The sequence below is a fragment of the Gossypium arboreum genome, chromosome 10, assembly GCF_025698485.1.
Source record: "Gossypium arboreum isolate Shixiya-1 chromosome 10, ASM2569848v2, whole genome shotgun sequence".
NCBI classification, from domain to species: Eukaryota; Viridiplantae; Streptophyta; class Magnoliopsida; order Malvales; family Malvaceae; genus Gossypium; species Gossypium arboreum.
Genome location: NC_069079.1, coordinates 101,307,348 through 101,379,436, shown reverse-complemented (window position 1 = coordinate 101,379,436; position 72,089 = coordinate 101,307,348). Strand labels below are relative to the sequence as shown.

The window sequence follows — 72,089 nt, the reverse complement described above, 5'->3', positions numbered from 1 at the left end:
GCAAATAATTTTCAGACAATTCAGTTCCCTACATCCTTTCAACAAATGCTTATTTCCTTAGCTTCAACCAATAATAATGGGACATTACTAAAACTGAAATTTGAAAATGTAAATCCCAAATTAAACTGTTTTAACCTCCAAAAGTTAATAACTCTTCAAACATAAACCGAACAGTAATGCATGTTAATTTCAACCATTTTTATATTTTGCTTATTACCACAAAACAGGACATTTATTAACCAACATTTTACCTTAATTAGAGCAGCAGCAGATCAATTACACCAGGATTTATTGCACGATAAACTACAGCAATTACATGCTGAAACTATCAGCATTCAACAGTAGGTTTCAACACCAACTTATACATTTATTTATCAACTCTTCTTCACTTCTAACACCAGTATTTTGGTAACAAATAACATGTATTTTAACTATTAACTTTGCTTAACAGTCCTTGAATCTGCGTTTTACCTGCATGTATTAAACACAGTATAAACATGGAAAATTTTCAAAGTTTCATTGCAAAGACTTACTGAACAGCAGCTGAACCTACTCTTGAGCAGTTTCTTTCCCCTTCTTACTGCCACCTTCAGCGAGTTTCTTAAGGAACCAGCTCCTAAATGAGCTTAAAAATTAAACATGCAGCAGCCCTATTCTTCCCTCTCCATTCAAACAGCCCAGAAATGGGCAGAACTCAACAATTTATTTATTTATTTTCCTTTACTATTTTTCTTACCGTGAAAACACTCTCCCCCTAGTGACCGAATACTCAAGGGTTTTCTCCCCTATTTGCTCTCTCAATTTCGGTTATGAAGAACAAAAAAGATGGAAAAACTTTGTCCCTTCTATCCTTTTGTTAATTTTTCCCCCGCAACATTTCATGACACAAAATGACATATAATATTTGTGCCATACTCATGCCATAACTTATCAATAAAAAAAAATGCCCATAATGCTTATCATACCTATCATGGCCGGCCACTATACCTTAAGGTGGGAAATTTGACATGCAAACCCACCTATTTCATACTATAAGTTATTTGGCCAATACAAATTAGCCTATAGCATTTTCAAAAATTTTCACATAGGTCCTATTTCATAATTTCACTCACAAATGGCAAAATCAAAGCATGAAATTTTCACACATGCACTTTCACATGTAATAATCACAGAATATAACATTTAATTATTTTTTTGTGACTCGGTTTCGTGGTCCTGAAATCGCTTTCCAACTAGGGCCAAATTAGGGCTGTCACAGATTGTGCCATAAGATAGTACGTTTTGCCACTCTTCAATGAATTAAATCCGGGAATTAGGAGACTGGAGATTGAGGCACTACAATTTGAATTGAAATCAGTGATGTTTCAAATGCTCCAAATGGTGGGCTAGTTTAATGGAATATCCATGAAAGATCCACACCTTTGTAACACCCCTAACTCGTGACCGACGCCGGTGTCGGACACGAGGGGTTAACGAGACAAATCCTCTTAAAGTACCGACCAATTTGGCATTTCTGGACAGGCTGGAAAACTGCGTCACCGTCGCCTTAAAAATCATATCTCGAGTTCCAAAACTCGGAAACTGGTTTCGTAAATTTTCCCTGAATTTAGACTCATATATCCATCCATGGATTTATTTTTAGAATTTTTGGTTGGGCCAATTGGTACAGTTTATTAGTTAAAGTCACCCATGTTACAGGGATCGACTGCTCTGACCTCCGCGCGTTACAACTTGAATATCTTTCTGTACAGGGCTTTAATACTGGTGCCGTTTGTTTCTAATGAAACTAGACTCAAAATGGAATCTGTACATATAAGGCATGACTCCTAATTCTTTCTGGATAATTTATGGTAAATTTTCAAAGTCACGACAGGGGACCCAGAAATTGTTCTGGCCCTGTCTCACGAGAACTTTAATATCTCCCAGTATACTGCTCATATGGTCGTTTCGTTTCGTCCATATAAAAATAGATTCATCAAGGATCAGTTCCATAATTTACTCACTATTTAATTCTACTTATACTATTTTTAGTGATTTTTCAATCTCATCTCACTGCTGCTGTCCGCAACAGTTACTGCAGTAGACTATGCCAATTTCATGAATTTTTCCTTGGCCTTAATCATCCATCATACATGACACAAATTATGGCCACCTTAACAAAATTTGAGTTTCTAAGACTCGTGGCTATAGGTTCTAGCATCCCACTCGACGACCACATAGGCCATTTTCACATGGCTTAAAGTTTACAACCCACAATTCGACAAAATATAATAGCCTAGCACATTTCTAAATTTTCTCACATAAGTCCTATTTGATAAAAATTCACTTACTATTAACAAAATCCAAACACGAAATTTTCACACATGCATATATACATATAATGAGCATCAATTATGATGGTTAATTATTATTATGACTCGGTTTGGTGGTCCCGAAACCACTTTCCGACTAGGGTCGATTTAGGGATGTCACAACTCTCCCCACTTAGAAATTTTCGTCCCGAAAATCTTACCGTAAATAGGCTCGGTATCGCTCTTTCATAGAGTCCTCAAGTTCCCAAGTGGCTTCTTCCATTCCGTGTTTATGCCACAACACCTTCACTAACGGGATTTTCCTATTGCGCAACTCTTTTACTTCACGCCTCATAATGCGAACCGGTTCCTCTTCATAGCTCAAATTAGGCTGAATCTCAATCTCGGATGGAGCAATTACGTGCGATGGATCAGACCTATATCGTCGAAGCATCGAGACATGAAAAACGTTGTGAATCCTTTCGAGCTCAAGGGGCAAAATTAATCGATATGCGACTGGCCCAACTCGTTCGGATACTTCATATGGCCCGATAAACCTCGGACTCAATTTGCCCTTACGACCAAATCTAAGCACCTTCTTCCAAGGTGAAACTTTGAGAAAGACCTTGTCTCCAACCTGATATTCAATATCTTTTCTTTTCAAATCCGCATACGACTTTTGGCGATCCGAAGCAGCTTTCAAACTTTCACGAATTACTCGAACTTTTTGCTCGGCATCCTTAACCAAATCAACCCCGAAGAATTTACCTTCACTAAGTTCAGTCCAGAATAATGGGGTACGGCATTTACGACCGTATAAAGCCTCGTAAGGCGCCATCTTAATACTTGATTGAAAGCTATTGTTGTAGGCGAATTCAATCAAAGGTAAATACCGTTCCCATGAACCACTAAACTCAAGGATGCAACATCTCAACATATCCTCGAGTATTTGAATTATCCGTTCGGATTGACCATCGGTTTGGGGATGAAAAGCGGTGCTAAAATGCAGCTTGGTACCCAAAGCATCTTGCAATTTCTTCCAAAATCGCGACGTAAATCTTGGGTCTCTATCCGACACGATAGAAATAGGCACCCCGTGTAATCTCACAATCTGAGAAACGTACAATTCCGCTAATTTGTCCATTGAAAAATCCGTGCGTGCGGGATAAAGTGAGCCGACTTAGTTAGTCTATCGACAACGACCCAAATCGCATCCTTCTTACTCATCGACAATGGCGGTCCGGATACAAAGTCCATTGTGACTCGATCCCATTTCCATTCGGGTATCATGATCGGCTGAAGTAATCCCGATGGCACTTGATGTTCCGCTTTCACTTGTTGACATATCAGACACCTTGAAACAAATTCAGAAATGTCTCGTTTCATACCGGGCCACCAAAATTGGCGTTTCAGGTCATTGTACATTTTAGTACTACCCGGGTGGATTGACATTCGACTACAATGGGCTTCATTTAGAATTATCGAAATAAGTTCCGAATTCTTTGGAACACACAGACGACTTCTAAACCTTAAACAATCGTCATCATCAATTTGAAACTCTGATTCCTTGCTCAGAACACACTCACCCGTTTTGCAAGCAACTCCTCATCAACTTTCGAGCTTCCCGAATTTGATGAGCCAACAATGGTTTGGCCTTCAATTCGCTACTAACACATTGTCGGGTAGAATAGACAAGTGTACATTCATCGTCAGAAAGCAAATAGTGATTTCGACTTAAGGCATCCGCAACCACATTGGCCTTTCCGGGTGATAATCAATAACGAGTTCATAATCTTTTAACAACTCGAGCCATCGTCTTTGTCGCAGATTTAAGTCTCTTTGAGTCATCAAATATTTGAGACTTTTGTGATCCGAATACACATGGCACTTCTCACCAAATAAGTAATGTCGCCATATCTTTAAAGGCGAATACGATGGCGACCAATTCGAGATCATGGGTCGGATAATTTTTCTCATGTGGCTTTAATTGTCTCGACGCATAGGCCACAACTCGCCCTTCTTGCATCAATACGCAACCCAACCCAAGTAGGGATGCGTCACTATAAATGACAAACTCTTTGCCCGATTCGGGTTGCACTAGAATTGGGGCTTCACCAAATAAGCTTTCAGTTGATCGAAACTTTTCGACATTTCTCCGTCCATTCGAACTTAACATCCTTTTGGAGTAAGCCGTCATTGGCGTGGCTATCGTCGAAAACCTTTTACAAATCGTCGGTAATAACCGCAAGCCCCAAAAGCTCCTAACTTCGGTAACATTCCTTGGTGGTTTCCAATCGACTATGGCGAAATTTTGTTCGGTCCACCACGACACCGTCACGGACATCACGTGCCCCAAAAGCTAACCTCTTTCAACCAAAATTCACATTTATTGAACTTTGCGTATAATCGCTTATCTCGTAAGATTTGCAACACTAGCCTCGGTGTTCAAAGATGTTCGGTTTCATCTCTCGAATAGACCAAAATGTCATCGATAAATACAACTACGAACCGATCCAAGTATGGCCTGAAAATTCTATTCATTAAATCCATAAACACCGCAGGGCATTAGTGAGCCCAAACGGCATCACCAAGAATTCAGTAGTGACCGTACCTCGTTCTAAAAGCGGTTTTGGGTATGTCCGATTCTCGGACCCTCAACCGATAGTACCCGACCTCAAATCTATCTTTGAAAACACCGAGGCTCCCTTTAATTGATCAAACAAATCGTCAATTCGTGGCAATGGATATTTATTCTTTATCGTCACTTTATTGAGTTGACGATAGTCGATGCACAACCTCATGGTTCCGTCCTTCTTCTTCACAAACAATACAAAGCGCCCCCATGGAGAAAAACTCGGTCGAGCGAAACCTCTATCCGTCAATTCTTGCAATTGAACCTTCAATTCCTTTAATTCCGTTAATGCCATACGATACGGGGCTATTGAAATCGGCGTAGTACCGGTACAACTTCGATGCGAATTCCACTTCTCGAACCGGTGGCAATCCGGTAACTCCTCGGAAAAACATCTGAATACTCACAAACCACTGGTACCGATTCGAGTTTCCTTTCCGTCTCTTTACTCCCAAACACATACGCAAGGTATGTTTCACACCCTTTTCACATATCTTGACGGTCATAGAAGATATTATTGCTGCACTCCTTTAAATTAGTAGACTCGACTCGGACTACCTCATTATTTGCACTCCTCAAATTAATGGTTTTCCTTTGCGATCCACCATTGCATCATGTACGGTCACCAATCCATACCAAGAATAACATCAAATTCATGAAATGGTAGAAGCATCGGATCGGTAGGAAACAGATTCTCGAATTATTAGGGGCATCTCTTGCACACTTTATCAACAAGCACGTATTGACCCAAAGGGTTTGACACTCGAATTACGAACTCGAGAGACTCAACAGTAGAGTCTTCTTTGGATGCTAAGGTTTCACATACATATGAGTGAGTAGAGCGGGGTCAATCAATGCAATCACAATAGTATCAAAGAGAGTAAAAGTACCAGTGATAACGTCGGGGAGGATGCCTCCTCTCGTCTGCGGATGGCATATGCTCTAGCAGAGCACGGGTCTCGGATCGGACGGCCGTATTAGAGGCTCCTCTCGATTACCACCCCTACCTCCAGAGATTCTCGGGGCCTACCTCCACCGTCGTTCCACTAGGTCTTGCACCTTGCGTCTTATTCCTCTCATCTAGCTCCGTGCAATCTCTAATGAAGTGGTCCTTGAACCGCATCCATAACAGCCCTATTAACAGACTTACCCCAACATTCACCTAGGTGTCGTCTTCCACATTGGGGCATTCAGGTCTCTCTTGACGATTATTGCCCACACTAGCTATCAAGTAGCTCGGGAGTCCGTCAATGGTCGGGCTCTAATGGAAATTCCCGATCGTCCTCGACTTCTTGGTGTCCTCCACGAACCTCTTTACAGCCGAGAACGGAGCTTTACTCGTCGATCTTTTACGGTAATCTCTTGCTTCAAATTCAGCCTTCTTCTTCTCCTCCCAAGTTCTTCCGCCTTGCGTGCTCGTTCGACTAGTGTCACGAACTCCTTTATCTCCAAAATTCCCACTAGTAACTTTAACTCTTCATTCAATCCTTCTTCAAATCTTTTGCACATCGCAACCTCATCAGCCACACACTCCGAGCATACCGACTAAGTCTTACGAACTCATGTTCAGATTCGAGATCTGATCATCCGGCCTTGCTTGAGTTCCAAGAATTCCTTACGCTTCGATCGATGAACTGTTGACTAATGTATTTCTTTCGAAATTGGATTGGAAGAAATCCCAAGTAACTCGTTCATTTGGGACTATGGAAATTAAAGTCCTCCACCAATAGTAAGTGAGTCTCGCAACAAGGATATAGCACACTTAAGACATTCGTCGGTGTGCATGACATTCATCTAACACTCTAATGGTGTTATCGAGCGAACTCGGCCTTTTCGGCATCATCGGTAACTATGGCCTTGAACTCCTCGCCCCACGCTTCCTAATCAAGTCCACGGTGGTTTACTCAGCCTCACAGGATCGATGCTCGGAGGCATTGCGGAGTCTTGGGGTGGAGTATTTAAATTCGGGAATGGTTGGACAGCCGGGTTGGTTCGGGCATATTATGCGACCCACTCATTCATCATAGTGAAGAAGGCTTGTTTCGCCCTTCATTTTGATTATTCGCGGATGACCGAGGCTCAACAGCGGTGTCCCTTGCGCAGAGCAGCCGCTACACTTTCAACGTCATCCGCCAAGGGTCTCTCTACCCGGGTTCCATCGCTAATCAAAACAAAAATTTCAACCGTCAAGTCATCACATTATTAAGCACTATCAATTTGGCATGTATAGCTAGACTCACACGCTATGGTAGTCCTAGAACCGACTAAACCATAGCTCTGATACCAATAAAATTGTAACACCCTAACTCGTGACCGACGCCGTGTCGGACACGAGGGGTTAACGAGACAAATCCTCTTAAAGTACCGACCAATTTGGCATTTCTGGACAGGCTGGAAAACTGCGTCACCGTCGCCTTAAAATCATATCTCGAGTTCCAAAACTCGGAAACTGGTTTCGTAAATTTTCCTGAATTTAGACTCATATATCCATCCATGGATTTATTTTTAGAATTTTGGTTGGGCCAATTGGTACAGTTTATTAGTTAAAGTCACCCATGTTACAGGGATCGACTGCTCTGACCTCCGCGCGTTACAACTTGAATATCTTTCTGTACAGGGCTTTAATACTGGTGCCGTTTGTTTCTAATGAAACTAGACTCAAAATGGAATCTGTACATATAAGGCATGACTCCTAATTCTTTCTGGATAATTTATGGTAAATTTTCAAAGTCACGACAGGGGACCCAGAAATTGTTCTGGCCCTGTCTCACGAGAACTTTAATATCTCCCAGTATACTGCTCATATGGTCGTTTCGTTTCGTCCATATAAAAATAGATTCATCAAGGATCAGTTCCATAATTTACTCACTATTTAATTCTACTTATACTATTTTTAGTGATTTTCAATCTCATCTCACTGCTGCTGTCCGCAACAGTTACTGCAGTAGACTATGCCAATTTCATGAATTTTTCCTTGGCCTTAATCATCCATCATACATGACACAAATTATGGCCACCTTAACAAAATTTGAGTTTCTAAGACTCGTGGCTATAGGTTCTAGCATCCCACTCGACGACCACATAGGCCATTTTCACATGGCTTAAAGTTTACAACCCACAATTCGACAAAATATAATAGCCTAGCACATTTCTAAATTTTCTCACATAAGTCCTATTTGATAAAAATTCACTTACTATTAACAAAATCCAAACACGAAATTTTCACACATGCATATATACATATAATGAGCATCAATTATGATGGTTAATTATTATTATGACTCGGTTTGGTGGTCCCGAAACCACTTTCCGACTAGGGTCGATTTAGGGATGTCACAACCTTGACCTTTGATTATTTATAGAGTGAGCAATTTGTTTAAGATAGTCGGTTTGACTAAAGACGCATTGAGGTTGAAGTTGTTTCCATACTCGTTGCGAGATTGAGCACGGGTATGACTTAATTTGTTTCCACGAAGTTCAATATCTAAGTTCAATATCTACATGGTAAGAATTAGCAGAAAGATTTTTTGTTAAGTATTTCCCACCTAGCAAAAATTCTAAGTTGTGAAATGAGATAACCACTTTTCAACAACTGGATGACGAATCTTTGTACGAGGTATGAGAGAGATTCAAAGAATTACTTTGTAAGTGCCCTCATCATGGGATTCCACACTGCATCCAGTTGAAGATGTTTTATAATGGCCTCGACGCATACACAAGGTTGATGGTAGATGCTTCTGTGAATGGTGCAATTTTGTCTAAGTCTTATAATGAGGCTTAGGGGATCATTGAGAGGATCGCTAGTAACAACTATCAATAGCCAACAAGTTGAGCAATTTCAAGAAGATGAGTAGGCAGAGTGCACGAAGTGTACGCACTTACATCACTCTCAACTTAAGTATCTTCTATTTCTTCAATGTTGAAACAGTTTACAGCTAATAGTTTGAATACTGTTGCAGCTCAAAAACCACGTCAGTTTGATGTTGTTTCTTGTGTATACTATGAGGATGGTCATTCTTTCGAGAATTGTCTATCAAATCTCGAGTTAGTTTATTATGTAGGAAATCAACATCAAAATAGAAGTGGATACAGACCATAGTCTAACTTCTACGATCCTTCATGGTGCAACCATTCAAATTTTTCTTGGAGTAACCAAGGAAATGAACCGAACAACACTTACATGCAGCATAAACCCAACCAATCCTAGGGGTTCAATCAACAAGCACCAAAACCACAACAAGCTGAGTCATCCAATAGTTTGGAGAACTTGTTGAAGGCGTACATGGTGAAGAATGATGCTTTAATCTAAAGTCAAGTAGCAACACTAAAAATTTGGAGAACCAAATGGGTCAGTTAGCTATAGAACTTCGTAACTAACCTCAAGGAGCCTTGCCGAGCGATATAGAAAATTCAAGAAATTTGGATAAGGAACATTACAAAGTAGTTACCTTACGAAGTGGTAAGACTTTGGAACCCAAGGATATTGTGATTGAAGATGAACCCATTAAGAAGGAGGTAAGTCAACCAATAATTGAAATTCCTACACCAGCTAAGCCAAAACTTAAAAAGTCTGATGAGGTAAAACCTAAACTAGTGAATCCGAAAAACAAACATCTTCTTTAGATGCAGACTTATCTTTTTAGAAAATTTGTGCCAAATAAGCAGAAATAGGATGTGCTGTAATTCAATAAATTTTTGGGCATTTTAAAGTAACTTCACATCATCATTCTGTTGGTGGAGGCTTTAAAGCAAATGCCCAATTATGTGAAGTTCATAAAGGACAACTTGTCCAAAAAGAAAAGACATAATGAGTATAAAGCTGTCGTTTTAATGAAGGAGTGTAGTGCATTCTTAGAAAACAAGCTTCCTCTGAAATTGAAGGATGCTAGAAGCTTTACTATACCCTATAATATCATATAATCTTACTGTAGTAAAGCTTTGTGCGACTCAGGAGTGAGCATCAACTTGATGCCCAAGTTTATTTTCAAACTGTTAGGAGTAGGCGAAATAAGACCCACTACTATGACACTTCAATTGGCGGATCGATTTTTAGCATACCTCGAAGGAAAGTCGAGGATGTTTTCGTAAGATTCAATAAATTCATTTTTCCTGCTGATTTCATTGTCTTAGATTCTAAAGCAGATAAGAAAGTGTTGATCATATTAGGGAAACCTTTCTTAAAAATGAGAAGAACATTGATAGACGTGTAAAAAGGAGAACTCACGATGGGAGTTCAGGATGATTAGGTAACATTTAATGTTCTTAAAGCTATGAAATTTCTTGATCCGATGGAGGAATGTTCTGTAATGGAGAAGCTAGAAACATTATTTTCTATAGAATGAGAGAAAAAATTTTGAAGACCCATTGGAGAACACTTTAGAGTTTGAGCCATTGGAAGATGAAAAAGGTAATGAAAACATGGTTTGATGGAAGCCAATCCGAGGGATTATGTTCAACCAGCACAGTTTGAACCACTAGAATTGAAAGTTCGGGAATTTACATAACCAAATTTGTCAATCGAGGAACCACCCAAACTCAAACTTAAGATACTTCCTTCCCATTTAAAATACGTTTATTTAGGTAACTGTTCTACTTTGCCTATGATTGTTTCAGCAGAATTAATAGAACACCAAGAGGAGCAATTGATCGAAGTTTTAAATAAATTTAAAAAGGCGATCAATTGGACCATAGTTGATATTCGAGGTATAAGCCTGTCTTTCTGTATGCATAAAATTATCTTAGAGGAGGGCGAAAGAGCTAGGATTGATGGGCGAAGGAGACTCAACCCTATCAAGAAAGAGGTAGTTTGAAAGGAAGCGATTAAATGGTTAGATTCGTGAATTATCTACCCCATCTAAGATAGTTCATGGATAAGTCCTACAACACCCTTAACCAGTATCCGTTGCCGAAATAAGGTTACGAGGCATTACCAGTCAATACATCTCATTCTCGTACAATTATGCATTCATTATTATAAACTATTCAAAAACATTCACATTGTCCCTTATAAGGTTCTACGACACCTTAAAAAAATGCTTAAGAGTGGTTCGGGACTAAACCGATCACATATAAAAATTTTTGAACACTTAGAATAATTTCATGAAATCATAGCTCACATGCCCATGTTTATAGGCCGTGTGTCGTACACGGCTACCAGACACACCCGTGTCACTAACCGTGTGAAAATAGGGCATACATACTGACTTGCACCACATGGCCGAAGAAACGCCCGTGTGCCTTGGCCGTGGGAAATCTGGAGGGGTTACTGACTTGGGACACACGGCCGACCACACACCCGTGTGTTTAGCCTACATACCTTCGAAATGGCCACACACGCCCATGTGCTAGGCCATGTTCCATTTAGGGGGGTATATTGACTTATATCATACGGCCAGTCACACGCCCGTGTATGAACCCATGCGATACACACGGCCAGTAGACACGCCCGTGTGTCTAGACCGATCCAAAACTATAAGGTATACTAACTTAAATCGTAAGGTTATACCAGGGGACATACGGCCGTATAACAAGACCGTGCATCCACACAGCTGAGACACACGCCAGTGTCTCTGCCCATGTGGACAAAAATAGGTCATTTCAAAAGCCAATTTGCCACCTTTTTCACAATCACACATAGCAACAAAAATAACACCATTTCAATACATATTTAGGCAACCAAAAACATGATAATTCATGCTCATATTGTGCCATCTATTCACAACTATTACAAAAACTCAATTCCACAACCAAAACATACCATTTCAATATGCCAAAATCATAAAAAACTAGCATAACTTTTAAATGCATTTACCCTTAATCTTATCACCTATTTCATGCCTCAAATTATACCATTTCATCATATCAAAACCAAGTCACAACTTACCGTTATTCCAACCTTGATACTCCAATTTACAACCAACCAAAAGAACAACTATATAACCATATGAACAACTATGGAAAATATACCAAAACAAGCCAACATAAGGCATTATATACATAACATATATCACTTATCAAACACATGATTCAAGCCAACTTAAATGGCCATACACACCAACAATTACAAGCCAAATCTCATGGCTATAATTATAACTTATAACATGCCAAAATGACACTAGCCTATATATGCTATATACCATATATACAAAGTTCCAAAAGTACCAACAAGTAGTCGATGGTGTGATAATGGTTCCCGATGATCCCCGATGTTTGAGCTAGCTTCAAAAATCTATAAAACATAGAAAGAACACACGAAGTAAGTTTTAAAAACTTAGTAATCCCTATACAAATAAAGCTATCATATGAAAATTTATATATCAATTCAAATATGCTAAGCATAATTAATCAAATGCATGATCACAAACCTTTCTCACGGTACACATATTCAATTTCACTATTGAATTCTTCAAATACTTCACTTTCCAATACTCGTATGCATCTCATACATACCTGAGTCATATAATTCATTAACACATTCTTTCTCGACTTGTCTTTGCCCATTGAACCACTCGAAATTGTTAAGGCTTCTCAGAAATCACATAAGCTCGAACAATGTGATATCCCAGATATAGTCTTACATGTTATCACATATCGATGCCACTGTCCCAAACATGGTCTTACACGAATCAATATACGATGCCAATGTCCCATACATGGTCTTACACGTAATCACAATACAATGCCAATGTTCCAAACATGGTCTTACATGTAATTACAACTCGATAACCTAATGTTGTGACATTCGTATCCTATGCTATTCCTACAGTTCGTACGGGGCTTTCAGAAGTCATAACCTCGTCGATTCTTACTCGTATTTGCTCGTTCAACCTTCATAGCAATTCAATCATAATAAAACATATATAGTTCATTGTAAAGACATTTATTTGCATATAAACTTACCTCGTAGTCGGAATAAACGGACGGGGTTGACTATTCAACAACTTTCGATTTCCCCCGATCTAGATCCAATTTCTTTCTTTCAGGATCTATATGTATTCAAAATTAATCCACTTAATCATCAACTCAATCAATTTCATCCACAAACACATAATTTAGCCAATTTGCACTTTGGCCCTAAACTTTCACATTTCTTAAAAATTAGGCCTTATTTCATAAATACACAAAATTACACAATTTCTTTCAAATACATGCTAGCTGAACTTTCATAGTGCATATATCAGCCCATAGTTATCATTTATTCACACATTTGACTACATATTTTTTCTCAATATAATCCCTAATTGACATTTTTGTCAAAAATCACTTAACAAAACTTGTATATCTATCATTAAACCTTCATAATCTATCATTAAACATCACAAAGATCATAAATTCAATAATGGAACTTCACAAAATCATCAAAAAATTCAAAAATTAAGAACGATCACAAAAACACAAAAATCATCAAAAATCGAGCTAAAACAGACTTACATGCTTGAACATCAATGGCCGAACCATCCAAAGCTTTCAAAACCCTATTTCTTTTCTTACAATCGGCTATAGGGAAGATGATAATATGAATTGGCTTTTTTTTATTTTAATTATTATTAATATGCCATTTTACAATTTTAACCTTAATGAACCCATTATAAATTCATCTAATATAAGGCCATTTATGTCCATCTCCACTATCAATGGTCTAATTACAACATAAGGACCTTTCATTTAGTAAGACATGACAATTAAACACTTTTAACAAGTGGAATGCAACTTTTGCATTTTACGCGATTTAGTCTTTTTTCTCGAATTAACCATTTAAACGATAAAATTAGCTCACGAAATTTTCACACATACATATTCACATGCTGTAAACACTAAAAATAATATTAAAATAATTTTACGACCTTGGATTTGTGGTTTTAAAACCACTATTCTAATTTAGTTAAAATCGGGCTGTTACAACTCTCCCCCTTAGGGATTTTCGTCCCTGAAAATCTTACCGGTGAATAGGTTTGGATATTACTTTCTCATAACATTTACAGGTCCCCACATAGCTTCTTCAACCCCGTGTCGAAGTCACAATACTTTCACTAACGAAATTTTCTTATTTCTCAACTCTCTGATTTTACGAGCTAGAATTCGAATCGATTCTTCACTGTATGTCATATCAGACTGAATCTCAACTTTTGTCAAAGAAATAACATGCGAGGGATCAGATATGTATCATCGAAGCATAGATACATGAAATACATTATGTTTCTTTTCTAATCAGAAAACAATGCTAGCCGATAAGCAACTAGTCCAACTCGCTCGATGATTTCATATGGCCCGATGAATCACGGACTTAATTTGCCTTTACGACTGAATCGAAGTATTTTCATCCATGGAAATACTTTCAAAAATACTTTATCTCCGATCTAAAACTCAATAACTTTTGTTTTTAAATCTGTATAAGATTTCTAACGATCCGAAGCTGCTTTTAGACTATCACAAATTACTTTTACTTTCTCTTTAGTCTCTTTGATCAGATCAACCCTGTGAATCTTATTCTCGCTCAGTTCAGTCCAGTACAACGGTGATCTACATTTACGACCGTATAAAGCTTCATACGGTGCCATCTTTATACTCGATTGGAAGCTATTATTATACGCGAATTCAATCAACGGCAAATTTTTTCCCACTTACCTTCAAACTCAAGAATGCAACAACGTAACATATCCTCAAGTATCTGAATAACTTGCTCGGATTGACCATCTGTCTGTGGGTGAAACATAATACTGAACTGTAACTTTGTACCTAATGCGTCTTGTAGTTTCTTCCAAAATTGTGAAGTGAATCTTGGATCTCAATCAAATACAATGGAAATAGGTACCCCGTGTAATCTCACAACCTCGGAGATATATAACTCAGCTAACTTATCAAGCGAGAAATCCGTACGTACGAGAATGAAATGAGCTGATTTCGTTAATCTGTCAACAACAACCCAGATTGCATCTTTCTTACTCGGAGATAGGGGTAAACCCGAAACAAAATCCATAGTCACTCTATCCCATTTCCACTCAGGAATCATAATAGGTTGCAATAAACCTGACAGTACTTGATGTTCAGCTTTAACTTGCTGACAAATCAAACACTTAGAAACAAACTTTGAAATATCATGATTCATACCATGCCACCAATAAAGCTGTTTCAAATCGTTAAACATTTTTGTGCTTCCCGGATGAACAGATAAACGACTACTATATGCTTCATTCAAAATCATCTGAATCAACTCTGAATTCCTCGGAACACATATTCGGCCTTTGAATCTTAAACAATTATCTGAATCAACTTGAAACTCTGGGTCAGGGTTCGAATCACACTGAGCTCATTTTGCTAATATTTCATTATCAACTTTCTGAGCTTCAAAAATCTACTGTAAAAAAACAGTCTTACTTTCAACTCAGCTACGATTGAGCTGTCATCAGATAGAGCCAACTGAGCATTCATTGCACGTAGAGTGAACAAAGATTTTTAGCTTAAAGCATCAGCAACAACATTTGCTTTTCTTAGATGATAGTCAATCACTAACTCGTAATCTTTTAGCAATTCTAGCCATCCCCGCTATCAGAAATTCAAATCTTCCTAAGTCATAAAATATTTCAAACTCTTGTGATCTGAATAAACATGGCATTTCTCACCAAACAAATAATGGGGCCAAATTTTCAACGCAAACACAATGGCTGCTAACTCTAAATCGTGTGTTAGATAATTCTTTTCAGGCGGTTTCAACTCTGTAGAGGCATAAGCTATGACTTTACCTTCCTACATCAAAACACAGCCTAGACCATTCAACGATGCATCACTATAGATCACAAATTCTTTACCCGATTCTGGCTGAACTAACACAGGTGCTTTAGTCAAAAGAGCTTTCAATTGATCAAAACTTTTCTGACATTTCTCAGACTATTCAAACTTCATATATTTCTAAAGCAATCTCGTCGATGGAGTTGTAATCATCGAAAAGCCTTTTACAAACTGTCAGTAATAGTCAGCTAGTCCTAGACAACTGCAGATTTCAGATACATTTCTCGGAGGCTTCCAATCCATTATTGCAAAAATCTTGCTCAGATCAACTCGAATACCCGATGCTGACACAATATGCCCTAAAAAACCAACCTCGCGCAACTAGAATTCACATTTACTAAACTTTGCATATAATTACTTATCTTGCAAAGTCTGAAATACAATTATCAAATGTTCGGCATGCTCATTTTCATCTCGTGAATATATCAAAATGTTGTCAATAAATACAACAACAAATCGATCTAAATACGGTTTGAAAATTTGGTTCTTTAAGTCCATAAAAACAACAGGTGCATTTGTTAGTTCGAAAGGCATAACTAGAAATTCATAATGGACATACCTCGTTCTGAATGCGGTTTTCGACACATCAGAGTCTTTAACTCACAACTGATAATAACCCGATTTCAAATCTATCTTTGAAAACACTGTAGCCTCTTTCAATTGATCAAACAAATCATCTATTCTGGACAGAGGATATTTGTTCTTAATTGTCACTTTATTAAGCTATCGATAATCTATACACATTCTTATCGTGCCATCTTTCTTTTTCACAAACAATACAGGAGCACCCCAGGGCGAGAAACTCGGTCTTGCAAACCCTCTATTGGTTAATTCTTGCAACTGAGGTTTTAATTCTTTTAACTCTATTGGTGCTATCTGGACGGAGCTATCGATATCGGCGTAGTTCCTGGCACTAATTCAATTCCAAACTCAACCTCTCAGATCGGTGGTAATCCCGGTAACTCTTCAGGAAACACATCTGGATATTCATACACAACTAGCACTGATTTTATTTTCTTTTCAATCACTTTTGTATCAAGCACATAAGCAAAATAAACTTCACAACCCTTTCTCACATATTTCTGAGCTAACATTGAAGAAATCACTGCTGGTAAACCATTCAAACATCTGACTCAATTCAGATAATCTTATTATTCTGATATCTCAAATCAATCGTATTTCATTTGCAATTCATAACAGCATCATGCAACGTTAGCCAATACATACCCAAATTTATATCAAATTCGTCAAATGGCAACAACACCAGATCAGCCGAAAAACAAAAATCTCGAATCATCAACAGACAGTTCTTGCACACTTTATCAACCAACACACACTTGCCTAAGAGGTTCGATACTCTAATTACAAATTTAGTAGACTCTACAGGCAAAATCTTACTGGATACTAAATTCACACATATATACGAATAAGTTGATCCTAGATCTATCAATGCAATAACTTTAATATCATAGAGAGTAAAATCCTGGATCTATCAACGCAATAACTTTAATATCATAGAGAGTAAAAGTACCGGTAATGACGTTTGGAGATGACACTTCTTTGCAAGCGCGAATAGTGTAGGCTCATGCAGGTGCTCTCACATCTGACTTCACAATAGAGTCTTTAGTCGCTTTCTGGCTACCACTCACTTTTATCGTATTTCTAGGTGGTCTACCTCTAGCTGTAGTGATACTCGACCTCGTATTCTGTATTGTATCTTACTTAGCCAACTCAGGACAATCACGGATAAAATGATCCAATGATCCACATTTAAAACAAACCCTATCATTCAATCTACAATCATCGGGATGCCGTTTACCATAATGTTTACATTCAAGTCGGTTAGGTCTCACACTGCCAACACTAGCAATCGAAGTAGCTGGAGCTTTGAAGCTCGACTGTTGTCTCACTCGATCTCTATTTGAATACCCCACAGATGCATTGGAATGATTAAACAAGTCTTGAAATTTCTTTGATGTAGACTGATAAGATTTACTAGTTGATCTCTTTTTCGAATCTCTTGCTTCAAAATTAGCTTTTCTCTTTTCTTTTCTAAGATCCTCAGCTTTACAAGCCTTTTCAACTAAAACAACGAATTCTCTGATTTCTAGAATCCCGACTAACAGTTTTATATTTTCATTTAACCCATCAATAAATCGTTTATATATGATCTCTTCGGTAGAAACATATTTCTGGGTATACTTACTTAAATGTACAAATTCTCTTTCATATTTTGTCACCGTCATTCTGCCTTGTTTCAACTCTAGAAACTCTTTATGTTTCTGATCGAGAAATCTCTAACTTATGTATTTTTTTCTAAATTCGGATTGAAAGAACTCCCATGTGACTCGTTCTCTGGGAACCACAGATATTAAGGTTTTCCACCAATGATACGCATTATCTCTCAGCAATGATACAATGCATTTAATGCATTTTTCAGGAGAACAAGATAATTCCTCGAATACTTTGATTGTGTTCTCAAGCTAGAACTCAGCCCTCTCTACATCATCATCAACTGTAGCCCGAAACTCTTCAGCCTCGTGTTTACGTATCTTATCAACATGTGGCTTACTTAATCGAATCGGATCTATCACTTGTGGCACAACTGGAACTTGTTGAGGAATAGGTGGGGTAGAGGTTGTTGAGCAGCTAGATTCATTTGAACAAACTCTAAGAACCACTCACTCATCATTTGGAAGAAGGCTTGCTTAGCCTCTCCCCCTTGGCTACTTGAAATAGGCCTAGAATCGGCTGGCGCATTACTTTCCACATCGTTAGCTATTGCTCGCTCGAGATCCATTTGCTATATAAAAACACATTTTAGCTGTCAGGAATCATCACACTATCGTAGTTTATATATATGACATGTATAGCTAGACTCTCATATGCTATGTTAGTCTTAGAATCGACTAAACCGTAGCTCTGATACCAATAATTATAACACCCTTAACCTGTATCCGTCGTTGGAATAGGGTTATGAGGCATTACCGGCCAATTCATCTCATTCTCATACATTTATACATTCATTATTATAAACTATTCACAAACATTCACATTGTCCCTTATAAGGTTCTACGAGACCTCAAAACATGCTTAAGTGTGGTTCGGGACTAAACAATCACATATAAACATCTCCGAACACTTAGAATAATTTCATGAAAACATAGGTCACACGCCTGTATGAACAGGCCGTATCTCGCACACGGCTACTAGACACACTCGTGTCACTATCCATGTGAAAACAGGGCATACATACTAACTTGCACCATATGGCCGAAGAAACGCCTATGTGCCTTGGCCATGGGAAATCTGGAGGGGTTACTGACTTGGGTCACATAGCCAACCACACGCCCGTATGTCTAGCTCGTGTACCCTTCGAAATGGCCACACACACCCGTGTGCTAGGCCATGTGCCATTTAGGGGGTATACTGACTTATATCACACGACCAGTCACACACCCATGTGTGAACCCGTGTGATACGGTCAGTAGACACGCCCGTGTGTCAGAACGTGCCAAACCTGTAGGGTATACTGACTTAAATCGTAAGGCTACCCCATGGGACACATGACCGTGTAACATGACCGTGTGTCCACACGGCTGAGACACACGCCCTTGTCTCTACCCATGTGGATAAAAATAGGCTATTTCAAAAGCCAATTTGCCACCCTTTTCACAATCACATAGCAACCAAAATAACACCATTTCAATACATCTTTACGCAACCAGAAACATGCCAATTCATACTCATATCATGCCATCTATTCACAACTATTACAACTACTCAATTCCACAACCAAAACATACAATTTCAATATGCCAAAATCATCAGAAACTAGCATAACTTTTAAATACATTTACCCTTCATCTTATCACCTATTTCATGCATTACTCCAATTTACAACCAACCAAAAGAACAACTATATAACCATATCAAAAACTATGGAAAATATACCAAAACAAGATAACATATAAGGCATTATATACATCACATATATCACTTATCAAACATGTGATTCAAGCCAACTTAAATGACCATACACACTAACAATTACAAGCCAAGTTTTATGGCTATAATTATGGCTTATAACATACCAAAATGACACTAGCCTATACATGCCATATACCATATATACAAAGCTCCAAAAGTACCAACAAGTAGTTGATAGTGTAATGATGGTTCCCGATTATCCCTGATGTCCGAGCTAGCTTCGAAAATCTATAAAACATAGAAGGAACTCACGAAGTAAGCTTTAAAAGCTTAGTAAGCCCTATACAAATAAAGCTGTCATATGAACATTTATATATCAATTCAAATATGCTAAGCATAATTAATCACATACATGATCACAAACCTTTCTCATGGTACACATATTCAATTTCACTATTGAATTCTTCAAATACTTCACTTTCCATTACTCGTATGAATCTCGTACGTACCTGAGTCATTTAATTCATGAACACATTCTTTCTCAACTTGCCTTTGCCTTTTGAACCATTTGGAATCGTTAAGGATACTTGGAAATCACATAAGCTCGAACAATGTCATATCCCAGATATGGTCTTACATATTGTCACATATCGATGCCACTGTCCCAGACAGGATTTTACACGAATCAATATATGATGCCAATATCCCATGCATGGTCTTACACGTAATCACAATACAATGTCAATGTCCCAGACATGGTCTTACATGTAATTACAACTCAATAACCTAATGTCATTACATTCGTATCCTATGCTATTCCTAAGGTTCGTACGGGACTTTCAAATGTCATAACTTTGTCGATTCTTACTCGTATTTGCTCGTTCAACATTCATAGTAATTCAATCATAATAAAACAAATATAGTTCATTGTAAATACATTTATTTGCATTTGAACTTACCTCGTAGTCGGAATAAACGGACGAGGTTGACTATTCAACAACTTTCGATTTCCCCCGATCTAGATCCGATTTCTTTCTTTCAGGATCTATATGTATTCAAAATTAATCCACTTAATCATCAACTCAATCAATTTCATCCACAAACACATAATTTAGCCAATTTTCACTTTGGCCCTAAATTTTCACATTTTTTTACAATTTAGTCCTTATTTCATAAATACACAAAATTACACAATTTCTTTCAAATACATGCTAGAAAAATTTTCATAGTGCATATATCAGCCCATATTTATCATTTATTCACACATTTGACCACATATTTTCACATTTTCTCAATATAATCCCTAATTGACATTTTTGTCAAAAATCACTTAACAAGACTTGTATATCTATCATTAAACCTTCATAATCTATCATTAAACATCACAAAGCTCATAAATTCAACAATGGCACTTCACAAAATCATCAAAAATTTTAAAAATTAAGATATGGGCTAGCTAGTACTCAAAGCAACGATCATAAAAACATAAAAATCATCAAAAACGAGCTCAAAAGGACTTACATGCTTGAACATCAATGACCAAACCATCCAAAGCTTTCAAAACCCTATTTCCTTTCTTACAATTGGCTATGGATAAGATGATAACATGAATTGGCTTTTTGTTTTATTTTAATTATCATTAACATGCAATTTTACAATTTTAACCTTAATGAATCCATTATAAAATCATCTAATATAAGGCCTTTTTTGTCCATCTCCACTATAAATGGTCTAATTACAACATAAGGATCTTTCATTTAATAATCCATGGCAATTAAACACTTTTAACAAGTGGAATACAACTTTTGCATTTTACGCAATTTAGTCATTTTTCTTGAATTAACCACTTAAACAATAAAATTAGCTCAAGAAATTTTCACACATACATATTCACATGCTGTAAACACCAAAAATAATATTAAAATAATTTTACGACCTCAGATTTGTGGTTCTGAAACCACTGTTCTGATTTAGCTAAAATTAGGCTATTACAAGTCCGATACAATGTGTACTGAAAAAAGGAAAAATCACGATTGGCAAGAATGAATGTAATGATTTAATCCCAACAAGAACTGTCACAGGTTGGAGAATCTGTATTGATTACAGAAAATTGAACAAAGCAACTCGGAAGGATTATTTTTCACTACTTTTTATGGATTAGATGTTAGATCGACTAGTAGGTAACGAATATTATTGTTTTTTAGATGGATATTCGGTATATAACCAAATAGCGATAGCCCCAGAAGACCAACACAAAACCACTTATACTTGCTCGTACGATACATTTGCTTTTAGGCGAATGCCTTCAAGTTTATGTAATGCACCTGCCACATTTCAACGATGCATGATGGCAATATTTACTGATATGGTAGAAAATTTTGTTGAGATTTTTATGGATGATTTTTTTGTTTTTGGTAATACTTACGATGTTTGTTTAAGTAATTTGGCTAAGGTACTTAAAAGATGCGATGAGATAAATCTTGTCCTTAATTGGGAGAAATGTTATTTTATGGTTAAGGAGAGAATTGTTTTAGGGTATAAAATTTCCAAAAGAGGAATTGAAGTTGATAAAGTAAAGGTAGATGTCATTGAAAAATTACCAACTCTAGTTAGTGTGAAAGGAATTCAAAATTTTTTAGGCCATGCCGGATTTTACTGAAGGTTTATAAAAGACTTTTCAAAAATTTCTAAGCCTTTGTGTAAGCTGTTAGAGAAAGATACTATTTTTTAGTTTGACAAAGCATGCTTAGAAGCTTTTTAAGAGTTAAAAATTTAGTTAATCTCAGTCTCAATAATTGTTACACCTGATTGGAACTCACCTTTTGAGTTGATGTGTGATGCAAGCAGTTTTGTTGTTGCAGCTGTGATGGGTCAAAGAATGAATAATGTATTTCACCCTATCTACTATACAAGTAGATCTTTGACAAAAGCCCAACTCAATTACAGGGTAACTAAAAAAGAACTCTTTGCTGTAGTTTTTGCTTTTGAGAAGTTCCATTATTATCTCATAGGTATGAAAGTCACTGTTTTTACTGACCATGCGACCATTAAATACTTAATTACAAAGAAAGATACAAAATCGAGGCAAATTCAATGGATACTTTTACTCCATGAATTTGACCTTAAAATCCAAGGCAGGAAATGTGTTGAAAATCAAGTAGCTGAGTCATTTGTTGAGGTTGAAACAAAACGAGATAACTCATTCATTTGTTCCTATCAATGAGAATTTTCCAGATGAGCATATCTTTGAGGTAAACAGAATTCATGAAATACCTTGGGTTGCTGATGATGAAAATTATTTAGCATATGGAATAATTCCTCAAGATATGACATACCAACAAAGGAAGAAATTCCTTCATGATAGTAGGTATTATTTTTAGGAGGATCCATTTTTGTTTGAATAATGTGCAAGTAACATAATCAGGAAGTGCGTAGTTGGAAGTGAAATTGATGAGCTCTTGTACCACTGCCATTCATCTCCAAGTGGGGGACACTTTGGTGGTTCCCGCACTGTAGCGAAGATCTTACAAGCAAGATTTTTTTAGCCTACAGTCTTTAATGATGTGAATGCATATGTGAAAAATTGTGATAGATGCCAGAGGACTGGAAGCATATCAAGGAGGAACGAGATGCCCTTGACAAACATTATGGAGGTAAAATTATTTGACGTATGGGAAATCAATTTTCTAGGCTCGTTTCCTTCTTCTTATGGTAACAGGTAAATCCTCATGGCCGTCGACTACGTATCCAAGTGGGTTGAAGCTAAAGTATACCCAATGAATGAAGCTAAGGTAGTCATGTGATTCTTACATAAACATGTGTTTACACGGTTTGGGACTTCTAGAGCTATAATTAGCAATAAAGGATCACACTTTGTAAACAAATTGCTTAAATGGTTGCTTGACAAGCATGATGTGAAGCAAAAAATTGCCACTGCCTATCATCCACAGTTAAACGGGATAGTTGAATGGGTAAATCGTAAGATCAGAGGAATCCTTAAGAAGGTGGTGCAACCTAATAGAAAAGATTAGTCTTGGAGGCTTGATGATGCTCTATGGGCCTACCAAACAGCTTTTAAGACACCTTTAAGAATGACTCCTTATCGGTTAGTCTTCGAAAAGGCATGTCATTTGCCACTTGAGTTGGAAAATAAATCTCACTGGGCTTTGAAACAATTAAATTTGGATCTCAAGCAAGCTAGTGAGATAAGAATGTTACAACTTGACGAGTTAGAGGAGTTGAGGTTATTTTTATACGAGAATGCCAAGATGTGTAAAGAAAAGATTAAGAGATAGCATGACAATCGTATACAACCTCGTGAATTCAAAGAGGGTCAGAAAGTGTTATTATTTAATTCAAGACTTAGGTTATTTCCCGGAAAGCTTAAATCCTGATGGAAAGGACCTTATACAATCTACAAAGTTTATCCATATGGATTCATCGAATTGTACAACAATAATGGAGGTACGTTTAAAGTTAATGGTCAATGTCTCAAACACTAATGGGATGGTAAAGTTGAGCGAGTTGAAACCTCATTCAATCTAATAGACCCTTAATTTTTATAATTTTATTTTTAATAAAGGGCATACTTAGAAATAATGTTTTTGAATTAATATATTAAATTAACTCTATTTAAGGAGATTAGAACTTAACCGGGATCGTTTGTAACCCCTCCAACCTTTCCTAAGATATTAATTTGATGTAATTTTTCGAGAAGGAATTTTCTAAGTAATCCAAAAGTTTTTAATTTTAATTTTCTTTATTTTGAATAAAGAGGGTCAATTTATCCCAAGTACTAATTAGTTTATTTTCCTAGTTCAATTTAATTTTTTGGTACAACAAAAAGAAGGAAATTACCCATCAGTTTATTCTTCTTTTACTTTTGTTATTTTGATTTTAATCATGTTTGCAATGTGATTTATTATCTTGCCATAAAAAATGATAGCTTACTTTTGTTTAGCTAGGATGATTGCATTTATTTAATGAAGTTTGTTTAAATCATGTCTATAGTGTTTGTGCCTCAGTTGATCTTGTTTTCAATTAAACTCAAATGTGTATTTCATTCATATGTGATTGGACGCATTAGAATTAGTTGAGCGATCTTAACCAGACGACTGCCAATGGACACAATAATTGAAATGTGCATGCTTAATTTAGATCCTAACCTGACTAAATTAAAGGTTCTTAACAACTTTAACGAGCTCTATTATCTTGCAATGTTTTTAGGTTTATGTGATTAAATTGTTTCAAACCTAACCCATCCCTGTTACTTCACATGAATCCTAAGAAACCTTTAGTTTAATATGATCAGTAAAATACATGTTTTACTAAGTAAAAGATTCCGAAATGACTTAATTTGGTTTCCAAACTCATGAAAGATTGAGCTGCCATGGAATAATTTTCGAACATTGTTAAGCATGATAAAAATAAACTAAGTTGAATGATGTAATTATCCTAGCCTGTGTTGGACAAAACATGTTAGCGAACAAAAATAATTATTATAAATAAACACATATAAAATAAAATATGAACAGAATTATTTATAGCTAATTTATCAAATATGAAAATAAAATAAAACCATAAAAAAATTGAAATAAATGAGAATTGAGATTTTACGAAACGTTGAGGCCCGTGAAACACAGTTTCCTTAAGACAGATCCGGCCGTTCCTACAGTACTTGGAGTAACGTTGGTCGAAAGTCTCCCAGGATACAACAACTGCAGTGATTGAAGTAGTAGCACCTCTACCACGATCAATTGAACGAACAATGCTTTTTTCTATCACCAGAATATTTATAAAACACAAAAGATGAAAAAAGAGATTTTGAGAACAACAGAATTTCAGCAGAGAAATTCTTAGAGAGTATGAGAGTATCCAAAAAACCCTTCAGAATCAAGGCCTTTTATAGGCATGGAGAGTGTTGTAATTATGAAAAAATATCCCCAAAATCTACCATTAAATTAAAATTTTAAACATATTTATTGGAATCAAATCACTAAGATAAGTTTTCATATATAAGTTCGTGTTGGGCTAAAAAATCCGCAGGCCTATTTTGGGCTCGATCAGTCTGGACATTTAGCGTCGTCCACGTCGTACGGATGCGCCGCTCCTACAGTACTTGGAGTAACGTTGGTCGAAAGTTTCCCAGGATACAATAACTGTAGTGATCGAAGTAGTAGCACCTCTACTACGATCAATCGATCAAACAATGTCTTTTTCTATCACCAGAGTATTTATAAAACACGAAAGATTAAAAAAGAGATTTTTGAGAATAATAGAATTTCGGCAAGAGAAATTCTTAGAGAGTATGAGAGTGTGCAAAAAACCCTTCAAAATCATGGCCTTTTATAGGCATGGAGAGTGTTATAATTATGGAAAAATATCTCCAAAATCTACTATTAAATTGAAAATTTAAACATATTTATTGGAATCAAATCAGTAAGATAAGTTTTTATATATAAGTTCATGTTAGGCTAAAATATTCGCAGGCCCATTTTGGGCCCAATCGGTCCGGACATTTCGCCTCGCCCACATCGTGCGGGTGCACCTCAACCCAGTCAAGTTTGGACTTTCACCCTCTTATGTTTGAGGCAAGGTTACAAGCTTAATAATTCAATTACCTTTTAAGAGAGTTCACATATAAAAACACATCCCACACTTGGTATTTCACCAATGTGAGATCTAAGCCTTTTATTTTTTCTCAATAATATTTCTAAGTAGCTTATTTTGAGCATCAATTTTTCATTCATCACTCAACCATTTTGAGCATATGATATACCATTGTAAAGGTCTGGTGGAGTAGAATATGAAACCATAAAATTATGATTCAACTCTCCACCTTTACCTATTGAGAATATGCCTCAAAGTTACAATAAAATGCAATTTTTCCAACAACCTATTCATGTTATTGATTGTTGAAGTTTGTGTTTTTGTTAAATTCATTCATACATTCCATTTCATACTTCATATTTAGTTTAAATTGCATTAGGGATCAATCTTGCTTCTAGATAATTTAATTTAGTTAATCACCCATCACTCAAGATATTGTGTTTTTATCAACAAATTGTTAACTTTAACTTTGTAATATATTAATTAAAATACACAGTTCCTGTGGAGACGATAATTCTTTTACTTACTTATTACTTGACAACGACTGTGTACACTTGCACAAACCCAGTGTTACAAATACCCTTTAAGTACGCTTTGGTGTTCAAGTATTATGGATGGAAAAAAAACTCTAGTAGAGCTTTGCCCCTATTTAGGGTTTGATTTAGTTAGGCTCTATATTTAATAAAGGTTCAATGTGATTATCAAATATCAAAGAGTCTCAAAGACCAAAAAAAAAAAAAAAGAAAAAAGAATTCAAATCAAAGAAGAATTTGTTATCTACTTAGGGTGTGCTTGGACATGGCAAAGTGATTGGGTGATGCACTCTCTTGTAATTACAATGAACTATAATTATTTAAACAAGTTTGGTAGACAGAGTGTAATTACGTTGTAATTCCCTATGTCGTGTTTGGTAGTACAAATTAAAATTTCACAATTATATCACTTATTTTTTAAAATACTAATTATTATAAAAATATAAATATTACTATTACTAATAAAAATAACAAGAAAATAAACATCTTATGCAATTTATCTAATTACTCTAGCATTTCATATTTGTTGGGCTATGCCCACTATAACATTTAATATATACTCCTTATCATCATCTATTGGTCCTTAAACAATTTCTTCTTTATTTAAATCGCAATATGAATTTGTATCATTAAAATTATCAAGATCATTTTCTTCTATGTACTTTTTAAAGTATGAATCATTTCAATTCTATTTACTGATGAAGCTATGAAGTATGTAACATCTCAACACGATCCAACCTTTTTTAAACTATACTTTGGCGATAATATTAAGGAATAAATTATATTAGGATGATCCTAAAAGAATAGTTTTAGGCACCAATAAAATAGTGTCACATCATTAAATTTTAAAGATAATAAAATATTATTATACACTCATTTATATCTAATATCTTCTCAAACTTAATTTAACTTTAATTAAATTACTTTAAATAATTAATTTTTAAATTATAAAAAATAATTTTTCTTCTTTTACAAATTTTAATCTTTTTCTTTTCATAAGTTGATATATTTTTTATTTTGTGCAACCAATTTAAAAAATTTAGTAATTTTATGCAATTTTTTCTATGCCATTAACACATAATTTTAGTAATTATTTTACTTTGAACCTCGAACCCAGAACTCCAAATTTTGAACTCAAACCCTGAACCTTAACCTTTAACCTTGAGATTTAAGGTTTGGAATTTAAGGTTCAAGGTTCAGGGTTCTTGTTCAAGGGTTCGGGGTTACGGGTTATGATTTTGAAGTTCATGGTTTAAAGATTTGAGGCATAGGTTCGGGTTTAGGGTTCTAGATTTTGGGTTTAGGGTTCGGGATTCTATATTCAAGGTTCAAGGTAAAAAAAATAATCAAAATTACGTGTCAATGGCATGGAAAATTTTGTTGAAATGTGATTAAATAATTGAAAAGGGACCATGAATTATGTGGTGAGAAAAGTTCATAAAATAATTTCTCTATGGATGAGTGTATAATAATAATTTCATTTATTTAAAATTTGATGATGTGGCAAAATTTTGTTGGTGCCTAAAAACCTTAATTATTAGGATCATCCTTATTTAAGTTATTCCCTAGTGTTAATACGATAAATATATTTTGTTGAATAACAAATCTCCTCTCAACCATATTTCAAAGCTTTGAATGTCTCAAATTAAATAATCCCCAAGCTATCTTTGGTGTTTATGTCTAGTCCATTCTCCCAAATGGTATACCACCCTATAATATGATACATGAAAATATTTTATATTTACATAACCAATAACTACTATATAATATTTTCCTACAAAATAACATGTAATAATTTAAATATTTTATAAGAAAAATAAAATAAACTAAATAACAACATGGTGATGCTACTGCTGATGATGATACTATTAGTGTATTGTCGGATGGGATCTCTCCTAAACAACATTTCTTAGTATTCTAGCATCTGATGTCACAACCAACTTTGTAATAATTAGATTATAATAGTTTTTATAAACTTAATTTGTAATCGACTTATGCAAGAGAGTCCAATAGTAAACCAAATTTATAACTTTTTTTTATAAATTTTCTTTTACAGTTATTCCATGCAAATTAGGTAAAATTTAAATAGCATTTATAATATAAATTTTATATAAAAAAGTTTTATTAAGTATTGAATAGCTTTTATAACATTTATGCTAGGATGCTCAAATACATATCCATGGAAGAATACTATAGAATTTAAAATGTAATATTTATAAACTTAATTTGTTATTAGGTAAAATATTATGTGAAATATTTGGATTTGATGTATCTAATAGTAAACTATTTTTATTCAATAAAAATATATAATTATATTTTTAAAATAAGATATATATCCTAAAATTACAAACTCTTATTATTGTATAAGAACTACTTTCGTAAATTTGTATAATTTTTTTCTTATACTTAAATCATGTAGGTATATTTAGAAAGCTATTGGATAATTGATAATTGTTTGTAATTACCTGAACAATTATCTTAATTTTTAGCCCTTAAAAATTGAAGAGTGTAATTAGAGTGCTCCAGTTACACTAATTTAGTGAAACTCATCAATTACAATAATTACCTAAAAGTGTCACATTTATGTAATTACAAACAATAACACTTAAATTCAATTACAATGTGGCTTTTTAAACACTATTTTAATAATTTAAGGTTTTGCTTGTTACAATAGGAAAAAAATTGGAAAGATAAAATTGAAGGAATTAAAAAAAAGAAAAATATATAATTTTTTTTTTTACTTGGGGTGTACGTGGTAGGAAATAGGAAATATATACCTCACTCCTTTTTTCTCTTCTCTTATCATATTAATTTTCTTTCCAATCAAGTAAGGTTAAATCATTTTCTTCTTTTTAGTTTTCGACCCAATTAAACATATTTTTATATTTTATTAAATAGTGAAAATCTTTAAAAAGAAATAGAGATGAAATCGAATATGAACTCCTTTCGTACTTAATAAATCAAACAAAATTTTTAAAAATAAAATGAATTCGCTCAAACCTAGAAGTTTCAAAACCGACTTTGAGTTCAATTTTTATAGTATTAAACATCTGAAAAGAAATCAGCAACTTGCAATCGCTCAAAGAAACCGAGAACCTGGGTTTGTCCAATAACGAGAATCAAGGTGCAGCGTGGGCCACTGGCAACCCTCATTCCAGTTGTGTTTATTATATAAATAACATTGTTTTGGGCTAATTCTACCATTAAGTCTTCTAATCATGGTTCCAATTTTAAATTGGCCACCTAAAGTTCAAAGTATTCTAATTAGGCCCTTAAACTATCAATATCATACCAATTCTATCATTTGGTCAACGAAATCAAGGTAGTCAATTTTGTTATGACAATGCCTATATTACTCAGAATACTTTATTCTAGTAGTAAACTAAAACAACAAACTTTAGATTCTGTTCCAATGTAAATCTTGGTCGGTATCAACTGGATTGGTGTATACCAATTGATTTAGCCCGTACCGGCCTTGTATTGAAAAATGAATTTTAAAATATAAATATAAATATAAATATAAATGATTATTTATTTTGATTTGTTGAATGATGGTTTGTTATATACATAGCATGAGATGATCTTATTGTTTAATTTATGAAATAATATATTTTCTTGTTTATTTAGAGTTTGTTAACTAATGGATTGTTTTTTTGGAAAACCTGCATCTTTTCTTGGGAATGCAATACGCTTTACCACTGCATTCAACACTTGTTGGTAAATATTCACTACAGGAAAACAGACTTTTAGCGGCGCTTTTTTTAGCCTTTAGCGGCGCTTTTAGGTGCCACTAAAACTTTTAGCGGCGCTTTCTAAAACGCCGCAAAAAACGCAGCTATATGTAACGCCACAAAAATTTGTGGCGTTTATTGGAAAAAACGCCGCTAAAGGTCAAGGCTTTTAGCGGCGTTTGTGGGAAAAGCGCCGCTAAAGGTCTAGCCTTTTAGCGGCGTTTGTGGGACAAGCGCCGCTAAAGGTCAAGGCTTTTAGCGGCGTTTGTGGGAAAAGCGCCGCTAAAGGTCAAGAATTTTAGCGGCGTTTGTGGGAAAGCGCCGCTAAAGGTCAAGGCTTTTTAGCGGCGTTTGTTGGAAAAACGCCGCTAAAGGTCAAGGCTTTTAGCAGCGTTTGTGTGAAAGCGCCGCTAAAGGTCAAGGCTTTTAGCGGTAGCTTTTTTACAAACGCTAAATTTGGCGATTTGTAATATTTTTTCACCAATATCCACCTTTCCGCATTAAAATCCAACCAAATACAACAAATATAATATAAAATGCACCAAAAACAAAGAAATTTAACATAAAAATACAACTAAAATATTAATTCTAAATGATACTTCAAATTTAACTAAAGATATATGATATAATTAATAATAAAGTATAATTTAAAATATTTTTACAATAATGTTAAACGTGACAAAACTTAAAAACATTCTTACAATAAGAAAACTAATGTCTAAGATGGCGACTTTTGCGATTGTTGAAACATATGCATCATCTCTTTGAAGTCAGAGTGGAGGTCATCGTACTTTTTGCTCGTTACGCTACCATCGCTCGTGCCTCTGCCTCTCTCGCTGCACGCCCTCCCTCTCTCTGCGCCTCTGCTCTAAGTTGTTGCTGGAGTTCTTCATATTTTCGTTGAACCTCGACAATTTGCTCAACCGTGTTCGCTTGCATCTGAGCTATCTGGTCTCTTAACCTTTGAACTTCAGCTTGAGCTTGACTTCCGGAAGGCATGTATTGCTGGGAGCCGGATCCAAAATATTGGGTCGGGGTAACACCAGATCCTTGAAATCGAACCCGACCGTACCTTTCAGGACCCAAAACTTCAGTGATAATTCTGTTATCAATGTTCTCAAGATTAACAGAACTATCACTCGAAGCAATCGCTTCATATTCCGCCTTCTTCTCCTTTAGTTTCTCCTAAAAATCAATTAAAGAGTTAGAAACGAAATATATAATAAAAGAAATGCAACATAACTTAACATTTTTAAAACTACTAATGATGAATTGAATTAAACAATTATAATTAAAGATTATAAATATTTAGAATAAATCAAATATTATTAAGTGAATATACCATAATTTCTCCACTTGGATGTCATAGGAGATCCATCTTTCTTCCTATGAGTAATCTCAAAAAGTCAAGGCGTCCAACTTTTGTCCGGATTTGACTTCCTACAATATAGTAGTAAGAATATTATTTAATAATAGAAAGTTATTAATATTTGAAAGAATTAATAAATTCATAATACCTCGGCCTCATTCTGAAGCAAAACTTCTCGACCTCTGCAATGCGTGAATTTTGTTTTTGCCTGTTGCTTGTTCCAACTCGCTCACGGTCCTACATAATAAAATTATTATTACGTATATAGTAAACACTATATATAAGAGTTTGGAAATACGCAATACCTCTCCTTTCTTTGAATTCCAAAATCTAACCGCATCTTCCCATTGATACCTCAGCATTCCTGGCGGAACATTTCTCAGTTTTTCCTCGAGGCTTATGTCTTTCTTAAAATATTGTTTCTTTAAAGTGCTTTTATTGTCTCTCCATCTTTTACCTAATGCCTTCTTGATATAATCATCGGAGACTTCTAAAGCAAATCTCTCCTAAAAAAACATAAGTTTAGAATGTAAATATAAATGAAACTTAAACCAAAGTATTATAAATTGCATTCACATTTTGTTACCTTAATATTAGCGAGAGCCTGATTTTTGTTGCTATCAGGCATGTGATGCCATGATTCGTAGTTGATGGGCAACATATTTGCATTTCGTGCTAAAATGCCCAAATAGCCTGCTAAAAGTCGAGCTTCAGATCCAATAGGCTGACCATGAGTATTTCTACTTACTTTAACACGCTCAACAGGATCTAAGTCGTATAAATCTCTAAGTAGCGTACGTCCTCGAACTCTGCGCGTCCCACCACTTTCAGCTGAAAAATGATTTACTATTATTATAGTAAAATTGACAAATAATTCAATAATAAAAGTGAACACATGTAAAATGAACATAATATTACTTTGAAATTCTTCAGGGTCATCAGATGTCTCCGGCACATTCGAAGATCCAACAACTGTCTGCTGTTCACTATTTCTTTCTTCCGAATTTGAGTATTCTGGACAATACTTAAATCTCGTACTCTTCTTCTACGCATTTTTCCTGCAATACACATAAAATAATTAAAGTTTTATTAACAAATTACAACAATAGTAGTACATATAAAATAGTTAAATTATATAACATGACAAAGATTAAAATTATAATATTACATATAATTAAAAATTGTAAAATCTTACTACATCATTATTCAGTAAATATCTTCATCCACATCATGTCGAACCCATTGATGTTGTGTATTAGTACTAGGGATATTTTCATCTAAGTTTTGTTCGAAAAGGTAATGTTTCGATCTTTCGACGATGTCATCTCTACTTCCATTACCCATGTCAAACAAGTCTCTAGGGGTGTTCGGAGTACAACATACCAACCCTCATCGCTTGGATCTTTCGAATAAAAACTTGTTTCACTTGAGAGGAAAATACATATGGCTCATCCATCAATTGTTGTCCAGTGTGAATCAAGCGAGAGAAATTCACCATTGTAAACCCAAATTGATCTTTTTAATTCCTCGAGCGAGATTAACATCGCCCAATCACACCAAATAAGATAACTTTCCATCCGCCATAGTAATCCAACTCAATAATGTCGGTAAGAAGTCCGTAATACTCCACATTACCCTCAACCGGATTACTATCCCTAGCACTAGCATAACTTGTAATTGAAGAATTAACAACAACTCCACAATTTTGAGTTCTCCTCATTCTCTCGCGATACTTTGTATGAAATCTGTATCCATTGATGAGGAAGGCACTATATCTTTTATTACTCGTTCGGACCTTGGGAAAGCCATTTAACCGTCATTGACGTCCTTCCCACTCCAAACCTATTGAATCGAAAGTAAATTAAATAATTAAAATGTATTATGTAAAAACATTCTTATTTGATTAACTAAATTTCGCGATTATATGTAACTTATTAACTTTAGTTACATACCGTTTGACTTAACCATTCATGAAAAGATTCTGTGAATAACTTATTAATCTCTCGATGTTGTAATCTTGAGGCGTGCACGAGATCTCAAAATTTGTTTGTACTCACTATATTAAAAACAAGTTTAATTGGTTAGAAGATAAACAAATCAAAACAGCGAATATGTAAGACAATTTTATAACTTACTTGCATAGCGGTTCAATTGAATCGTGGTTAAAAGTACATATCGATGTGCTGTATCCACGATATATCATCTAATTCTACAATTTCAACTTTGCCGATTGGTTCTCCATAACTTTGAAATAAATAAGTTTCGCCAAGTCATTATCATTGAGCCCAGATTTCTACTTAGTCTATTCAATCGTGTTTCAAATCTTCTAAATATCTAGAACGAAGGTCATGCACTCTTACGCCAAGTAGCCTTCAACAATTGATCCTTCTGGATAACGCTTATTGCGACAATATGACTTCAATTTGCTTAGGAACCTAAACACGATATACAATATTTATCAAAAGCTGTAACTAAATGTATAGAGGTGAATGAATGAATACTTGAGAAATAAATTAGCACCTTTCTATAGGATACATCCATCGATAAAAAACCGGTTCACCAAGGATTGCTTCGTGAGGGAGATGGATTACCAAGTGCACCATAATAGTGAAGAAGGAAGGTGGAAAGATCTTCTCTAAATTGCATAAAGTCAAAGCCGCTCGATCCTGTACTTTCTCAAGTTCTTCGACATTCAAAACTTTGCCACGATAGCTTTCATTATATTGGATAGTTCAATTATACAGACGTTACATTTTTGACATACAAGACCGTAAAGCAATTGGGAGTAAATCTTGCATCAAGATGTGGTAATCATGTGATTTTAATGAATATAATCTTCTATCTTTGAAACTCACACATCGAGATATATTTGACGCATACGCATCTGGGACCTTTATATCCTTCAACACCATGTAGAAAACTTCTTTCTCTTTCTTTGACATTGAAAAAATAGAAGGCGGCAACCGATATTTCCCATTCGAAGTACTTGAGGATGAAGATCACGCCGGATTCTCATGTCAACTAAATCAAGTCGGCTCTGAAGATTGTCTTTTGATTTTCCATCGACATTTAAAATTGTTCCAATTATGTTCTCGCAGACATTCTTCTCAATATGCATGACATCAAGATTGTGGCGTAAAATGTTGTGCTCCCAATAAGGCAACTCAAAAAAAATACTCCTTTTCTTCCACAACTCCGCCTCATTAGGATCATCCTCTTCGTCAGATTCATCATCAGATTCATCCCTCGATCTTCTCCTTGTTTGCGTGATAGGTGGTTGATTCATCTTCCCGTAACTAAAGGTGATCGTGTAAGTTATATATGTTATATAAGTTATGTAAATTATGATATCAAATATATTTATGTATTATGTAAGTTTTTTATTTCACGATGTGGAAAATCACATGGATAATACATATCAAATATCAAGTATCTACATGTAAGTAGTGGGATTAAATAATATTTATAAAAATTATTTTAATTAAATAATATACATGTCATTCGTTTTTATTTGACAAATCACATGTGCAGTTAAAATAGTCCACACTTAATTTAATTTTTGTTTTACAAGTCATCTTTTCTTAAGTACATATTAAAGCACTGTGTGGACATCCGTATTTAGCTTAAAAGCTATGATTTAGTTTGAATAAAAAGTTTAACTTAAACGGTAAAACGGACGATAATATTTGTGATAAACGGAGAATAATATTTGTGATAAAACAGACGAGAATATTTCAATAATAATTTAAATTTAAGTTAAAACTATATAAAATATTTTATTAAATATTTGTATATTAGATGGGACATATTAAATTGAAACATACAAATTTTTTAAGATTCATCATACGTGGCGTTGTTATACCTAGGGAGGATCCATTATATCTTGCAACTCGATATAAGGCAACCCGTCAGGTTTCCAGCCTATATACTTTGAATCTTTAAAATATTTAAAATAAGGTTGGAGAGAAGGTCAGCTATTGTTGTAAGTTTTGATAAAAAGTAGTTATAACTTTTAAAGAAATTTAAAAATATTAAATATTAAAATAAAACATTATTAATATAAAAAAATAGTAATTTGAATATAATAATATCAAAAATGAATCGTAGTTTAATTTTTATAAGTAAATTGGAAATAAATTAAGGTTATATAAATATTCAATAGTAAATGAGCTCGATAGAATTTTTTTCAAGTCTTTTTGAATTTTTTAAGATTCATCATACGTGGCGTTGTTACACCTAGGAGGATCCATTATATCTTGCACTCGATATAAGGCAACCCGTCGAGTTTCCAGCCTATATACTTTGAATCTTTAAAATATTTAAATTAAAATCAAACATTATTAATATAAAAAAATAGTAATTTGAATATAATAATATAAAAAGAGAATCGTAGTTTAATTTTTATAAGTAAATTGGAAATAAATTAAGAATAGTAATGAGCTCGATAGAACTTTTTCAAGTCTTTTGAATTTTTTAAGATTCATCATACGTGGCGTTGTTACACCTAGGAGGATCCATTATATCTTGCAACTCGATATAAGGCAACCCGTCAGGTTTCAACCTATATACTTTGAATCTTTAAATTATTTAAATATTAAAATCAAACATTATTAATATAAAAAATAGTAATTTAAATATAATAATATAAAAAAGAATCGTAGTTTAATTTTTATAAGTAAATTGGAAATAAATTAAGGTTATATAAATATTCAATAGTAAATGAGCTCGATAGAACTTTTTCAAGTCTTTTGAATTTTTAAGATTCATCATACGTGACGTTGTTACACCTAGGAGGATCCATTATATCTTGCAGCTCGATATAAGGCAACCCGTCAGTTTCCACCTATATACTTTGAATCTTTAAAATATTTAAAATAAGGTTAGAGAGAAAGTCACTATTGTTGTAATTTTAATGGACAAGCAAGCTACACGGTAATAAAATTAATTCATACCTATTCATACTTAAGTTGAATCAAATAATAATTAAGTTGAACCAAATATTTAAAATTAATTTGGAAACAAAATAGTTCTACTCCAAACAGAACTAGCAATTAAATCTTTACAAAATCGCAACCCCAAAATATTAATTTTTCCAAAATCATCATGATAAAACTATTATTGATTAGAATTTTGAAATAAAACGTACCTTAATAATTTCAACAACTGGTCTACTCCACTCTCACCAAAGAACAGCAGGTGGAGTCAACAAAGTAATATTTGTTAAGTAATTTAAAGTGAAAATGCATAGAAATAAGGAAAACATTTAGCAATGAAACCTGTACCTAAAACAGATGTCAATGGTCATGGTGTATTTAGTTGCCCCAAATATTAATTCAGGTGCTCGATAGTACCTAGAACAGATGTAAGATTATAAGAGTAGCAACAAATATATTTCAGTTTAAGCAAATATAAAAACTTTATCTATATCGATACCAAGGAATTAAAGTATATGTACCATATTTAGTATACAATATAATTTTACTTCATAAAATAGATGGTCATAAAATGTGCTTCATTCTTATTAGTAGAGATTAAAAACTTAACCATATGATTAATGAATAAAATGAGCAACCACCACACTATACTTCATATTATTCTTTTGATATCTGATAGACTCGATTAAGCTACCACTCCCCGTGAAAATGCCTTTGCAATTGTACAAACATTAATTGAAATTTTTGCAAAAATAAAACATTCCAGTTGTTTGTGCACAAATTCAGAAACATGAGATTCTTTTTTGATAATTTACTCGAGCAAATTACTATTAGGCACATATATAAAATACAGACAGATAATCTCTCTGACTAAAACCCAGCATATAGCTATTCAAATGAAGAAGAAGAAGAAGCTGACCTGAAGATAATCTTTTAGTACAGCGACCAAATTGATTCAGACTTCCTCTATTGAAGTGCTGTCATCAACATCTATATCATTCTCCACACCTTTCTCACCCAGTTTGAAGCAGTTTGGCAAATCTTTAAAATAGATTAAAAAAGCAAAAAGCAACTATTACTTATAAACGCAAAAAGCAAAAAGCAATTCTATAATTGTACAGGACATTAGATTTACTTTTGCATTCATTTTAATAAATTTTCTGGCTGCTCTTGTCATACTATTCAATATACAATATAATTAATGGCTAAAAAATATATACAATATCATTTTACTTTCATATTATCAATACCAAGCAATATTATTTAAAATAATAAATGAGTACCAATAAAAGTTCCTAATCATTACTAAAAATCTATACAAGTTATAAAAACTTAATATATTATAAATTAAACTCTTCGCTATTCAATTTTTATTTTTTCTTAATAAGGAATAAATTATTCATAGATAAGGTATAACTATAGTATATTTGTAAAATTATATATATAAAATTAATAATAATGATGAAGATGATGCTGCATTTAATTGAGAACCACTAAAATTTCTAAGTTGCCCATGAACAAACACCATAACTTGCGGTACAAATGGGCAAAAAGGAGATAATCGTCCCAACTATGACATCCAAGTCAACAAACATGCTCCACATGAAACACCCAACTATATCTCACCCTATCACAAACCAATCTCAAATTTAAAACACCTACAAAACACACAAATGCACTTCACACATCGAAAAGGAATTTGGGTTTTAGATTACCATAAATTATAGTGGTGAATGAATTTGAAAATCAAATATTTACGAGTCTTAATTAATTATTGTATAGTGGGTGCATTTCATTCTCAAAAATTAAAATAACTGATGGTAACATCTTCTTGTCAATACTCAAGCATTAAATTTAGAAGCCTTTGCAAAAAAATATCAATCAATTATCGATATATATACACACATTTATTTAATCATATTGGATATGCACAGTCTAGAGATACAAAACTTTCCACTATGGGATATAACTTCAATTTCCATGTACTCTATAGAAGGGATGAGAATAAGGGGATGGGGAATAAGACAGATATGTCTTTCCATAAGTGCGCTTGCAACCTATCAATTTACATGCTAACTGTAGCGCGACTTTTAAGATTATCTTGTTTTTCTGCAGAAGGAATACAATGACCTAAACCAAGCATTTCCATAGATAAATCAAAATTTTCAAATATTTTTAGAAATAATTAGTACCAAAAGCGGGCTTAAGGGTTCCTTTAGGAATAAACCATGAATGTTGTCTCTGATCAATAGCGAGAGATGACATATTCAACCCATCATGGCTTTAGAAGTAAAGTATTGATGCCTCCAACATTGGCCATGAGATATTCGAGAAAGCATCAAGATATTTCTCAACATTAATTCCATATCTTCTGAAATAAGCAAGTATAACAATTGTACATCATCATGATATGATGTAGAACAGCTTCACATACATAAACGGGGAATGTATGAAACATAAAACCTGAACCCTCAACTCCCAAAATTTAACAGTTGAAATAGAAACACAAAATCCTAAAACTTAAACTCTATGAACATCGAAATTAAAACTCCAAAATTTAAAAGTTAATTTTTAAATCTACTTTCACAAAAAAGAAGAATAAAATATCCAAATAATTCCAATCATGATTGAGGTTATTAATAACAGTAACTTAATATACATCAATATAACAACAACTGTAATCACAAGATTGAAAAAAACAGTAACATCACATTATAGTCACAAAGATGACATTCATTATCCATTTTCAAAGAGACTAAATTAAACTAAATAAAGTGTCCATATAAGTAGTAAAAATACCTATAGGACTCGAAATTCCAATGGCAGCGGCGGAGAGAAGAGGCAGACACAGACGAAGACGCAGTTAGGGTTCAAAAATCAAAAATTTTGATTTGGGGTTATGGGAAAACTACTGATAGCAGAGCAAATCAAAGGGACTTGGGAAAACGATTTGAGGATATCTCTTTGGGGAAATTATAGGGATTTCAAATTAGGGCTTGAAAGTAATGGGAAATTTTAAGGAAATTTGAAATGAAGTAGTAAAAGAAAAGTAGTCGGGTAAACCGAATCGGGAAAAGTAAAGGAAATTGGGGTTCCAAAAACGACGCCGTTTTCAATCTATTAATAAATATTTGTGGCGTTTTATAGAAAGCGCCACTATTAACAATGTAATAACGATGCCGTTTTGCAATCATTGATGATTTTGTGGCGTTTTGGATAAAACGCCAATAATTCTCACCTTTTGGCGTTTATAGAAGTGCCATTAATAACAAGGGTGTAGACGACGTCGTTTTACATTCTTTTAATAGATGTTTTGTATGCTTTTTAGAAAGCGCCACTAATAACTAAGCTTCAAAACGACATAGTTTAAACTATTAATACATATTGGCGGCGTTTTTTGCTAAAACGCCACTAATTATGACAATAATTTTTCCTCCCTTTTTTTCTCTTTTATTATTATTATTATTATTATTATTATTTCCTATTAATACATGGTTAAATTTTAATTTGGTCTCTAATATATTTAAATTTTAGATTTATTTGCATATACTTTAATTTTTAATATCATTTAGTCTATATATTTTATAATATTATTAATTAATCTAAACAGATTAATGTTATTGACTTTTTAATAAAACATTACATGGTAATATATAATTTGAATATTTAGAGAATAGAGATTGAAATGTGGTTTCTATTTTTATATGTTTGTGTCGTTCTTTTACATTAATATCTATATATATCAATATATATATCCATATATATATATATATTATTTATTCTTACAGTTAATTTAGGATTTATATAGTATTTAAGTGTTTAAGGGTTTGTTGTCTATAGTTTAAGGTTTTATGGTTTTAGATTTAGGGTTTATAGTTTTAAGTTTTATAATTTAGGGTCTAGTGATATTAGGTTTATAGTTTTATGATTTAGGAATCTATATTTAAGGGCTTAAGGGTTTAGTGTCTATAGTTTAGGGTTTTATGGTTTTGGATTGAATATTTAATGTTTAGGGTTTAAGGTTTACAATTTAGGGTTTATGACTAGAGATTTGGGGTTTGAGATGTAAAAGGGTTATTGATTTTAGGGTTAGGGGTTAATTAAGGTTTAGAAAGCCATAACATTGATTTTAACATCTTCATAATTTAATTAAATGAAAACTTCTAAGTTATTTATCAAAGTGTAACTTTTCATAATTAAGTAACTAAAATGAAATTAACTTTCCCATAGTTAATTCATATTGTGTATTTAATCTTTTAGTGGCGTTTTTAAAAACGCTAAAGATCGAGCATTAGCGGCGTTTTCAAAAGCGCCGCTAAAGGTACTTATAGCGTTTCTTAAAAAGCGCTAAAGCCACTAAAATCTCAAGGCAAAACGATGGCGTGTTACAAAATTCTTTAGCGGCGCTTTGTAGAAAACGCCGCTAAAGATCAAGTATTAGCGGCGCTTTTCCAAAAAGCGCCACTAAAGGTTACATATATCGGCATTTTCTAAAAAGCGCAACGCCGCTAATACTCGATCTTTAGCGGCGCTTTCTAAAAACGCCGCTAAAGCCACCAAAGGCTCAACACAAAACGACGACGTTGTGTTAATTTTTTTGCGGCGTTTTCTAAAAAGCGCCGCTAAAGGTGTACATATAGCAGCGTTTTTATAAAAGCACCGCTAAAACTCAATCTTTAGCGGCGTTTTTGGGAAGCGCCGCTAATGCTTGTTCCTTAGTGGCGTTTTTAATTAAAACGCCGCTAAAAACGCCGCTAAAAACCAATTTTGCTGTAGTGATTTTTTAAAAAATAACAATAGCTTCGAAATAATACATTGAAATAGATTGCTACCAATTAGTATCAATACCAATAGAAAAATAATACATCCACCGGTACAATATTAGCTACCTTGATTTAAATTGATTACTAGGCTGATAGGAGAGTCTAATTGATACAATGCTGATAATTTAAGGAAACAATTAGAATATATTGAAATTTAGATACCAATTTAAAATTTGACAGTAGTTTAAGAAAATTTAATGCAATTAACCCTATTGTCTCCGTGAACAGTCCGACTTTCTTTTGATCCATGGTTTCAGTGGAACAATAATTTCAGCCATCAGTTTCATGGAAAAATCATGTCCCTCTTCTCTCTTTTTTTTTGCTTTTTCTTTTAAATATTTTTTCTATCTAAACTAAAAAAGATAAAACTTTATTAAAAATCATGTCCCAAACAAACTATACTTGGGTACTAATCATTATCATTATCATTATTATTATTATTATTTTATTAAAATGAAATTACTATATTATTTGGCTGATGAAACAAATAAAATAAAAATAAACTAGTTCAGAAGCTATTTTTTATTATTTAACTTTGGGTACTAATCATATTACACTCTTGATTTATTATTTGTAGTTGATAAACTTATACAATATTACTCATTCATTCGGATATGAAATGCTTCTACCTACCCTCCCCCCTCCAAGAAAAAGAAAGCTTTTTTTTTTTTTTCTTGCAGGTAAAAAGAAAGAGAAGGCTCTTACGTGTTACTAGAATATGTAAAAATGATTTTTTTTTCCAATAGTTGATGAGGAGATTAAAATAAAATAGTACATCATATATACATAAAAATATTTGAATATACACTGAAATAAAAATTGAAAGTTTTCAGTCCATTCATAAATGCAACTAATTGATTAAAAGAAATTAAGATCAAATTAATTAATTATACTTTAATAGTGCAAGACTTTCAAGATACTGTGATCGGTCGATGAGGAATTAAAAAAAATAAAGAGATAGATCTTTGACAAAACCCTCGAGATAAGCTTAAGTTAAGGTAATAATAATAATAATAATAATAATAATAATAGTAATAATAATAATAGTAATTATTATTATTACTATTATTATTATCATTATTATTATTATTATCACTACTACTTGGCTTTAACACGTCGACGTCCTTGTCCTATATAAAGGACATTGTCGAAGATTTTCAATGTACTGAATCTGCTACCAAGAACACCGTGTTCTAATTAATTCTCCTCTTCATTTTGATTCTAAGGTTAGTGATGAAAATGAGGGCTGGTTATAGCATTTTCCTTCTCATTCTTTCTCTTACTGTTTGTAATGCTGGTAAGTTGAGTAATAGCTTTTACAAAAATACTTGCCCACAAGTTGAGAAGATCGTGAGAGCGATTATCCAGATTCATACTCGAAACAATTCATCTTTGGGTGCTCAACTTATTAGGATGCAGTTCCATGATTGCTTTGTTAGGGTAAGTTGAGCTATGCCTTTCCCAAGTTATATATATATGTATGTATTGAGGTTTTCTGTTTGATTATGTTAGGGATGCGATGCATCAGTGTTGTTGGATACAGTTAACAATTCCAAGGCTGAGAAAGAAGCAATGCCGAATCAATCTTTAGGTGGTTTCGACGTGATCGACGATATCAAGGCAACAATCGAAAGGGTTTGCCCTAAAGTCGTTTCTTGTGCGGATATTCTTGCCTTGGCAGCTCGTGATGCAATTTCTGCACCTGTAAATGACCCATTACACCATTGCATCAACAAGTTTTAAGACATTTATATTTTCACATATAATAAAAGAAAAAAAGAAAAAAAATCTAATATTTGTAGTTCTGTTATATTTATGTTGCAGTTTAAAAAGTCGATGTGGAGCGTACAGCTTGGAAGAAGAGACGGTAGAGTTTCACTGGCAACTGAGATCAATGGAAACCTCCCTAGTCCCTTTGCAAACTTCACTAGTTTGGTTCAACTATTTAAGGGGAAAGGCCTTAATGTTAATGATCTTGTTGTTCTTTCAGGTATAATTTCTTCTTATACATTAACATTTAATACTTGCTTGTCACATCGCTTCACTGCACTTATTCATTGATAAAAAACGTATGGGTATAATTTATTCTATTATTTAAGCTCTTAATTGAGTTGATGTTATAAATTAAATGAGAAATTAATTTAGTTAGTTAAAAAAGTATAAAAATATTTTTAGTAATTAAAATAGATTATATTATTTGTTAGCATTTTAGTCTTTTATTTTTAAAAATCCAATAAAAACTTCATGTGGTTACATTTGAACCGTGTTACTTTTAACATTAATAAAACTTTAGCTTTACTACTAAACAAGAGTTTTATTTTAAAATAAATTAAAGATTTTAATTGTATTATGCATATATATTTTATTACATCCATCTATTATATATTTTGATAATATTGTTGATTAAATAGGTGTTACAAGTTAACTCAACATTAACTTAAGATTAATGATAATATTATGATAAATAATTATACTGCATTTAATATTTTTAATATTAAATATTTACATATTTAAATTTTATTTTACTTACAATTTAATATATATTTTATTATAATATTATAAATAATTTATATATTATCATTAATTAATTTCAAATCATTAATTTCATCCATTATTATTATAATGTTTGTTAACTTTTACAAATTTTAGCATGGAATAGAATTTCTATCATATCCTTGTACACTTCAAATATGTGTGAGATTCCAGATATTGCCTCTAAATTTTTAACCTCTTTACACTCAAAAAATAGTAAAAAAGGTTATTTTGGTTTCCAAAAAGTTATAATTTTTTTTTGGTAGTTCTCCTTAAAAGAAAATGAAGCTTTCTTACGTACGTGACAATTCATATACATTAATAATCTATGCATGTATGTAACATCGGAGCTAAATACCCATATCCGAATATTGTTCAGATGTGAAAAAGAAGATTTATAGGGTTGGATAAATAGATTTGAGAAATTGTAACAATTTGGCATTAATTTCCTTGATCAAATAGGTGCACACACCCTTGGAGATTCTCGCTGTGGAGCTTTCTCAAGAAGGCTTTACAACTTCACAAGCAAAGGCGATGCTGATCCGAGCTTAGATCCAACTTATGCTAAAATCTTGAGAAAGCAATGTCCGAACCCAGCAAGTCCAGCAATAACAGTGGAAATGGATCCTGGAAGTTCACTATCATTCGACAATCATTACTACGATATCTTATTACAAAAGAAAGGGTTGTTCGTTTCAGATGCAGCACTTCTTACAGACAAGAATTCCAACAAGATCGTAACTCGGTTACAAAGGTCACGTTCGTTGTTTTTCACTGCGTTTGCAAAATCGATGAAGAAAATGGCAGCCATTGGAGTTCTCACTGGAAATGCTGGAGAAATTAGGCAAAACTGCCGTGTTGTCAACCCAGGAAAGAATTAAGAGAACAGTGGTAAATTTGCATGCATTTCTGCGTCAAGTTTCTGGGGAAAAATTAATGATTGAATTTTGCATAAGTGAATAAATTGAAGAATATTAGGATAAGTTATTTTCTACTTTAGTACCGAATTAATCATGTACTAGTTTCGGTGCAATTGTAATAAACCATGACTTAAAAAAAATAAAAAAAAAGTTTTGTATTGAGCATGTTGTAAACTTTATAATATTAAGTGACAATTGGAAGTATTTTGATTTCTTCAAGGGCTAAATGTTCAAATTAGGTCCAATTTTTTAAGAGTTGCTCATATAAGAATCAAATCTTTTAAAATAGTCACATAAGAGCCTTAACATTTATAAAAGTGTTTAAATAAGAGCTTTTCACACACTTTAGCCTAATTTGTAGCAAAAATTAGAGGAATGTTGACGTATTTAGAATAAAACACATAATAATTAAATTAGATATTAATTGAAAAGGAAAAAAAAAAGAAAATAACAAGGACATAATTTGAAACTGTAAAAATAAAATAAAATAAAAAACACACAGATTTTTACGTGGAAACCCTTTTGGAAAAAAACCACGGGCAGAGAAGATGAAAATTCACTATGTCGAATTCAAATTAATTACAAGAGGAATAGACTATGTCTATTTATAGGCTTGTAAAGCCATATTCTAGTAAGACTGAAATACCTTATTCTAATCAATATCAAATAGATGGAATTTAATAAGGTTTAAAAAACCTTATTCTAAAATAAAATAAAAGAAGTGTAATTCTATATGGATTCTTTTTTTGTTTTATTTTACTACTGTATTTTATTTAAATAAGGATTCGGTCACTTAATTCTAACAGAAACCTAATATAAGAATCCCTTATTTGAGCATTTTGAAAAAGTTTGGCCTTCATTTCGAATATGCATTTTGAGAGGTTTGACTTTCATTTGAACACTTTTTGTAAAGGTTAAACCTTATATAACTATTTTGAAAGGTGTGACCTTTATGTGAGAAACCCCTAAAAATTTGGGTCCCAATTTGAGCATGTAGCCTTCTTCGAGTTTGTGTCATTTGGTTTAGATAATTTTATATTTTTTATTTAGATTTTGACTTTTTAAGCTATTTAAATTTTGAATTTTTTCAAGTAAAATATTTTTGGTCAAGTTCATTTTTTTCAATTTCTATAAAATATTATTGTTATACCCTCGTCCTAAATTTCCTCTCTAGATCGTTCAATGACTACAAAAACTCGACGAATCACTATCTTATACATGGCGAAGCTTAGCCTCATGGTGTCACCAGAAAGTAATGTGTTGCCTAAACATCTTGTCATACCAAGCGGGCCTATACAATACTCAAGAGATATATAAAAAAGGGTTCCTAATAAACTCCATCAATCCATCACATCTAGGCCAGTTGAGAGCCTCACTTAGTCTTTTCATGTCAACTCTAATAATACTTTTATTGACATCCGCCACTATTCCATTGCAACTAAGGAATTAGAAACTCTATGTTGGGTCCCATGCTTAGCCACTCTTCCTTATAAATACCCTTTCAACTAAAAAAAAAAGAAGAAGAAAAATAAATCAACCATAAGACAGATTAGGCAATGGGATAGGGTGAGGCATCCACCATCAACGAGCAGCATGTAAAAGCCTTAGCCCTTGAAGTGAGGACTGATCAACAAATGTTCTACTACAAGAAATCGATCTTAAGACCTTAACTAAAAAGGGTAACCCAGAAAACCCTAGGCTCTGTAGCCAGAAAACCACCTACACCTACCATCACCAATTGTCATCATTGCCAAACATATCATTTAGTTTCTTCAATAAACTAGCTTTATAGTAGTAAAGAGAAGAACTATTGCCACATCTTCAAGATGAAAGTTTCACTAAAAGACCAACAAGGAAACCAATGAAGGAAAATGTTAATGGAGGTGGTTAGAAAATAAACTCGCATAATTAAAAGGTATGCCACAATATTAAACATGACATCCCATTTAGAGTTTTCATGCAGCAATGACATCTAGTTCAACTTCTTCACGTCAAAGTGCAAACATAACCAAAGGAATTATTGGTGTCCCCCTCAAGAAACAAACAAGGGAGAATAATATCCAAATTTACAAATGGAAAACAAACCAAAGTGAGAGATTTCATCCCTTTTGATGTGTTGGTTAAGGTGAATGATATCGTCCTCCTTAGAAGAATCAACTGAAAGTTAAGATAAGAGGTTTTGTCCCCTTGATGAATTGGCCAAGATGAAAACATTTATTTAAAAACTTTTTAAATCAATGAAACCATTGTACTTGGGATTTTGGTTCTCAAAAGGAAGTACAAAGAGCCTAGTTGGATACAGTGATGCTAGTTGAGCTAGAAACATTGATAATCGAAAGAGTACATTAGGAGGATGCTTCTACCTTGGATCAAACCTATTGTCATGGTAAAATAAAAGGCAAGCCTCAATTTCACTCTCAATAGTTAAGGGTGTGCAAAAAAAAAAAATCTAAATCGAAAAAATCAAAGTGAATCAAACTAAAAAATTGACTTTTTTTTGTTTTTTTTAGTCTTTCAATCGATTTGCTTAATTTCAATTAAGCTACGATCTGTTTAGATTATTTACTAATATAAGTTGTCTTCTCGTATTATGACCGCTATCACATGTGCGTGTAAAACAAACAATTTTATAAAGCAATTTAAAGGTTGCAATTTTAACTACAAGCAGACAATGTCAGTTGTAATATTTATATTGTCTGATGGAACACCGGAGTAATCCAACGGGTTGAACCCAAAGGAATTGGTGGTTAAATTATTCCTAAACGATAAACATTCAATTAAATGAGTCTAACTACCTACTCACTAAATTTTATATTATGGTAGGTCGTTCACAAGTTTAATTTCGCTAATTAATTACCTAAAAACAAAAAAGGACTAAATTGTAAATGAAACAAAATATAAAACTAGAAAATTTGAACAAATATGATAACAGGTAATGGTTGGTTGGTTTCTATGAGGTTGATTAGCCTTTGAATTAGGGATCTAAATTGCTATTACTCCTAAATTGGTTCAATTTTATCTCTCAGCCTCAACTTTACCAATTTCGATAAATTAGTTTGGTTTATCTCTTGACCTCACCAAACTAACCCGAAACTATTAAATTGATGCTCGATAAGATCTCCTCTCATTCTCACTTATCTTAATTTTCCCTTATGATCGTCAATTCAAAGTTTTGTAGTTTATTCGATTTAGTCAATTTTTTTCGCTTTAGTCCCTGAACCTAAAAATCAATTCACCATCACTTTTATCAACCTACCACTTAGTATTTAGCTACTCATGCTAATATCTAAACACCAAAATAGCTAATGAATAGGTAAAAATAGCATTAACTTAAACTTGAAGCAAAATATGTAAAAACCCAAGCTTTCTTGCAAAAGCTTGGAGAAGACAATAATGACAATAAGATAAACAAGTAAAAATACTAAAGCAATGATTTTTAACAAGTAAAAGAATACAAAACTAACTGGTAATAAACTAGGATTAAAATGTTATTACAAAAGAGTTTAAGGTGCTGAACATGTAAATAAACCTTAGCTACAGTAATAATTAACTTAACTGACTAAAAAAATACAAAAGAAACCAAGAAATGTAGTAAAACTAAACCCTACAACTATGGAGAAGACTAAACCCTAAAAATATGAAGAAAAAAACTAAGAAAACTAAGCTAAAACTTCTGTCTAAAATGTGTCTTGTGCTATCCTCTCTTTTTTCCTAGCCAATTTTAGCCTTTTTTAGTAGGCATTAGGCTATATTTTTGTTGACCAAAATGTCCCTCAGCATGTGTTTTTTATTGGTGTTGAAGTTGGATAAGGACTACCCCTGCAGTCATTTTTTGTCCCCTCACGAAAGTGGTATCGCGATACCCATGGTTTGGTATTGCGATACCCTCGTCAGTCTTGAAATGTGGGGTTGCCTTGGATGGCGGGTATCACGATACCACTTTAGATTGTCCTATTTCTTCTTATTTCAACACTATTAGGGGTATCACGACTTCCATACTTCAATATCGTGATACCGTATTCTAGGTGATATTTTTGTTCATGTTCATGCTACCATTGACTCCTTACAACACTCAATCAACCGTTAGGGTCCTTATGACGCATTTGGTCATTTTGGATCTCAAAAATAGCATAAAACACACCATTTCACTTATTAAAGAAAATAAAAAAAGCTAAGTAAAAACACGACAAAAAGCATATAAATTGCTCAGAAACAATCTCTTTAAGTGTACTAGGGAGCCTAATTTAACATATCAAACTCCCCCACACTTAAGTCTTCGCTTATCCTCAAGAAAACACACAAAACATGCAAAAGATGACCCTTTGTTTAAATTGAATAAAAAGGCAACATGGTTGTTAAATATTGAATTTATACAATAACTATATCACATGCAACCTAAGAATGCTATTTAGCTAACTCGAGTATTCTTAAAGTAGACAAACTTAGTTTAACAAGTTAAAGGGTTAACAAATCTAAAGGTAATTCAAAGGAATATACGTACAAACATGTTATCTATCAAAATAAACTATGTAGATACACTATAAACATTCATAGCAAATGGAAGGTGTTCATCAGAGTAAACTTAGACATGTCAAGAGAAGTGTGCACGTGAAATGTTAAAGTCGCTCAAGGATTTCTAGGCCTGTAACATTTTGAGGCTTAGGACTTTTCGGATTTCAAACAAAAGGTAGCTCAAAAAGGTTTCAAGCACTAGAAATAGTAAAGTACACGACATTGTTCTCTATTTTCCCTCAATTTCATCATGAAACTCACCTCATTATTTCTCATTCTCTCGCCTTTTTTATCTTTCCAAAAATTTAGAAGCTAGTGTTTAATATTAGTACGTATAACAAGGTAACAAGTATTAATACATTATGAATTGAAAGATTTCTTTTGAGACTCTCAATTGATTTTTCCTTTGAGTCCTTTTTTTAATTTTTGCTCTCTTTCACTCATAATGATGTTAACACTAACTGTGCTTTTGTTTCACTTAATTTGCTTTTACCCTCGGTTTTCTTTTATTCACACAATTTTTTTCAATTTTTATCAAGGGTCTATACATACCATACCCTGCACTCTCTTCTTTTTTTCTCAAGCTCATTTTTAAACCACCATAATGTCTCTACCTAGTCCTCAATGTCCATCGCAAGAGTCCCGTTGTCTGAACTTTTCTGCAATCTTTAATGATTCCTTCATACCCCTTGTATGTATAATGATTTTATTTCATATATGGTATAAGGTAAGTTCACTTGTTCTGTGAAGGTAAAGTGTTTGCACTAAAGTAACGAACATTCATTGTGAAAAGTCTGGTTTGGCATCTCTATGTAAATGTTGCAAGGGCCTTGCTTTGGGTTAAGTTATTATCCCCTTACTCTGAAAGGAACCATATGGTTTGAACAAAAAGGAAATGAACTCATGGCGTTGCCTTCAATGATACATGAGAATAGTTATATAGCCTCTAGTAGGGCAAGAGAATTTGCAAACCAGATTGGTAAAGCATGACAAGTAAAGGAAATGAACGAATGATATGATTTCTAAACATAGACTAGGGTGTTGGCTATCACGAAGAAGGATGTCTAATGTATGCATGGGCATAGTATTTGCACCAATAGAACAATGTCAATTGTAAGAACTGTGCAAGTCTGGTAATCGCTAATGAGCGAACCGTGTAAAGTCCATTTGTGGATGGTACTCGCCTATGGGTGAACTATCTGTCTCATTGAGTTGGAAAGGAATTAATTATTTGTTTTATGTATATTCTTTGTTGTATCTGCTCTGGATCTTACTAAGTTCTTCAAACTTACTCCGTCACCTTTCCTTTTCAAGGCTAACGAAGAAGTAAAGGTCACCTAGGACTATGCTAGAGGATATTTACTATTGTGAGACTCCTAATGATTTTGTGTTACGCTTGACAGTAGGGGATGGCATTTAGCTTATAATTATGAAGAACAATATTTTGTAATTAAGTTTATTTTGCCAAACTACTATTTTTCCCAAACTTTTGTATTGAAACTTATGGTTTTGATTTGAAATAGTTTACTTCAAGATTCAGTATTTTCCAATTTGTTATTCATGGTAATTGTTGACGTAGTCCAACTTCTTTTCAAACTAGGTTCTAAGAATAGGTAAGGATGTAAGGTTGTAACATGACATCCTGGATCCTCTTTGAGGGTCGGGCATGGGGCGCTACAAGATAGATACAAATGGTATTAATATATTAGGGAACTTTATTTAAATCAATATGTTTGAAAAATTAAAAATATAAATTGACGAATATACTATACTTGGGGCACTAGATTCTAACACTAGGTTCAATAGGAGGATGATTAAGCATTTAAACTCCTCCATTGAATCTCATAACTGAGTCATTTCCAAGCTCTAGTAAAAAATTCAAGTGATTTAGCAAGTAAGGGGGAGTACATAGAGATTTGATATTGTTGCTTAATTGCGATCCTACTTATTTGCTTCTTATTGATTATTTTACTTTTTGTTTTGTTTTTCTGAACTTGTAAAGCTAAAAAATCTTGAATATTATCAATGACTTATCAACTCTATTTTGGTGCACTTCACTTATCCACATCTTACTTAGATATAATTATAGTAGTTTAATTATTAATATCAATTCTATACAAAACATTGATGGTTGATTTATATAATTTTGCTTTAAGTATGTTAAAATAAGGACTGTGTTGGGAGGGAGCTATATCTGTTTTGATGATTAGCTTTATAATTTGTGTGGTTTTGTTAAAAAATTACCAAAGGAAAAGGTTGTTGAAGCAAGTTTTGAAGTGGCCTGCTAAGTGCCAGTCAAAAGGGAAACTTCCATCGACCCTGTGACAATTACAATTTAGCAAATTTTTCATATTTGGAGTTGGCAATTTATTGAAACAAAATCTTCAGGCTTTGAATTATAATGATATTGTGGATATATAGAAGCTAGACTTTGAAGACCAATCCATTGAATTCTACTATCCTTGAAGATTAGATTGGCTCGAATCAATCAATTAGAACTCTTGGATTATGGAGAATCGATCGGGATCACATTAAAAACTTTTTTGAATAATGGATCTCCATTAGTTCACTTTATATTAGACTTTATTAGTATATTATTTTTGCTATTTTGTAGTTGTTATTATTAAAGGGTTGGATTGTAATTGATTACTAGTATGTTGGCAAGTCTTGAAAACTTTTATATATTGAGAGACTTGTATGGATTTTGTACGAAAGCATAAAGAATACTTTATTGTTCATCGAGAAACTTATTTTGTAAGTGCATTTGAAGTGTAGACCAATTGTGTTTACAACCTAAATTCTCCCTTGAAATTTAAAGGTGAGTGCTAAAGTCTTTAGATACAAAAGTGAGGTCACTATGTTTGGAGAGTGATAGGGCTTGACTCACTTGTATTGTGGATTAAAGATAATGGAATTACTCACTGAGCTAGGCTCTATAAACGTAGGGAAATCAAATTGTGTGAACAGTCTTTTATGTTCATTATTTATTTTATTTTCTTAATTTACACGGTAACAATTGAAGTGGCCACTATAATGAGGCACTTCCATTCAACTTAATCAATTTAAAGCAATAAACAACTTTAGGTTAAACCATATATAAAAAAAATACCCACATTGAATTTTGATCCAACAAATAACGGTTTCCATTCCTTGTACCAAATTGATCCATGGAGTGATGATTTCTATATGGCACCATAAAATTGGTTCCTCTTTATGCAGACTTATCATTCTTTCTAACATCATGTTGTTTCTCTGTATGTTCTTGAATGAAGAGTCTTTGCCTGTTTCAGGTGAATTTGAATAGTTGCTTGTTATGATTTGCTGGGGATTTTCTTTTATAAATTACCACTTTGTTGAGCAAAGTAAACATAAATGGATGTCTCAATGAGTACCGAATGGCTGGGTGCTTATTTGTTGCATTGTGCGATTTGAGGTTTTGTTTTGCCAACACGTTGATAAACAATAAACAAATAATAAATAAATATATACATCATGTTTTAAATGTAAAAATAATAATCAAGTATGAATTTTATTAATTATATTATATATAAATAAAAAACACACAAACAATATAATTAATATTATTAATTATATAATAAATCAAATAATAAATAAATTTTAAATGAGATTTAACTTATTTATTAAATAAATTTTAAATGAATGTAAATAAACTTGTTCAAATATAAATCAACATAAATAAATAGAATAAATTTCATTTGTATTAGGTTGGTTTAATAAATAAACCTCAAAATTATGTTTAATTTATTTATTTAAGTCGGTAAATAAACAACAACTCAATTATTTATATAATGTTAATGGAAAGCTTTATCCCGTAATGCCTTATTTTCTTGTAATTTCATGTTGAGGTTTGTATAATGTCCTAGTTTCAAAGTAGTTACAGACTCTCATTTATGTGTGTTTGTGGTAGTGCAATTGATGTTGTCATCCTGTTAGTCCCACCATAAAAAATATTTTGGTTGAGAAAAAAATTCTTCAGCTTATCTTCATCCTCTAGAAGAAACTATGAAAAAAAAAACATTAAGCCACTTACTCCATAGAAATCCATCAGTTGGGAAACTATAAATGGTGATGAGAACGGTGTTTGTATACAATATTCCTGACAGCATGTACAGGAAAGGTTTATGGGCATTGTTTCGATTTTATGGGAATGTATTGGATGCGTTTTTAAGAGAAGTATGGAGGGAAAGAGATTTGGTTTTGTGAGGTTCACTAATATGGAAGATGCTCAAAGGGCAATTTCAAGACTTGATGGTTTTGTGTTGTTAGGAAAAAAGATTGGTGTGAAAATGGCTAGATTTAGTGGCAACAGGAGAGTATGGAGAAAAGTTCAAGCTAAAAAATATTTTAGTCGAGTGGGAGTGATGCAGTCGAGATGGAGGGAGCTTTTGGATGTCGGAAAGGAAAATTTGAATGACAGTATGATAAATGAAGGCATAGGGCTGTTGAAGTAGATGGAACGGGGAGGAAAAATATTAAAGTTGTGGGACATGTCGAGAATGAACAGTTGTGGAAGCTTCAACATTGTTTGATTGGTGAGGTAGCGTCTTTTTGCAATGCATATAGCTTATATGATAGAATTGCTAACTTAGGCCTTGGAGAATTAATTGTTAAGAGAATCAAGGGTAGATATTTCCTTATTGAGGTTCCAGACGATGAGCTGATGGAGATCTTAAAGCAAAGAGACTGGGCATATCTGAAAGAATTTTTCATCAATATTGAACCTTGGTCAGAGAATTTTAAAGTCTCGGAAAGGGCAGGTTGGATTGAAGTGGATGGGATTCCTCTTCATTGTTGGAATTACCAAACATTCAAAAGGGTAGATGATTTATGGGGTGAGATTTTTACGATGGGTGATAACTTAACAAAGGTGAACAATTTTGAAAAGATGGATATATTGATTTTCATGAAGCAAGAGCACAAGCTTGATGAAGTGATTATGTTGGAGGTTGGCAGCAAGTTTTTTCCAATCCGTATTAAGGAAAGAGGATTGGTGGAAAAACCAAATGAAAATCATACAAGAAGTGGGGATCATAAGGGTAGAGAAGAAGAAGTAGCTTCGTCAGAAGTGAAGTCAGCAAACGGTTCGAAAATGGATATGTCACGGGAGGAAAGACGAAATGACGGGATTAAAGGAGTTATTGAGAACGGCCTCGAGAAGATTTGAACAACATGGGATTGGTATTGGTAGTGGGGATGGGTCAAGAGTTTGTGGGTGATCCTAAAGCAACGGGTGGGAACGATTTGGGCTTTAATGAGTTAGCTTTGCAGGGTTCAAGTATTGTTGATAGCCCGAAGATCAATAGTCCAAATAATATTGAGAGCCCAAAACTCAACAAAGTTTTATCCCACCTATCAGATTCAGAGAGTCAAAGGGATCGTTTTGCAGAAGTCGAATTAGAGGAGGATTTTCATCGTTTTAGAAAAAATAAAAAATAAAGAAGGTGCTGAACAAACGAATCTGATCTATGTGAGAGATCCAGGACTCAGGGCTCACTTCAAAGAAGAAACAAAAGAAGGACAGAGGAGCAAAGTAATCGAAAGGAAAGGGGGATTATTTGTCGCTGTCAGATTCTGACATTAGTAACAGAAGGAAAGTTATTCTCAAAGAAGCAAAGAAGACTTGGGAGGTGGGGAAAAGGCTGGGATTCAGTGTGCAAGGTGATGAAGAGTTGATTATTGAAGAGCTAATTAGGATTGAAGGAAAGCAATAGGAGGGTTTCAAATGCAGTGAGCTGGTGTTTTGCGATTCTGGTGAGAATTCAGTTTTGTCGATTTAAAATTCATTTTTCATTTAGATTGGAGATATGCGTTTAGTAACATGGAATGTTAGAGGGCTGGGTTCGGGTGCCAAAATCGAAGCTGTTAATAGACTGGTGAAAATGCATAGAATTAATGTTTGTTTCCTTCAAGAAACTAAGCTGGAATTTGTGTCTGTTGATTTAGTTAGAAAAATTTGGGGGAATGACAATTTTGGTTTTATTTTTGTTGCTGCAATTGATAGATCTGGAGGGCTGTTATCGATATGGGAGAAGGAGATTTTTTCGGTCATAGTTGAGCATTGTGGGAAGAGATTAATTGTAGTTGAAGGAAAATGGGTGCCAGAGGGGAAAGAGACAGCTTTGATTAATGTATATGCCCCAACATCCTTTTGGAACAAAAAATGCTGTGGGAAGAGATAATTGGATTGAGGAGTGTATTTAGTAAAGCTTGGATTGTAGGAGGGGATTCTAATGTGGTGAAGAATAGAAGTGAAAGAATTAATTGTTCGGGCATTGAGAAGGGATCGAAGGAGTTTGGAGAGTTTATTGATAAATGTAAACTGGTCGATTTGCCGTTGGTAGGGAAAAATTCCTTGGATTAGTCCGGATAGCAACGTAACAGACTTGATAGATTCTTAATAGAGGAAGAGTGGCTGGTACTTTTAAAGGATTTTCAACAGAAAGGCATTAATAGATCATTATCGGATCAAATCCCAGTCCTATTGGTTAATGAATCTCTTGATTGGGGTTCAAGGCCTTTAATGCTTGGCTCAAAAAGGAGGACTCTAGGAATTTAATCGAAATGGAATGGTTGGGAATGTGGGGTTTAGGAGGGAATATGGCTAGTAAATTACGTAAATTGAATGGAGCTCTTAAGAAGTGGAATATTGAAGCTGGTAGTATGTTGTAGAAGAGAATTATTGATTGCAAAGATAAAATTAAGGCCATTGAAGAGATAAGCGAACAAAGGAAATTGTCAGAGTCGGAATTGGAGGAGTTAAAAAAGTTGAATATTGAACTTTGGGAAGCAATAAAATTCAAAGAATCTTTTTGGCGTCAAAAATCAAGAATGGCATGGTTATGAGAAGGAAGGATGCAAACAGAGCTTTTTCCATAGAGCTGTAAAAATTAGCTTGAATAAGTGTTGTTTTGATAATTGTAAATCTAAATCTGCAGCTGCATTTTGGAGACCTCCTCCTCTTAGATGGTTAAAGTTTAACGTGTGCGGAATGGCAAAAGAAGGTAAAGCAAGATGTGGTGGGGTATTGCGAGATATGAAGGGTATTGCCAGAGCATTATTTTCGGGTTCGGTGACTGCTTATGTTGCGGATGTGGCTGAGGCCAGTGCGGTAAAGGCTCTAGATGTTTTCGTAACTATGAATTGGGAAATTTATGATTCCTTATTTATCGAAATTGGTTCTTTGGTGGCGTTATCTTGGTGTGTTAACAAGGCAATGAGACCTTGATCTCTTCAAGCAATGTTTGCTGACATCGATAGAGACTTGTTAAAGGCTGGAAAAGTAGTTTTCTCGGTGGTTGATAGAAAAGGTAATGAAATGGCTGCTTCATTGGTGATTGCTGGCTTTAATAGGGAGAATATGTTTAAAGTTTGGTGGTGAGATTTCAGTATTGTTGTTTTTTGTTGTTGTAATGTTGGGTTGCGATTGTTACGCTGCTGAAATTCTAAATTTTGTTTGCTGTTCTGTTTGTCTTTTGATAATAGCACAGTTCAACTGTTGCAAAAAAAAAAAGAAAAAAAAAAAAAAAAAGAAACTACGAGCTTGAACTCAAATACATATAATTGAATTCAAATAAATATAAGAAAGTTAACTCATTTTCTATTATATAAATAAACTTAATAAAATGAGTTTGAATAATTCAAACTCAAAATTTTAAAATAAAATTATAAGCTCAAAAACGAATTTGAGGTCAAATGTTCAGTATTTAACCTCTCTCAACGCTTTAATTACACCCCAAAGCAATCGGCCACTTGCACTTTGCAATTGCAAAGTGTTCAAATTCAAAGAAGCTCAGGATCTCTGGTTTTGTTTAATAACGAGAACCAAGATGCCGCGTGGAGCACCGGGAACCCTCATTCCACTCGCTTTATTACATCTATATACGGTAAATTTAACTAACCATCCTCAAATTACAATGTATATTTTAAATTGGTTCTAAAACTTTAAAACGTGATACTTGAGCCTTTGTAATATAAATATCATATTAACCAAGTCTTTTTGTTAGCCTAGCCATCAAGTTGGCATTAACTTCTAGCTAAGATCAAATATGGAGCATATTTAAAACATGATTAATGTATCTACTATATCAAGGACGAAACCACAAATATGATACTGTATGGTAAAAATAAAGTTTTAAAAGCTTGAGGGGGCCAAAAGTAAAAAATTGCTTAAAAATGATTTAAATTAAATAATTCATAACTACAATGGACTAAAACTATTATTTTATCCCTCAACTAAGGGGTGCTAAGGTCATTGCCTGGACAACTTGCATTTAACATGTTAAAAAAAAAAAAAACAATACTATTAAAGTTTAGGAGGCTTTTTTTTATTTTAACATACTAAATTTAAATTGTCTATGCAATAGTTACACATGTACTCAAATTTTGATCCACCTACTTTAACTTTATGTAGCATCAAAATTCATTTAGCATTTATAATTAAAGTGATAGATAAGTTGACAGAAGGACTTAATTGATGTGATATTGTCACTTTTTAAGACTCAATTAGAACATTTAGAAGTATGGGGACAAATTTAGAATCTAAAACATAATTTGAGGACTCATGATGTAATTAACTTTAACTATATATTAAATTGTTTGCGTAAACAGTCCAACCTTCATTCAATCCATGGTTTCAGGGGAACAATAATTTCAGTCTTCTATATATGTTTTAATATTTATCTATCCAAACTCGTAATAATGTTATTTCTTTTTATAAAATAAATTATCCAATAAGTTTACATTTTCTTTATGGGGAATAAATTTATATTTGATAAAAATATTTTATTTCATTTTGATAAAAAATATTTGGAATTTAGTTAGATTACATCCTCGATCTATTGATAGTTTATAAATTTATACAGCATTGTCATTCATTCATATACGAAAAGCTCCTCTAGCTCATAAAAGGAAAAGCTTCTGACATGTAAGATGTGGATACATTGAACTACATAAATTCTTGACTTTTCTGTCAGTTCGTGAATCGGGATCATACACAAAGACAACTACTTGATTAGAAAAATAAGATCGAATCCATCAATTTTATTTTAATGATTGGAAGACTTCCAAGACAGTTGGATTGGTCAATGAGGAATAAAAAAAAGTTGGATCTTTGACAAAACCCTCAAGTTTAATCTTAAGTTGAGGTGATTTTAATATTATTATTACAGCCAAACTTAACTTTAAGACGTCAACTTCCTTGTCTATATAACGGAGATCATTTAGGCTTCTTGAATCAAGTTCTTAATTAGTGATGAAAATGAGGGCCGGTTATAGCATTTTCATCCTCCTTGTTTCTCTTACTTTGATCGGAATCGTCGATGTTTGTAATGCTGGTAAGTTGAGCTATAAGTTTTACAAAAGAACTTGTCCGCGAGCTGAGCAGATCGTAAAAGAGATTATCCAAAACCGAACCCAAAGTAATCCATCTTTGGGTGCTCGACTTATTAGGATGCAATTCCATGACTGCTTTGTTAGGGTAAGTACTAAGTAACTACAACTTCCTCTTTATGATTCTTAGGTTTATTGGGAGTCAAGTTATATGTGTAAGCATATATATACTGACATTTATCTTTGATTGTGTTAGGGATGCGATGCATCAGTGCTCTTGGACACAGTTAATAATTCTACGGCTGAGAAAGAAGCGATACCGAACTCATCCTTAAGCGGTTTCGACGTGATCGACGATATCAAGACTGCAATCGAAAGGGCTTGCCCTAACGTTGTTTCCTGTGCTGATATTCTTGCCTTGGCAGCTCGTGATGCTGTTTCTGCACCTGTAAATAACCCACTTTTAGCTACACCATTTCATCACCAAGAAGTTTTCAGACTCTTATATATAGTTTTGAAATACTTTTATCGCAGTTTAGTAAGCCCCTGTGGGACGTTCAACTTGGAAGAAGAGACGGAATGGTTTCACTGGCAACTGAGACCAATGGAAACCTCCCTCGTCCCTTTGCAAACTTCACTAGTTTGATTCAACTGTTTAATAGGAAAGGCCTTGACGTTAATGACCTTGTTGTTCTTTCAGGTATAAGGCTCCTTTTCTTACTTTGGCTCTAGCTTACACTTCTTATACATTAATATGCACCGGAAACTTCAAAATATTTTCTTCATGCTTATATCTCAATATGCGTCGGATACTGAATTCGAATTGATACTGAAGTTTGAAAAAAAATGTAATAAATTGGCATTAATGTCCTTAATCAAACAGGTGCGCACACTATTGGAGTTGCTCAATGTGCAACTTTCTCAAGTAGGCTTTACAACTTCACAGGCAAAGGTGATGCTGATCCGAGCTTGGATCCAACTTACGCCGAAGCCTTAAGAAAGCAATGTCCGAACCCAGCAAGTCCAACAATAACAGTGGAAATGGATCCTACAAGTTCATTATCATTCGACAATCATTACTACGATATCTTATTACAAAAGAAGGGGTTGTTTGTTTCAGATGCTGCACTTCTTACGAACAGGAATTCCAACAAGATCGTGACTCGGTTACAGAGATCGCGTTCTTCCTTTTTACCTGCATTTGCCAAGTCGGTGAAGAAAATGGGAGCCATTGAAGTTCTCACTGGAAATGCTGGAGAAATCAGGCAAAACTGCCGTGTTGTTAACCCTTGAAATAGAATACGAGATTAGTGATAAATTTGCATCAATTTCCCCAAACAATGATTTAATTATGAAAAAGAAGTTGAATAAGTTTTTATTTTCTGTTTTTTAATGCCCAATTAACTAATGTTGTACTGATTCTGATGCAAATGTAATAAATAATTACTCAAGAAAAGTTAATGTTTTGAGCATTTCGTAAGCTTTATAAATAGAACTGACAATTGGAAAGATTTTGATTTCTTAACAGACATGTAGTTTAAATAGTTTTGGATTCCTATTATTTGGGATAAATATTAAATTTATATGTGAATTTTGTTTTAATCAACAATTTAATATATAAATTTTGATTTGGTACAATTGTATATATAAAACTAGAATTGTAGCTCTTATATATATATATATATATATATATATGAAACTTTGATTTTAATTCAATTTTACATATTTAAAGAAACGAATATATACATTTATTTTTATATCATATTAATATAATTATTTATGTATGCAATATATCAACATAAAATAATGTTAATTCGATAATATTGTTAGTTATTTGTAAAAATTGAATCAAAACAAAATTTTATGTATAAAATAAGAAATTCTTCTTTTAAGCACTCAAAATAAAAAGTTTGCAATTTAGGTACCTATATTATATAGTTCATTCATTTTGGTCACTCTTATAAAAACTCTAACGAAAATCAATTATGACATTTTTTTTGTGACACGCGAACTAATCATTGAATACCATATGGCACAATTTATCATGTCATAAGAGTTGCATACCATTTTAAAGGACTAAAATATAATTTTCTCAATATTACTTATTAACCGAAATAAAAGAAAAAACAATAACTAAATAGTTGAAAACCCACAAAAATCCAAGCGTCATCTTCTTCCCCAAATTTTAACTTAAGAATTGAGAAAAAAAAAAAAAAACAGAAGAAAGAACAACAGGATGAACCAACAATTAGCGACCTCAAACACGATTTTCGTCCACAACAAGTTATGTTGGAATATGATAAGGAATATGATAAACCCAAAAGAAGCATTCAAAATTTTTTCCTTCAATTTTTCTTGATTACTCTTTTAAAAGAACCAATTTTTTTTTTATCAATTTTTGTTTTTGTCTTTAAATAAAATGGAAAAGCAAACCCATGGGAGATTTGCAATTGAAGTTTGGTTCTCCAACTTATTTTTGTAAGAGATTCAGATTTAATTCCTTAAACCCAGTTTTTTTCTCTAACAACAAATGTTTAAAGAAACAAAGTAAAAAAAATAAAAATAAAATCCAAAGCTTGTATTTAGGGGAATCGAAGGGATTAAATATTGAAACGTTATTGAAAATATATGAGTTTTGAAGGAAATATGGATATAGAAATTAAGTATAAAGAAGAGGAGTTGAAGAATAGAGAAGAAATAAGGGAATTGAAAAATTGGGATGATATTTTAGAAAAAGGAATCAATTTCTCTCGCACAAAAAAACAACACTTTATCTTGTATTTGAAAGAGAAAATTTTTCAAAAAATTTACTAATCAAACACGATTGAAACTTGATAGCAGAAAAATTGAATCAATAGTAGTAGCCAAGTTGATTACAACAAATCACAAAAGAAGAAATGTATAGATTTGGGGTTTTCTTCTTGATGATAAAAAAAGTTTTTCTCTCTCTCTTTTTTTTTTTATTACCAGGATTAAACCTCATTTATATTAAAATATTAAGAATCAAAATGATAATTTTTATTTTACTTAAATTACTTGGAAAATTAAAATTTTAGAAATAATTCCACGTCAAGTTTCCATTACAGTTTTTAATAGAAGTGATTAAAATGAATAAATTATATAACGTAAATATTTAAATTATAAAATTTTATTTTGGATGTTTCAAATAAAATTTTAATAGTTAAATAACTATTTACGTAATTTATCAAAAGAAAATTTTGATGTTTTGAGCATTTCCTAGACTTTATAAATAGAAGTACTGACAATTGGAAGGATTTTGATTTCTTTAACTGTCATGTTAAATAGTTTTGTAATCGATTTTTTAGAAAAATATTAAATTTATAAATATATAAATTTTGGTTTAATGTCTAATTTGATACATGAATTTTAATTTAGTGTAATTATACATATGAAACTTAAATTTTGGATCATATGTATATATGAAACTTTGATTTTGATTCAATTGTACAAATTTAAAGAAATGAATACATACATTTATTTTCATATAAGATTAATATAATTGTTTGTGTATGCAATATGTCAATATAAAATAATGCTAATTCAATAATGTTGTTAGTGATTTGGGAAAATTGAATCAAAATAAAATTTCATGTATAAAATTACATAAAATCAAAGTTCATGTATGATTTTGATATTTATTTATTTAATAAGACATAATGTTAAATTTAGGCCTTAATGTTTACATCTTTTGTCAATTTTACTCTTATCTTTTTTGAACTAAATTTGACCTCAATCTTTTAAAAAGAGACGAAATGATTTTTAACAAAAATATTGACTAAAATGTTAAATTTTTAAATGTGGTAGCCTTCATGATAATCTCTATATACTTCGTGCTATATATTTTTAATTTGTGTAAACTTTTTTAATTTTAATTTTTAATAATTTTAAATTATTTGTTAAAGTAGCATATAAGATAAATATTACAATATTAGCATGAACTGCACATTAATTGCTACATAGGTTGTCAAACCAACATTGTTACACATTTAATGTTTTAGTAAGTTTTTTTGCTAAAAAAAGAAAGTGATTTGACTAATTTTTTTAAAGGTAATTGTCAAATTTAGCTAAAAAAAGAAGGAAATAAGGGCTAAATTGACAAAACAAATATAAAAATTGAAAGTTAAATTTTTCATTATGCCTTTTTTTTCTTTTTATTTCTCTATTTCCTTATATTAATTTTGATTTTGAGTTAGCCAAATTTAATTTTTCCCATACTTTTCAGAGTTAGAGTTTATATTTTTGATGTATATAAAAAGTTATAATGATATTCTAATTATTTCTACATATATTTGAGAATAATTTATATTAGGATAATCTAAAATATAGAGTTTTTAGGTACTAATAAATAATATCACATCATCAATTTTAAAGATATACAAATATTATTATACACACATTCATATATATATATATATATATAATTAATTAGTTTTAAGTAACTTAATGAAATTTAAATTAAGTTAGAAAATATATCATATATGGATGGAGCGTAATAATATTTGAATGTATTTAAAATAGATAATGTGACACTATTTTATTGGTGCCTGATTTTAATATAAGTTAATCTTTAAATCTATTATTTATTGCAATCTACAGTTGAACACATTTTAAAGTTAACATTCTTTTTATCCATATCCAACCAAAAAAAAAAAAATCTTTTGATCTTCTCGTAAGTAACTTTTGGTAATTTACATTTTTTTTTTGTTTGAAAACAAAAGGAAATCCCTTTTAAGTTATAACCGCAAGCCTTAAATAATAACATTTTAGATTTACTACACAATTCTCATTCGTTTTTACCTCTCTTTTCATGCATTTTTTCCTTTATTTCACTTTTACAGTTTCAATGGAAAATGAGAAGAAAAAAGATGATAAAGAAGTAAGATTAAATTTTAACATCCTTTTTCTCTGAACTATTATATTCCTTATACCCATACTACCCTTCTTTTTATGGGATTTTGATCTTTTATTCGTTGGTAAAAGGTAATTGTTGCAGAATTTAAAGTCTCAATGAATTGCAATGCATGTGAAAGAACCGTCGCCAAAGTCATTGCCAAATTGAAAGGTATCCTTTTTCTTTTTTCTCAATTTTCCATTCATTATTACTTGATAATTTTGGCTTCAACTTTTTTCACAGGTGTGGAGAAATTTACTACGGATATGAACAAAAATAAAGTTGTAATTACGGGTAAGATTGATCTGCAAAAGGTTTTGGAAAAATTAAGAAAGAAAACTGGTAAGAAAGTAGAAATTGTGGGTGAAGTTGAAGAAAAGAACGAGAAAGCTAATGACATTTCTATACAATATGCAAATTCGTCACTATTAGAAAATGAATCATTTATGATGTTTAGTGACGAAAATCCAAATGCATGTTTAATCATGTAAACAAAATGTATACCCTATTTACGTATCAATTTGTATTTTAGACATAGTTAAGTTCGATGTGAACAAAGATATTATTGTAAATATCAAGTTTTTGGTTTATTTAATTATTTTTTTGTTTTTAATTTTATTATTGAATTTGTTTTAAAAAAATCAAAAGTTACCAACATAGATTTGGGTTAGTTTGTAAAGGTTTTAAAGTACAGTTAAAAAGTTATCAATATCATAACATCCCTTATTTAATTCGGTGGCTAATGCAAATATATAATGCCACATTGACATATTCTTTGCTTTAACAAAGTTTCTTATCATCAAAAATACATATTTAAATAATTCAATGAAATCCCTTGAAAACCATTTGCAACGTTTTTAAAGCTTTAAACACATTTTAATATCATTTTGAATTCTTTTCTAGGTGCTTGCATAAAACTAGTTTTCGTTTACTCAAACAACTTAAAACAAAATATCACTTTACACATTTATCATACAAGCACTTTGGTGGTCTTAGAAGTCATTTTAAACCTTTCTTGAAGTCCCATTACAAAATGAGAGCATTTAGACATCATTCGAGTAATTTCGGAGCACAAAAACACAAACATTAGGGTGTAATTAAGGCAACATGTTATCGATATATGGGTTCTATGTATCAATACCTTGCATTGATACTGTAGCAATTTAACTACTGGTTGCCAAGTATCGATACTAGACATTCAAACTATTGGTTGCCAAGTATCGATACTAGACATTCAAGTATCGATACTTGGTGTAGAGGGCATAAAATTAGCTTAAAAACATTTCAAACCACTCCTAAACATCATTAAATCATACAAATAAGTTTCCAATCACCTTATACCGTTATCAAACTCATTTAAATTCATATTGATCTCATAACGTGTTAAAATCAATTCAAAAACCAAAACTTAACTTGAAAGCATAAAAAAATATCATAAACATAATTTAAATCACCATCAAGTTACAAGCTTAGTACTAAACAAAAGTTAACCTATGTATAAATTCCATACTAAACTAATCTAATACATGATTAATGAAAGCACACTTGTTTCACCCCTAAGATGAGATGTGATCTGAATATGTGACATGTAACACCTCTTACTCGACCTTACCTTCGAGTCTGAGTTACATGATTCCACAATCGAAACCAGAACTAAAACTAATAAACTATTCATGTGGATATTCATTTATACTATAAACATTTTCATATGATAATATGCAAATAAATTCAACTCTAAATCGAGCTTACAAAAGCTCTTTTGGTGACTCGGGCATGTATTAGGACCAAATTTCAAAGTTTTAAAATTTTGGGCCCAACGTCGTGGAGTCACTTCTTCCACATCACGACGTCACCAAAACAGTGTGTCATGTCACGACATTGGACCACTTGAAGTCAAGACATTACAAACTGTTGGTTGTCGTCGTGAGGGAAGTTTGACATTAGGACAAAAATTTTGTTTAGTGCAAAAATAGGTCATTTGGTACCTACTCCATGTCAAGCCACACCATTAGCACTTTTGGTGCTTATTAGCACATTTATACCTACAGAAAACATTTCATAATACTTACCAAAGACCTCACAACATCATTTCAATTCATTCTATCCAACATGTCTTCATTTGAACTTTAAAACATACCAAATTGGCTTAATCAATTCAATATAATCATCCAAGCATATCAACATTTCATACCATTACATTTACCACCTCATTTCATACATATCATGCGATTTTAAGTATTAAACACAAAGTCACATAGGTTACCAAAACATACATCTTTATACTTGAAAATTATCACATCATGATTCAAATATTAACTAAGTTCAAAACAATTATCTAGTCAAAGTAACTCGTATAGTTATAACACCTATGTACATGGCACATAACTGAGCATAAAATGAACAAAAGTCTACCAAATCAATAGAAGGATAGTGTGATCTTCAAGCTGGTCCAACTGACGAATTCCACAAATCGTAAATCTACAAAAAAGAAAAACAATAACAAAGTAAGCATTTCGAATGCTTAGTAAGTTCATAGGTTTTAAAACGATAATCTTACCTTAATTAACTATTAACATAACAAATTAACTAACTATACAACTTTCTTGAAATCACATTTGACAACAATAAGATGCGATCATCAAATATGAGTCGTATAACATTTCAATCTATATAATACCAATTCAATTTAGTGCTTTCCATTAGAATCATCGAACATATATATCATTTATTTCATTTGTAACAGCCCGATTTTGGGCTTAGTCGGAAAAGTGGCTTCGAGGTTGGAGAAAGTATTTTATTATTATTATTTTAGAGTTATAATATGATTATATTAGTGCATGAAAAATTTGGTGAAGTAATTTTAGTGTTTGTGAGCTTAATTGCGAAAAAGAACTAAATCGCATAAAGTTCAAAAGCCTTAATTTGATAGCTAAGGGAGTTAAATTGCCATGTATCATAAATTGGGGTTTTTAAAGTGAAATTAGGCCCTAAAATAGTGCTTGGACAAAAATGAGGCAAAGAAAATTTAATGGTCAAGTGTTTAGGTATTTGATGACATAATATGTGATAAAATAATACCCTAAAAGCCTAGCCATCATCTTTTTCCTCTATCCTTTCTTCTTGACCGAAAATATCAGCCATTAGAGGGGTTTTTGAAGCTTTAAATTTCATAATTTAGTCTCTCTACAAGTAAGTGATTTTTGATGATTTTTCTTAATGATTTTTGCATTTTTAAAACCCTTGTAGCATGAGCTTTCAAATGAGGGGACTATTTTGCAAAATAGTTGAAAGTATAGGGCTTTACCATGAGAGTGTTCATGTTGTTTTCTAAAATTTTATGGAATAAAATGAATCATGGTTGTGTAATAAATAACTTTTGTGAAGAGATTTCTCACGAAAACCCTAAAAAGGACCATTTTGCATAAGTTGTAAAATAAGTGATAAATGTGAGAAATAATGAGAATTATGGGATTATTTTAATATAAAAAGTAATCAGATAGGCTTGGTTAGTGAGAAAATGTGATAAAAATTGATTTTCGGGCCTAGGGGTAAAATGGTCATTTTATGGAAGTCTAGGGGCAAAACAGTCATTTTTCCCAATTATGAATTTTCGAGTGTCTAGAGTAATTTGATAATGAGATGAATGAATTTCTATCATTTTAGATCAAGAATTATAAAATTCGAGCCTAGACCGGGGAAAAACGAAGTAAGTGGACTAAGCCGAGCTAGTTGTCTACATTTTGTAATCCGAGGTAAGTTGTATGTAAATAATACAACTACATGGTTATCATATATGTTTGGATTGATATAACATATATTTCCTGTTTGTGGAAATGAAAATACATGATGATAATTGAGATAATAGAACTCCTAGGTGAACTTTAGGAACAAATCGGATATTCGTGCCATGACATTTGGGTCATTTGTGCTCTAGTGTACGACATGTTTGGGACCTGCATCGGCCACATTATGAGAGCCAGTGTAAGACCATGTCTAGGACATGGCATCGGCATTGAAATGAGAGCTAGTGTAAGACATGTCTGGGACATGCATCGGCCTCGAGATGTAAGCTAGTGTAAGACATGTCTGGGACATGCATCGACTACGAGATGTGTCAGTGTAAGACCATGTCTGGGACATGGCATCAGCACGGAGATTTGAGAGCCAGTGTAAGACCATGCCTGGGACATGACGTCAGCCTCGATTTTGATAGTCAGTGTAATACCATGTCTGGGACATGGTATCGACTTGATAGATGATCCAAGTAAGACCATGTCTGGGACATGGTATCGGTATTATACCTTGTGTTTGAGGTTTAATGAATATTCAATAGCATTCTGAATGGTTCAACAGTGAGAAATTCAGTTTAAGTTTAGCCAGAAAAGTATAACCATGTTGTGAGTGGTACAGGTACCTATTTGAAATGTATGAGATGAGAGCTTAAAATATGCTATGTGAGTTTTATTGGGTAGTGACGAGTAAGTGGTGCTTATGCCTACTTTTGTATTATGAGTATGATGATGGATGGTAAAGTTACTGTTATATTTATTTGCATGCAACTTACTAAGCTTTATGCTTACCCTATTTCTTTCCATTTTCTTATAGTGTCACCTAATTAGCTCGTGGACCAACGGTCGTTGGAGGCATCGATCACACTATCAATCGAAGCACTTGGTATAGTTAGATCTCTTTATTTTGATTATGGCATGTATAGGACTTTTTGATTTTGTCTTAATGTCACATTATTTTGGGCCCAAGTGTGTTAGCTTGCTTTAACATTTGACTCATTTTGTACAAGACCATGAAAAATGGCTAATATGAAAGTTATTATTTGAATGTAAAGTAGTCTTTCATGAATGAAGAATTGCTAGTATGGTTGAAATATATGAATTGTATATAGACCTTAGCTATGGTTGTTGTTATGTTGTGTTTTAGGGTGGCAAAGGGCTTGGTAGATAGCCTTATATTGTCCACAAGGGTAGACACACGGGCGTGTGTCTAGGCCGTGTATGACACACGGCCAGCCCCATGGGCATGTTATGCAGCTGTGTGTCCCTTGTAAAAAAACATTTCAAGTCAGTATGCATGGTAATAAACACACGGGTAGAGACACAGCCGCATGTCTCAGCCATGTGGAGGTCATGGCCTCTGGCCACGGGCGTGTGCCTCCGCCGTGTGCCTTGAATTGGATGCTGACATCAAAAATAGAATGTCAAGGTTTTTAGACACAGGCTAGGACACGGGCGTGTCATGGCCGTGTGAGGGACACGGGCCAAAGACATGGGCGTATGTTAGGCCATGTGAAAACCCCTGTAGGTTCGAATATAGAATTTAATTCACACAGTCATGGGACACAGGCATGTCCCTAGTTGCTTAGGCCGTGTGTATCACACGAGCTATCAGCACGACAATGTCTTAATGACCACACGGACATGTTACCCTTCCACACGGGCATGTGCCCTATTTTTCAAGGTTAATTTTTTAAGTTGGATAAGGACCCGAACTAGTCCCGAATGATTTCCGATAGACGCTTGAGACCTCATAGGCCCTGGTTAAGAAATTTACATAAAATTTGAAAAAAGTTTTAAGTTTGATCAAGTCTTAATGATGTCGAAAACATTGGAATGCATGTATTTATATGAAGTAACGCCTCATATCCCGTCCTAGCGTAGGACTCAAGTGTGGGGTGTTACATTTAGTGGTATCAGAGCCATGGTTTAGTCGATTCTAGGACTAACCTAATGTGAGTACGAGTCTAGCTATACATGCCATAACTGTATATTGATAGTGTGACGATTCCTGACGAGATAAATTATATCTTATTTATATAGTAAATGGATCCGAACATAGCTACGACAGATGACGTGGAAAGTAATGCACCGACTCCCACTGAAGGGACTGTGCCAGTAGACAGTAAGCCCATGACATTGAGTCAGGGCGGAGGGGAAGAGAGGCTTACCTCCACATGATGGATGCTTGGTACACGGAGTTTGTTTGTGTTAATCTAAATACTCCACCGCCCCCACCTCCTTCAATTCCTCAACCCGTTCATATAGCTCCTCAAGGGGCAGAGATGGCTAGGAGAGAGAAACCTCCAGTGGATAGAATTAGAAAGCAAGGGGCCAAGGAATTTTGGGCTAATACTGATGATGACTTGGAGAGAGCAGAGTTTTGGCTAGAAAATACCATTAGGGTATTTGATGAGCTATCATGCACACCCGAAGAGTGCATGAACTGTGTCGTGTCACTCCACGAGACTCAACTTACCAATGGTGGAATACCCTTGTGTCGGTTGTACCAAGGCAAATGATTACAAGGGACCTTTTCCACGATGAATTCCAGAAGAAGTATATTAGTCAAATGTTTATAGATCATAAGAGAAAGGAATTTCTAGAATTGAAACAAAGCCGAAAGGCAGTAACATAGTATGAGCGTGAGTTCGTGAGGCTCAGGAAATACACTAGGGAGTGCGTATCTACCGAAGTCATCATGTGCAAGAGATTTGAGGATGGATTGAATGAAAACATCCGATTATTTGTTGGCATCTTAGAATTGAGGGAATTCGTGGTGCTCGTGGAAAGAGAATGTAAGGCCAAGAAATTGGCCAAAGAGAAGAGAAAAGCTGATATTGAGTCCTAAGACTCAAGGAAAAGACAGATAGGGAAATCACATAAAACCTCATCTAAGAGATCGATGGAATTCACTACCCGATAAAATGTTTTAGGGGGATTCTCGAGTAAAAACAAGAACAAGCAGTACACGACATCTAAAGCTCAAACCACTTCCATCGCAAGTGTTGGTAGTGCTTGCCCAAATAGGCTGGAGTGTTCACAATATAGTAGGCGTCACTTTGACGAGTGCCGAAGAAATGAGAGAGGCTGTTTTAAATATGGGTCATTAGACCATTTTATTCGTAACTGTCCCGATTTGGATGAGAAAGAGAAAAATGCAGAGGTGAGGACGAGTAGTGCTCCTTCGAGGGGTAGACCACAAAAGAACCCGGACAGTGGGGCTAGCAGTAGAGGTGCCCCTAAAAATTCAGCTGTGAAGTCTGAGGGTCGTGCGCCTGCAAGGACTTATGCCATACGTGCCCGTGAAGAGGCAAAGTCTCTCGATGTGATCATGAGTACCTTTTCGACAACACCCCATACCCGTAGCCCACACTGAAGCGGAATACGTGGCATTATCTAGCTCGATCTCATGCACCAAAATGTTCACAAGTCACAAAGACTTGGTCCAATTTAAAACTTTTTCAATTTCTACTTTAAACTTCTTATTATGAGCATACGGGCCCCAAATCGACCATTGAAAACTGTTCAGGATCAACCCAAGTCCTTAAACCATCTATAGAAAATTTGACTTTTAAATAAGGCAGACGCCCATGTGGAAGGGCAACACGCTCGTGTGGCCATTTCGACATGGTCGTGTGATGGCCCATGTGGCTCACATGACCTAAGCAATACCGGGACACGCTTGTGTCCTCCACTTGTGTGGAAATAATTTTAAATGCACACCCACAGGGGTTTTCACATGGCCTAGCACACGCCCGTGTCCCTGGCCCGTATCTTTCACACGGTCATGACACATCCATATCCTAGCCCATGTGTAAAAATGTGGACATTCTGTTTCTGACACCAACATCCCCAAAATGTCACACGGCTGAGACACATGGTCGTGTCTCTGCCCGTGTGTTTACTACCATGCATATTGACTTGAGATTTTCAAGTACAGGGGACACACGGCCAGACCACAAGCCCATAGGGCAGACCGTGTGTCACATATGGCCTAGACACATGCCCGTGTGTCTACCCGTGTAGACAATATAAGGATATTTACCAAGCCTCTTTGCCACCCTTACTTACACAACCTACACATTAGCAACTAAAGCCAGTACAAGGCTATCTCATGCAACTAAATCAGCCACAATGAACAACATTCCATGTGTGCATTTTACTCATCTATAAAGATAACATCTTTGTATATAAATCAAAATGAATATTAACCATCATTCGAGGCTTAATACAAAATAAGAGATTTATCCCAAGCCAACACATTTGGCCAAATTGATAATGACACAAAACACAAGTCTAGTTCCTTATACATGCTGTATTAAAAAATATAAATCAAACTATACCGAATGCTTCAATTGATAGTGTGATTGATATCTTTGACTTCCGTTGATCCTTGACCTAGATAGGCGACACTATAAGAAAATGGAAAAGGAGAGG

At 33.5% G+C, this 72,089-nt stretch overlaps 3 protein-coding genes, 1 long non-coding RNA gene and 1 other non-coding gene across 6 annotated transcripts; 3 read left to right on the top strand and 2 right to left on the bottom strand.

Moving 5' to 3' along the window:
* Nucleotides 1–8,482: 8,482 nt before the first annotated feature.
* On the bottom strand, nucleotides 8,483–8,589 carry LOC128283022 (small nucleolar RNA R71). Its single transcript, XR_008273367.1, has one exon. It is a non-coding gene; the product is annotated as a small nucleolar RNA R71 (small nucleolar RNA).
* Nucleotides 8,590–18,191: 9,602 nt separating this feature from the next.
* Nucleotides 18,192–32,695, bottom strand: LOC128282103 (uncharacterized). The gene is made up of 4 exons (XM_053020293.1): nucleotides 32,467–32,695; nucleotides 32,186–32,386; nucleotides 32,053–32,117; nucleotides 18,192–18,357 (listed from the first exon to the last, which is right to left on the bottom strand). Exons 1-4 carry the CDS (start codon nucleotides 32,539–32,541, stop codon nucleotides 18,192–18,194), a joined length of 507 nt encoding a protein of 168 aa, XP_052876253.1. The 5' UTR covers nucleotides 32,542–32,695.
* Nucleotides 32,696–42,807: 10,112 nt separating this feature from the next.
* LOC108481198 (peroxidase 24-like) lies at nucleotides 42,808–45,229 on the top strand. The gene is made up of 4 exons (XM_017784361.2): nucleotides 42,808–43,077; nucleotides 43,150–43,341; nucleotides 43,462–43,627; nucleotides 44,632–45,229. The coding sequence occupies exons 1-4, from the start codon at nucleotides 42,871–42,873 to the stop codon at nucleotides 45,048–45,050; spliced, it is 984 nt and encodes a 327-aa protein (XP_017639850.2). The 5' UTR covers nucleotides 42,808–42,870; the 3' UTR covers nucleotides 45,051–45,229.
* Nucleotides 45,230–54,728: 9,499 nt separating this feature from the next.
* On the top strand, nucleotides 54,729–57,101 carry LOC128281492 (uncharacterized). Of its 2 annotated transcripts, none has more exons than XR_008271709.1 (2): nucleotides 54,729–55,373; nucleotides 56,558–57,101. It is a non-coding gene; the product is annotated as an uncharacterized LOC128281492 (long non-coding RNA). The 2 variants fall into 2 exon arrangements; XR_008271710.1 differs by lacking the exon at nucleotides 56,558–57,101 and adding an exon at nucleotides 55,624–55,654.
* Nucleotides 57,102–58,834: 1,733 nt separating this feature from the next.
* On the top strand, nucleotides 58,835–60,405 carry LOC108482363 (peroxidase 24-like). The gene is made up of 4 exons (XM_017785493.2): nucleotides 58,835–59,097; nucleotides 59,206–59,397; nucleotides 59,484–59,649; nucleotides 59,833–60,405. Exons 1-4 carry the CDS (start codon nucleotides 58,873–58,875, stop codon nucleotides 60,240–60,242), a joined length of 993 nt encoding a protein of 330 aa, XP_017640982.2. The 5' UTR covers nucleotides 58,835–58,872; the 3' UTR covers nucleotides 60,243–60,405.
* Nucleotides 60,406–72,089: the final 11,684 nt, after the last annotated feature.

Bases quoted from the DNA above. Each gene is read 5' to 3' on its own strand.
- LOC108482363 (XM_017785493.2), top strand. From the start codon at position 58,873: ATGAAAATGAGGGCCGGTTATAGCATTTTCATCCTCCTTGTTTCTCTT. The intron at 59,398-59,483 runs GTAAATAACCCA...CTTTTATCGCAG, and splicing joins GTGATGCTGTTTCTGCACCT to TTTAGTAAGCCCCTGTGGGA. The intron at 59,650-59,832 runs GTATAAGGCTCC...TTAATCAAACAG, and splicing joins TGACCTTGTTGTTCTTTCAG to GTGCGCACACTATTGGAGTT.
- LOC128282103 (XM_053020293.1), bottom strand. From the start codon at position 32,541: ATGTTGCCCATCAACTACGAATCATGGCATCACATGCCTGATAGCAAC. The intron at 32,387-32,466 runs GTAACAAAATGT...ATGTTTTTTTAG, and splicing joins AGGCTCTCGCTAATATTAAG to GAGAGATTTGCTTTAGAAGT. The intron at 18,358-32,052 runs GTTTTGCTTCAG...AAATGAATCTAG, and splicing joins CGCATTGCAGAGGTCGAGAA to CTGCTCAACAACCTCTACCC.
- LOC108481198 (XM_017784361.2), top strand. From the start codon at position 42,871: ATGAAAATGAGGGCTGGTTATAGCATTTTCCTTCTCATTCTTTCTCTT. The intron at 43,078-43,149 runs GTAAGTTGAGCT...TGATTATGTTAG, and splicing joins TCCATGATTGCTTTGTTAGG to GGATGCGATGCATCAGTGTT. The intron at 43,342-43,461 runs GTAAATGACCCA...TTTATGTTGCAG, and splicing joins GTGATGCAATTTCTGCACCT to TTTAAAAAGTCGATGTGGAG.